The 57,549-nt window shown below is 36.1% G+C and overlaps 3 protein-coding genes across 3 annotated transcripts; all 3 read left to right on the top strand.

The window, feature by feature from the left end:
- Window positions 1-13,054: 13,054 nt before the first annotated feature.
- Window positions 13,055-13,999, top strand: LOC119000619 (olfactory receptor 5L1-like). The gene has a single exon (XM_037065702.1). It carries the CDS (start codon window positions 13,055-13,057, stop codon window positions 13,997-13,999), a length of 945 nt encoding a protein of 314 aa, XP_036921597.1.
- Window positions 14,000-25,370: 11,371 nt separating this feature from the next.
- Window positions 25,371-26,306, top strand: LOC119000625 (olfactory receptor 5L1-like). The gene has a single exon (XM_037065709.1). It carries the CDS (start codon window positions 25,371-25,373, stop codon window positions 26,304-26,306), a length of 936 nt encoding a protein of 311 aa, XP_036921604.1.
- A 13,031-nt stretch (window positions 26,307-39,337) lies between these two features.
- Window positions 39,338-46,790, top strand: LOC119000628 (olfactory receptor 5L1-like). Its single transcript, XM_037065712.1, has 2 exons — window positions 39,338-40,274; window positions 46,662-46,790. Exons 1-2 carry the CDS (start codon window positions 39,338-39,340, stop codon window positions 46,703-46,705), a joined length of 981 nt encoding a protein of 326 aa, XP_036921607.1. The 3' UTR covers window positions 46,706-46,790.
- Window positions 46,791-57,549: the final 10,759 nt, after the last annotated feature.

Below are 57,549 nucleotides of genomic sequence, written 5' to 3'. Positions count from 1 at the left end.
AAAAAAAAAAAATTAAAAAGTAACTGACTATTCATATTGAAAAACGTGACCTGAAATCTATTCCTCACACCTTACACAAACATTAACTCAAGATGGATCAAAGACAAAAATTTAGGAACACAGGCACAAATTATGTATCTGATTAAAGGTCATAGTAATTTATATAAAGAATACTTATGACTAGAGCATAGGAAGTGAAACAGGCAAAATATTTGCCTTAACATTTCACCAAAGAAGAATTAGTTTAAGGTGCTGCAATTGCCATAAAACAGCTTTCAAAACACCAATATTTCCAGTTATTTCTATTTTGACCCAGAAGTTTCTATTCATGGAGATAACACACAAAATATGGGCTGGTGAAAGTTTTTTTTCTTCTTTGTTTTGACGTGTAAGATGATGAAAGAGGGAATGAGAACCAGAAAGATTTCTCAGCCTAGGGTGCTTTCTCTGACACATCAGGTTTAGGTTGATATTCTATGGTATTTGATTTAATTTTCTTCTGTTTTTTAATGTTGTATTTGTTCTATTAACATTGAGGCACCTTAAACTCATCTACTTTAGTGAAATATTTTTGCAAATATTTTGTCTGTTTGACTTCCTCTGCTCTAGTTGTAAGTATTCTTTATGCATTATGGGTTTAAATCTTTCATCAGATGTATTACTTGTGCCTTTAGCTCTTAAATTTTTTATTGTATTTTTTTCTATTACCATTTATTTCCCTTATACAACCTTGAATCATTTTCATTTTTTCTCAATCCCTCTACTGCCTACATCCCCCTTAATTATCTCTACCTATTAGTCTGTCTCTATTCTGTTTATTAGTTCATTTTGTTCATTAGATTCCACATATGAGTGAAATCATATGGTATGTGTCTTTTTCTGACTGGCATATTTCACTTCGCATAGTATTCTCTATATCTATTGAAACTGTAACAAAAGTTAAATTTTTCTTATGTTTAAGGCTTAATAGTATTCCATTGTTCAAATGTACCATGGTTGGTTTATCCATTCATCTATTGATGGATACTTAGGCTGCTTCCATATCTTGTTGATTTTAAATAATGCCGCAATGAACATTGGGGTGCCTATGTTCTTTTGAGTTAGTGTTTTGGGTTCCCTTGTATATATTTCCATAGGTGGAATCAAGAGTCAAAAGACAGGTTCACTTCTCAGTTTTTGAGGTATTTCCACACTGCTTTCCACAGTGGTTGCATCAGTCTTCATTTTCACCAACAATGCAAAAGGGTTCCCCTTTCTCCACAACCTCTCTAGCACTTTTTTTGTTGATTTATTGAGATACCCATTGTGATAGGTGTGAGATGACATCTCATCTTGGTTTTAATTTGCATCTCTGATAATTAGTGATGTTGAGCATTTTTTCATATGTCCATTATGCGTGTCATATTTGTATGTCCTCTTAAGAGCAGTGTCTTTTCAAGTCCTTTGGCTACTTTTTGGTGTCAGATTTTGTAAGTTCTTTATACATTTTTTATATTAACCCCTTATCAGATGTATCAGTGAGTATGCATTCAGTGCATTGTCTTTTTATTTTGTTGATGTTTTCCTTTGTTGTGTGAAAACCTCTTGTTTGCTGAAGTAGCATTTGTTTATTTATTTATTTTTTGGTTCCTTGCCTGAGGAGATGCTTTTGATAAAATAGTCCTACAAGCAATGTCCAAGATTTTGCTACCTATGGTTTTTTCAGTGATTTTTCTGGTTTTGTGTCTAACATTGAAGTCTGACCCATTTTGAATGTTTTCATTCTTGTGTGTAGTGTAAGAAGGTGGTCTAGTGTCATTTTTGTGCATGTATCTGTCCAGTTTTCTCAGTGCCATTTATTGAATATACAATTGTTAGCCCATTGTATGTGGTTCCTCCCTGTGTCAAATATTAATTGACTATAAATGTGTGGGTTTATTCCTGGGCTCTCTATTCTGTTCCATGGATCTATGTGATTGCTTTTATGCCAGTACCATGCTGTCTTGATTACTATGGCCTCATAATATAGTTTAATATTGGTTAGCATGAGTCCTCTAACTCTGTTCTTTCTCAGAATCACTGCTGCTATGCCAGGCCTTTTGTGGATCCATATTTCAAATTTTTGAAAAATTTGTTCTAGTTGTGTGAAATATGTCATTAGGATCTTGATAGGAATTTCGTTTAATCTATAGATTGCTTTGGTAGTATGTAAATTTTAATGATGTTAATTTCTCCAATCCATGACATGTTTTGCGCTTCCACTTATTTGTAGTTTCTTCAGGATCTTATAATTTTCGGAGTAGAAGTGTCTTACATCCTTCATTAGATTTATTCCTAGGTATTTTATTTTTGAAGCAGTTAGGAATGTGATTGTTTTCCTAATTTCCCTTTCTGTTAGTTTGTTATTGACATACAATATGCAAATGACTTCCAAACATTAATTTTGTGTCCTGCTACTTTGCCGAATTAATTTATCAGTTCTAGTAGTTTCTTGGTGAAAATTTTGGGTTCTCAATGCACATTATCATGTCATTTGCAAATAAAGACAGTTTTACTTCTTGTTTTCCAATGTGGACGCCTTTTATTTCTTCCTGTCTGGTGCTGTGGCTAAGACCTTCAGTACTATGCTAAAAAAGAGAGGTGAAAGCAGACAAGCAGACATCTTTCTTTTGTTACTGATCTTAATGGAAAGCTCGTATTTCCCCATTGAATATGATGTTGGTAGTGAGTTTGTCATATACGGCCTTTATTATGTTTAGGTGTGTTCCCTCTAATCCCACTTTGCTGCAAGTTTTTATCATAAGTGGGTGCTGGATTTTATCAAATGCTCTTTCTGCCTCTATTGTTATGATCATGTAGTCTTTATCCTTCATTTTGTTTATCTGATGAATTGCATTTATTGATTTGTTAATTTCACACCAAACTTGCTTTCCCACAACAAATTCCACTTGGTCATGATGTATAATGTTTTTGATGCATTCTTGTATTTGATTTGCTAATATTTTGTTGAGGAGTTTAGCATCTATGTTCATCAGTGATATTGGCCTACAATTTTCTTTCTTTGTAGTGTCTTTTCTTGTTTTGAAATTAGCATAATGCTGTCATTAAAAATGAGCTTGGGAGACTTCTCTCCTGTTGAATATTTTGAAATAGTTTGAGAAGGAGAGGTTAGTTGCCAGAACAATTGGTAAATTTAACCTTTGAAACCATCTGATCCACCATCTGTGTTTGGTGGGAGGTTTTTGTTTTATTGCTTCAATTTCACTAGGTGTAATTCATCTATTCAGATCCTCTGATTCTTCCTGATTTAGTTTGGAAGATTGTATGTTTCTAGACTTTCATCCATTTTGTGTAGGTTGTCCAGTTTGGTGGCATATAATAATATTGCTCATAATATTTTCTTACAATTCTTTGCATTTCTTTGGTGTTGGTTGTTATTTCTCCCCTTTCATTTCTGATTTTATTTATTTGGGTGTTCTCTTTTTTTTTATGAATCTGGTTAAAGGTTTGTGAATTCTAATCTTTTCAAAGAACCAGCTTTAGGATTCATGACATTTTGTATCTTTTTTTTTAATTTTTAACAAGATTGTATTAATTTATTTATTTAATTTATTTAAAATATATTTTTCTAATTATGCCATTACAGTTGTTCTATTTCCACCCTTCCTTCTCCTCCACCCTACACACCCCCTCCCCCCATTACTCCCCTTTAGTTTATGACCAGGTGTCTCAAGTTCTTTAGATTCTATATTTCGCCTACTATTCTTGCCCTTTCCACTATGTATTTTCTTCCTACCGACTATACTACTTGTCTGTAATTTCTCCCTCCTTCTCCTCCTCCCACTCCCCTGTTGCTAACCCTCCATGTGATCTTCATTTCTATGGTTCCACTGCTGATCTAGCTGTCCTCTTAGTTTGCTTTTGTTTAAGGTGTGGTTGTTAATAACTGTGAGTTTGCTGTCTTCTCACTGTTCATACATTTTATCTCCTTTTTCTTAGATAAGTCCCTTTAACATTTCATATAATAAAGGCTTGGTAATGATGAACTCCTTGAATTTGACCTTATTTGAGAACTTTATCTGTCCTTTCATTTTAAATGAAAGCTTTGTTGGATAGAGCAATCTTGGTTGCAGGTCTTTGGATTTCATGACTTGGAATACTTCTTTCCAGCCCCTTCTTGCCTGTAAGGTCCCTTTTGAGAAATCTGCTGACAGTCTGATGGGAACTCCTTTGTAGGTGACTGTCCCCTATCTTTTGCTGCTTCTAGGATTCTCTCCTTCATTTTCATCTTGGCTAATGTAATTATGATGTGCCTTTGTGTGTTCCTCCTTGGGTCCAATTTCTTTGGGACTCTCTGAGCTTCCTGGATTTCCTGGAAGTCTATTTTCCTTGCCAGACTGGGGAAGTTCTTCTTTATTATTTGTTCAAATAAGTTTTTCACTCATGGCTGTTCCTCTTCTCCTTCTGGCACTCCTATAATTTGGATGTTGGAACCTTTAAAGATGTCCTGGAGGTTTCTAAGCCTCTCCTCATTTTTTCTGAATTCTTGTTTCTTCCTTCTTTTCTGTTTGGTTGTTTCTTTCTTCCTTCTGGTCCACTCCCTTGATTTGAGTCCCAGTTTCCTTTCCATCACTATTGGTTTCCTGTGCATTTCCCTCCATTTCAATCAGTTTGGCCTTCATCTGTTCCTCTAATTTGTGACTAAAATTGACCAGTTCTGTGAGCATTCTGATCACCAGTGTTTTGGACTGTGCCTCTGAGACACTGGCTATTTCTTGATTGCTTAGAGTTATCGGCTCTGGGGCTTTGACTTGAGCCATATTTTGGTCTGTTCACACCTGTTACATATGAAGACCAGAGCCCTAGGTGTTCACCAGGGCAGGGCAACTCAGTTGCTGGGTTGTGATGCTGTAAGTGGGGGCGGGGTCCAAGAGGGGCAATGGTGGCTGCCTATGCTGCTTCCCGCCACTGGGGCCTGTGTGGTCTGTCTCACTGCTCGCTCCTTCAATGGCTTATCAGTTCACGAATGTGTGACCTCGGTCAGCCTGCCGCCTTGTACCCTCACTGGGTCCACCCGTCCCAACCCCACACCTGGGATCCACCCATGGCTGCCTGCACCTGGGTCGGGGGATCTTTCATGCCCAACCCAGCTCCTGCTGGCTCTGCCCCTCTTATCATTCTGGTTGAATGGTTCATTGTTGTCGGACTTTTCATATAGTTCAATTTTCTGTGTTCTGCCTGTGTTTTTGTTTACTAAAACTTTGCTGTTTTAAACTTGGTTGTGGGAGAAGGCACAGTGTTTCCACTTACACCTCGATCTTTGCAGAAGTCCTGTTTGTATCATTTTCAAAGAGATGATTTCATTTATTACTGCTCTGATCTTTATGATTTCCTTCATTGTATTAACTTTAGACTTTATTTGTTGTTTGTTTTCAAGTTTCTTTAAGTGTAAAGTGAGATTGTTTATTTGACCCTTTTATTTTTCTTTCCTTCTTTCTTTTTTTATTGAGATAGGCCTTTATTGCTATGAATTTCCCTCTTATTATTGCTTTTCTTGTGTCTGATAGATTTTGGATTGTTTGTTCTCATTTCCATTGCTTTTGAGATATCTTCTGATTTCTTCCTTGACCTCACTGTTCACCCATTCATTGTTTAATACCATGTCATTTAGCTCCCATATCTTTGCATGTTTTTCAGTGTTGTTCTTCAGAGTGATTTCTAATTTCATAGCATTTAGCATCGTGGTCAGAGAAGATGCTTGATATGATGTCCATCTTCTTAGATTAACTGAGGCTTGTTTTGCATCCTAACATGTGGTCTATCCTAGAAAATGTTCCGTGTGCATTAGAAAAATATGTATATTTTGCTGCTTTAGGGTGAATGCTCTGAAGAGATCAATTTAACCCATTTGATATAGTGTGTAGTTTAAGGGCACTTTCTCCCTATTGATTTTCTTCATGGAAGATGTATCCATTGAAGTATGTGGGGTGGTAAAATTTCTGACTATGCCTATATTTCTGTCTCTCTCTTCCTCTATGTCCCTCAAGATTTGCATTACATATTTAGTTGCTCCTATGTTGTGTGTATATGGGGTTATATCCTCTTGTTGGATTGTTCCCTTTATCATTATACAGTGTTCTTCCTTGTCTCTTACTATATAGCCTCAGATTTAAAGTATATTTTGTCCGATATAGCATTGCTACTCATCTTCTTTTTCCCTTTCCATTTGCATGAAATATGTTTTTCCATTCCTTGACTTTTAGTTTGTGTGTATATTTTGATTTGATTTGGGTCTGTTGGAGACAACATATATGGGTTTTGTTTTCTTATCCACTCAGTTACCTTACGCCTTTTGGTCGAAGATTTTAAACCATTTACTTTTAAGATATTTTTTTAATTTAATTTATTTATTTTTAGATAGAGGAGAAGGAGGGAGAGAGGGAGAGAAGCATNCCTGCTGGCTCTGCCCCTCTTATCATTCTGGTTGAATGGTTCATTGTTGTCGGACTTTTCATATAGTTCAATTTTCTGTGTTCTGCCTGTGTTTTTGTTTACTAAAACTTTGCTGTTTTAAACTTGGTTGTGGGAGAAGGCACAGTGTTTCCACTTACACCTCGATCTTTGCAGAAGTCCTGTTTGTATCATTTTCAAAGAGGTGATTTCATTTATTACTGCTCTGATCTTTATGATTTCCTTCATTGTATTAACTTTAGACTTTATTTGTTGTTTGTTTTCAAGTTTCTTTAAGTGTAAAGTGAGATTGTTTATTTGACCCTTTTATTTTTCTTTCCTTCTTTCTTTTTTTATTGAGATAGGCCTTTATTGCTATGAATTTCCCTCTTATTATTGCTTTTCTTGTGTCTGATAGATTTTGGATTGTTTGTTCTCATTTCCATTGCTTTTGAGATATCTTCTGATTTCTTCCTTGACCTCACTGTTCACCCATTCATTGTTTAATACCATGTCATTTAGCTCCCATATCTTTGCATGTTTTTCAGTGTTGTTCTTCAGAGTGATTTCTAATTTCATAGCATTTAGCATCGTGGTCAGAGAAGATGCTTGATATGATGTCCATCTTCTTAGATTAACTGAGGCTTGTTTTGCATCCTAACATGTGGTCTATCCTAGAAAATGTTCCGTGTGCATTAGAAAAATATGTATATTTTGCTGCTTTAGGGTGAATGCTCTGAAGAGATCAACTAAACCCATTTGATATAGTGTGTGGTTTAAGGGCACTTTCTCCCCATTGATTTTCTTCATGGAAGATGTATCCATTGAAGTATATGGCATGTTAAAATTTCTGACTATGCCTATATTTCTGTCTCTCTCTTCCTCTATGTCCCTCAAGATTTGCATTACATATTTAGTTGCTCCTATGTTGTGTGTGTATGGGGTTATATCCTCTTGTTGGATTGTTTCCTTTATCATTATATGGTGTTCTTCTTTGTCTCTTACTATATAGCCTCAGATTTAAAGTATATTTTGTCCGATATAGCATTGCTACTCATCTTCTTTTTCCCTTTCCATTTGCATGAAATATGTTTTTCCATTCCTTGACTTTTAGTTTGTGTGTATATTTTGATTTGATTTGGGTCTGTTGGAGACAACATATATGGGTTTTGTTTTCTTATCCACTCCGTTACCTTACATCTTTTGGTCGAAGATTTTAAACCACTTACTTTTAAGATATTTTTTTAATTTAATTTATTTATTTTTAGATAGAGGAGAAGGAGGGAGAGAGGGAGAGAAGCATCAACATGTGCTTGCCTCTCTCACACCTCCTACTGGGGACCTCACCTGTAACCCAGGCATGTACTCTGACTGGGAATTGAACCAGCGACCTGCTGATTCTCAGTCCAGTGCTCAGTCCACTAAGCCACACCAGCCAGGGCATAATGTGATTATTGATAGATACATATTTAGTGCCATTTTACTGTTAGAGCATTTTCCAGAGTTTTCTTTCTTTCTTTTTCTTCTTCTTCCAAAAGCATGCCTGTTAACACTTGTTGCAGTACTAGTTTGGTGTTAACAAACTCCTTTAGCTTTTTCTTGTCTGGAAAGCTCTTTATTTCTCCTTTGATCTTCAACGATAGCCTTGCTGGGTAAATTAGCCTTGGTTGTAAGTCCTTGCTTTTCATCATCTTGAATATTTCACACCACTTCGTTCCGGCCTGAAAGATTTCTTTTGAGAAGTCAGAAGACAATGTAGTTGAAGCTCCCTTGTATGTAACTACCCTCTTTTCTCTTACGCCTTTTAGGATTCTCTCCTTGTCTTTCAGCATTGCCATTTCAGTTATGATGTGTCTCTGTGTAGGCCTCTTTGTGTTCAACTGTTTGGAAGTCTTTGAGCTTCCTGGATTTATGTGTCTTTTTCATTCACCAGGTTAGGAAAGTTTTTTGTCATTATTTCTTTAGATAGGTTCTCAGTCCCTTGCTTGCTCTCTTCTTTTTTTGCTATTCCCATGGTGTGAATTTTGTTTTGCTTCATGTTGTTCAATATGTTTATTAGGTTCTCTCCATTTTAAAAAAATCTTGTTTTTTATGGCTCTGCTTGGTTTTCTTTTTCCTACCTTGTCTTCCAAATTATTGGTTCAATCCTCTGCTATATCTAACCTGCTCGTTCTCCCAGGGTATTATTTATTTCAGATATTGTATTCTATATTTGTGATTGTTCCTTTTTGTTGTTTTTATGTCTTTTTGCATGCTCCTGATTATTCCTATAATCATTACTATAAATTCTATATCTGATAAATTGCTTGATTCCATTTTATCTACTTCTTCTTGGGGAGAATTATCTTGTTCTTTCATTCAGGTCCTGTTTCTTGATCTTTCAATTTTGGCTAATTCTTTGTATTTGTTTCCGTGTCTTAGTTCAATATACAAAGATTCATGCAGACCTTTTAAGGTGTCTCTTGTGACTGGTCCTGGACAAACAATTTGGAGCTGTCAGTGATCTATAGCTTGTGGCTCCCTTGGCTTACTCTGTCTGTGTGCAGTAAGAACCGGGCTGTGTACCAAGGTCAACTCGTCCTAACACTGAACCCAGGGAGGGTCACCTAAAGTGTCAGAACTCCCAGAGATCTGCCTTAGTTGTTACACTTAATCAGTAATATAGCCTCAAGCCCTACTCAGAAGGCTGCTGAGCCCCACAACATGGGCAGAGCAATTTCTGCAGAAAGGACTATTGCTTCCCTTCAGGCTGATGCCATTGGAGGGGAGTGCTCTGCCTGAGAAAGATGACATCTGCAGCATGGGGAATGACTCAGCACAGGGACCCTGGTGGCTCTTCTTTCAGTTCTCTCCCCAGAGCCACCAGTCCTCTACTCTCCTCACATGTCTTTAGTCCACTCTGCCCTCCCTCTACCAGAGCCCACAGTATGTAGCTGCAAATGAAATTTTGTGCATTGGCCCTTTAAGATGCTCTCTGTGTCTCCTACCATCTCACCCAGTCAGATGGAAACCCTGCTGTTCTTCATAGCTTGGTGTTATCTGTATTTCTTTCCTGGCTCTGGTACTGCCGTCTGGGATGCCCATTTGAGGTGTAGACACCACACTTCTGAGGAGGAACCCCCCACTGCTGAAATATAGCTCCAGAACTTCAGCTGCCACTCGTGGGAGCTCAGTCAGGCCTCTTGCATCACTCTGCCCTCCCTACCAGTCATGTTGTGATGACTTGCTTTCTTCTGTCTGTCTGTGGTTGTAAGTCTTTTCTCCAGTTAGTATTCAGTTTGTTTTTAGGGATAGTTTCTCTACAATTTAGCTGTAATTGTAGACTGGCCCTTGGGGAAGGTTCCTATAGCTTTCATTTACTCCTCTCCTATCATGGGAGAGGAGTAAATAAAAATTGATGTATTTAAAATTATTTTTGACCATATATACTTAATAAAGTTTATGTATACACTCAGAGATACACATACATTAGTACAAACTGTGGCCTATGTGGGCATTAGATAGTTTGAAGAAAAACATACCTACAATGGATCATTGAGGAGGCCCCATTTGATGTATCCTGGCATTGGGTATGTGTGAGAAAAACAAGGTTTCAGCACCAGCTGGGAGTCTGTTTTCTTCCTCATATAGTCATAAGTGTGGGAAAACGTAGAGAGCCACATGAGGCCTTTTTCTGTTATGTATTTTGACTTTATCCAAGTTAAAACTTAGTGTTTGTGCTGCCATTATCTCTTTTGTAAGACCTCAAAAATAGATTTTTCTCTTGATTGGTTATCATGACAATTAAATGAGATAATATGACATATTATTTAGAATAGGTTTTAACATGAAACAGGTGCCCGAGAAGTGTTAACTATTATTAGATTTTTGGCCAGTAGTTTATCTCTTTCCTAACTTTTGAAGGGATTGGTGAGGTTTTAGTAATCATACCTTACAGGAATTTACAGGATTCTGTATGTGTCTGTGTGTGTGTGTGTGTGTGTGTGTGTGTGTGTGTGTGTGTGTATGGAATGGGGATTAATAGGAAACATTCATGTTTTTTATAGCAGTGTGATTGTGGCCCACATACATGACACTAAGGTGTAATGCCATAATGAACCATGAAATGTAGATGAACATGTTTGCTGTCAGACAATTTTTTGACTCATTGATGCATTAAAAATATATTGGATGCTGTTCCCTAGAGATTAATTATGTGTCCTATTCCACATGCATTATTGGTTTAATTTTAACTTGTTTTCGTAGTTTTGAAGATTGACAGTGATTTGGAACTGAAGGGACCTTTTCCCTGGGGGTTAAAATTACACTTTAAGTCTCTAACTGTGCACCATACTCATCTTAACATCTTCAGCACAGCAGAGGAAGTGTCTGTCACTCAGTCTTTGAGCTAAACTTAAGCTCTGGTTACTTGAAAACTACAAAGGGTGTATTTCCCAGAAAACAATGATTTGAAAGATCCAGCTAACTCATCTCTCTTCTAAAAAGAGAATGGTTTAATAGACCATATTCCTGTCCACTTACTGTTTCAGATGTTTGTGGCTTTTAGTACTGAGAGACAGTTGATGGAGAAATTAGACAATATCCTCTGGAACACCAAGCATTGATGTGTATGAAAGCATACAGAGTGAACTGATGGTGGTCTTGCTCTCTCTCTACTCTCTCTGTCTCTTTGCCCACCTCTCACTCATTCACTTTGTACCTTTCTCCACATCAACTTCTGTCATGCAATCTAGATTTTATACCCATAAGGGAGATGCATAAGTGTCACCCTTATTCTGAGGGTTGAATTCATGTGCCCCTGACTGGGTCATGAGGAGTCAGCATGTGGAGTCTGTCTATGCTCACTGAATGAGGTGAGTCCTTTTAGAGCTGTTTTGGGTTTACCATAAGCTAGTTTCTTATTATCAGCCTAGAACTTTAGGCAAGAATGTTTCTAACTTGATATTTCTGTTTTAACTTTTAAGTGGGCAAATAACTCTGGCTTTTTGGGGAACAGTCAAGCAATGAGAAAAGCATGACTTTAGCATAGTGATTTATTTTCACTTCTTTAAAATTTGTCCATACTATAGAGAAAATGCCAAGTTCTGTTTTCAGTTCAGAATCTCTTCACTCAATTTTCATTATATAATAATGTATACAGCACCATGGATGCATCTCTCTAGGAAAGAGGGCAGAGAATAAAATGTCACTTGTGTTACCTTCTATATGACTGTTCTCTAAGGACAGGTCTGAGTGTCATTGTACATCGGACTTATACGATATTTAATGTAATCACTTTCTCCATCCTAATACTAGGGGGAACTTGGGAAAGTTCACACTTGCCTTATGTCATTCTGAATAATTCCCAATTTATAGAGAACTTAGAGCCACTGTGCTCAGAGATTTGTCAGACTCCCCAACAAAAGAACTGAAGAGGACCTCACCTGCTGAAACTTTATGCTAGTGATAGACAGACTTAAAAGATAAACATACATAGGATCATGGTTGTTGTTACCTGACTTGAACAAAATTTGTTACATTTTTCAGGGATTAGGAGTTTCTCAGTGTGGGGGATAGACTGATCTTCTAGGGTTGTAGCCAAATCAAAGTGATAACACATGGTATTTGACCACATAAATTCATACGTCACTATATATGTCTTATTTAAATTTACATATATACATCAGCTGTACTAGGTATTAAAAAAATTTCTGTAACATCATTCGAAATACAATGATTATGTCCTGTTTTAGCTAAGCTATACCATAGTTTAATAATTGCTGTATTTATGATAATTAATTTTCCCATTATGAATATTATAAATAATGCTGCAATGCAGCTTTGAATATATTTTTTTCACAACTTGTAAATGCAGTTAAGGGTCCCTTATAAGAACTGACAGGAATAAAATCTCTCATAAACGTATCAGGTAGCTTTTATTACTGTCAGGGTTAAGACTTTGAATATATGTTGCCTAATGGCTTTACAGAATAATTCATACAAGGGTTGTATCTTTCTGAGTCAGTACTATTATCAATCAGTATTATTATAGTTAAGTAAGTTTGTTAATTCGACGAGTGAAAATGATGATGGATGTCAGGATATATTTTAAATATTTCTATCTTTCATTCTGATAATTCCAAATTTATAGAGAACTTAGAGCCAATGTGCTCAGAGATATGTCACACTCCCCAAAAAAAGAACTGAAGAAGACCTCACCTGCTGAAACTTTATGCTAGTGATAGGCAGACTTAAAAGATTAATGTACATAGGATCACGGTTGTTATTTTCTGACTTGAACAAAATTTGTTACATTTTTCACGGATCAGGAGTTGATCTCTGTGGCTTTACAAACGGTCGTTGAATCTCTTTGAAAATCCATCAGACATCTAATTTAATTCATCAACTCGATGTATTGTGGTAAGTAACAGTTGAGAATTATGCACATTTCTGCTGACACTTTAAATGTGGTCAGTGGGATCTGGTGCCACATGGAGAATTTAGAATAATTTGACAATTATATTTCAAGAATATCGTGTTTGACATCAATGTGATTTGCTACAGTTAACATAATTGTGAATTTTCTCTCTTATTCCCATTTCAGAAGACACACAAAACTCAACCTTTGGCTTTCTAAACCAGACATATGGTGGAAACTGGGGAGGGGAACTGCACCACCATGATGGAGTTCATTCTCCTCGGATTATCAGATGTTCCTGAACTGAGAGTGCTTCTCTCCCTGCTGTTCCTCCTGATCTATGGCGTCACAGTTTTGGGTAACCTGGGCATGATTGCACTGATTCAGGTCAGCACTCGACTTCACACTCCCATGTACTTTTTCCTCAGCCACCTGTCCTTGGTGGATTATTGCTATTCCACAAATATTGTGCCAAAGATGCTGGTTAATATTATAAATGAAGACAAAGCCATCTCCTTCGAGGGATGCATGGTGCAGTTTTATTTATTTTGTGCCTATGGAATCATTGAGGTCTTCCTACTGGCAGTGATGGCCTATGACCGCTTTGTGGCCATTTGTAGCCCACTGCTGTACGTGGTCACCATGTCCAAAAAAATTCAAACGGTGCTGGCTTCTAGCTGCTATGTCTGTGGGACTGTGTTTTCTCTGATCCACTCGTGTTTAGCTCTTAAGATCCCATCCTATAGATCAAATGTGATTAACCACTTCTTTTGTGATCTGCCCCCTCTCTTATCTCTTGCTTGCTCTGATGTCACTGTCAATGAACTGTTTCTGTACATTGTGACCACATTCATTGAGATCATCACCATTGTGATCATCCTCACTTCCTACTTGTTCATTCTCATCACCATCCTGAGGATGCGCTCTGCAGAGGGAAGGCGCAAAGCCTTTTCCACCTGTGCCTCCCACCTCACAGCCATTGTTGTCTTCCATGGGACTGTCCTTTTCGCTTATTGCCGGCCCAATTCTGACAACAGCGTGGATACTGACAAGGTGGCTGCAGTGATCTACACTGTAGTGATTCCCATGCTGAACCCCCTGATCTACAGTCTAAGGAACAAAGATGTGAAAGAAGCTCTGAAAGGAATGGTAAGCTCCAAAATTTTTTTCTAAAGAATATTTTAGTCCTGGCTGGCAATAAGGACTGCCAACCAGAGGATCGTGTTTTGATTTCCAGTCAGGGCACATGCCTGGGTTGTAGGCCATTTATCAGCAGGGAACACACAAGAGGCAACCATACATTGATATTTTGTCTCCTCTCCTTCCCTTCCTTTCCAAATATAAATAAATAAAATCTTTCAAAAAATATTTTACAGTGGAGGCTGGTGGAGAACTGAATTGGTGCACTGCAGTGTTGGAGTAGAAAGAACAGCCAAGGAGTAGATCATGAGTGACTTGTTTGATTCAGTGATCTTTACACTTACTTTTGATTACCTACCCATCAGCCTAAATATGTTATTAATTTGTATGACAGCTTGATGAAAAGCATATATCAATTCTTTTCATCAGGCAGTCTTTATAAAATAATTGAGCAGATTTGTTGTAAGTATTGAGAGCTAATTGTGTTTTTGGGCTGGTATGTTGTTTTAAATCAACTGTCAATATTAATGGTAATTTAAACAAATAACAAATCAAGATATCTGTGCATGTTAGGGAGGATTTATTTTTCTCCAATAGTAGTAATATTTATTCTCAGCTGCCCTCATTAACACAATTATATAATTGTAAATATTTGCAGCATTATATTTATCTTTTAAAAATTCTCTCATTAATGTTATTTGAATTACTTATATTTTCTTCCTGTGTGCTATACTCCTTGTATGAGGACATAACTCCAAATTGTTCAGATTTATTGGTTAGAGAGATTTTATTTATTTTCTCAAAGTAAAATAAAAACTGTACAGTAATCTTTTTACTGGCTCATGAAGTAATTTAGTACAGTTGTATAACTTTAAACTTACAACTCTATATTAAAATAAAATTTTAAAATATTTGAATCTGGAATGTAACCAAAATATTCTGTGCACATACAAATAAGCTATCTTTCTTTGTATATTGCTACCAACTTAATTTTTAATTTACCTGAAACAAGTGAAAAATTAGAAAAATGCTATATTGCTCTCAATGGGAATCCATGATCAATTTGTGTTTAAAATGTAAGTCTTCATGTTTTCTCTCTGTCTTGGTATATGATGATTACATTTTTGTGAATTTGGAGATGTAAATCTTAATTTTATTCTGAAGAAATGAAAATGTATTGTTTAAGTGCTCTGACCAGTGTATTAAAATCAGTAAGAGATAAAATGAAGGTGATAAATTTAGATTTTGATCACAGAAGCCCTATACTTTTCAATAAATACTGATGCAGCATTTCATGTTATTCCATTCTATCACTTCATATTTCTTTTTTAAAATTGTCATTGAAGTACAGTTTTCTGCCTTTTACTCCTTTAGATTTGAAGTTGTCTTTTGCACCCCTCACATCTGCTATGCAGACATTGGTTTATATTAGTGTTACCTATTTTCTATTACTTATGTGACTCCTCAATGAATTCGGTTTTGGAATCTATAAATTTGATAGAATTTTAATTGACTACTAAAATAATTCATCATCAATTTAACTTGAGTACTATTTTCAATGTGTACAACAGCTCTTATGTCCATCATAATTATTTTGAAATTCATAGCCCATAACATTACTATTATTTATTTTGTTCTTGAGTCATACCTTGTTCTGTTGCTCATCTCAGAGAAAATACTTTCAGTTTCCATCACGGAGAATGATGTTAAACCATACCATTGTCATATATGACCTTTATTATGCTGAGGTACATTTCATATTTTTTCATAGGTATAGGACAGTGGTAGAATGATCTGGCTGTGAAAATATATAGAAATAATTTTAACTAAATCTCTTCTTTCTTATATAGCTTGAGTTATAACAGTATGACTAGTATTTACTGTGCTCCCCTATTACCAGACTACCATATTTAAGGATATGTTTGGTAGTAAACTACTTTATAGGAAGAGTTAATTGCAAATTTTCATGAGCCCTGTACATCAATGTTCATTTTGGCAGTTTAATAAATAAAACTGCCTTTCCTCTTTTGTTAAAGACATATTTGATAACTTATTTATTTTAAAATGGAATTCTTATGCTGTCTGCTGTTTCTAGAGTAATTTACTATCTCAGCTTCAGAGAAGGTTTAAAAAGTCTTTAGTATTACTCAATAAGTGACAACTCACAAAACATATTTCAATTATACCTAGTGGTGTCTTGTTTAAACCAATGTAATCAGACTTTTGGCTAAAGCATAAGAGATGGCTAACTAGAAAGTGATTGCTTCTGATATCACAACACAAAAAGTTAGAATCTCTGCAAACTTAAAATTTTTCTGCAACCCATCAGATAGCAGAGGCCACTGGGTAACCAAATGACCTAAGCATAGGGTTCCAAGTAATGGAATTCCAATGCTGGGGAAGGGGATAGAATCTGCAGGGAGGTCTATATCTAAAGAGAAGCTCTAAAGCTTAGGACGGATTACATATTGAGATCTCTAACAAACCAAGTCCTACCATAAAATAAGATGACTATAGATGAATCTGAAGTTTGTGAAACTCAGAAGTAATCATACGGTCAACAAAACTGGAGCCTATCTTCAAGCACTACAGTTAAAGCTAAGCAAAAGTTATAAATCATGTTCAGGCTAAATGCCATTTACTTGAGTTTCTATTGATCTCCAAATAATATGCATTTTAAAAAAGATGTACATGTAGCACCAATAAGTGGGAGAAAATGACTGGTGGCAGGAATACCAAGATATTAACAGGCACAGATTTAGATAACAACTTGGATTGTAGAGTTATCAGATATGCTATCTCAAATGACATTAGTTCTCTGAGTATTAGTAGAAAATGTATCAACATGTGTGAATAGATGGCACATTTCAACAGAGTCTTGGCAACTAATTCTGAAAAAATAAATTTGCTAGAAATAATAATGAAAAACAGAGATAAATCATGTCCTTATGGGCAGAGCAGTAGCCTCAACATACTCAAGGAAAGCATCAATGAATGTACAAACAGAGTACTAGAAAGTACTCAAAATGACACACAGGGAAAAATGAAATGTTTAATCTATATGCCAGTATCAAGTAGTCAAAATCACTATATTTGAAACTCTAAGAATAAAAAGGAAAAGGTTAGGGCACAGGAAATATGGGTAGAGAAAATGGCTAACAATTTTCTAAAATTAGCAAAAGACACTAAACCACAAGTCCAAGAGTCTCAGATAATGCAAAATGAAAGGAACACACGAGAACACAAAAACAAAAAAAGTGAAAAAGTAAGTACTGAATGTCTTCACAGTGAATAATGTAGTTGTGGAGTGCTCTCAGTTCCATTGTGGGATGGTGAGCATGCCCATGGCCTCTGCACACTACATGCAAGAATGTTATGAGGATTGGAAATAATCCACAATTAATTGCCAAACATCCCTTGTATATATGTGTGTGGTGGGGTGGGTATAATAGCACCTCCACTTTTGAACACCTCATCTGAAGAAAAACGATAAACATTAGAACAGATTTCCTGCCTAAAACTGAAAGTGAGAAAAAAGAAGATTTAAAAATAAAAGTGTTAATGAGGAAAAAAATAACATAACTCCCACCACAGAACAGTATATATAATAAAATATCTTTCTAAAAATAAGTGACAAACTATTTTAAACTAGAAAAAACTAACACAATTTATTTTCAGCACATATATAGTAAAATTACTATTAAAATATATTACGCAGGGAGAGGGATAATCCTATCAGACATAAATTGAAATTCACACACACATACACACAAAAGACTGTCAGTTGCATCTTAAATGTACATTTGAAATGTATTTTTCTTATTTTCAATTGTTTTAAAAGTATACCTGCAAGCTAGGGGAGAAGTGGAATAATATAAAGTGCTGAAAAATAAAAACAATGGCAAAAGTTGACATTTATAGACTCTGTAAAAGAGTAATGTAGGAAAATAATAGCATAAAGAATAAGACAGTATGTAGGACTCTACTGTTTCTTGGTCCATACAATTTATGATTTAATAAATAACCCATAATTTATTAAGTAAGTTTATTGTTAAGTCCTAAAAACCATAACAATTTTATAAAGAAGAAAAAATAATGTCAAAAAGGATTAAAAATTCTCATTTGAAAGGATGACAGAAAATGGTATAAAAGAAACAAAACCAGGTTAAACAAATAGAGATAAGGAATTTAAGGTAAGATATTTAATTCCATCATATCAATAATAACCTTAACTATAAATAGTCTAGAAGCAACAATTAAAATACAGAGAATGGCATAGTTGCCACGTTGGACATAAAGGCAAAACAAAATATTGTGCTATCAAAGAAACTCCTTAATTATGAAGACATAAGTTAAATATAAAAGGATATAAAAAATTTCATACGGCCCTGGCTGGTGTAGCTCAGTGGATTGAGCACAGGCCTGCGAACCAGAGGATCGCGGTTCAATTCCCAGTCAGAGCACATGCCTGGGTTGCAGGCCAGTTCCCTGCAGGCCAACTCCCAGCAGGGGACACACGAAAGGCAACCATACACTGATGTTTCTCTCCCTCTCCCCTTCTCCTCTAAAGATAAATAAATAAATAAATAATCTAAAAAAAAAACTTTAGAACAAGACACATTACAAAGTGTAAAGAGGCTATAGCATAATGAAGAAGAAATCATCAATTTATTATTGTACATAATATTCTCTTTTTTTCATTTTCCTTTTCTTTAAAAACAAACTCTTCTGTTCAGGGATGACTTTCAATAGATCACAGCTAGGGAGCTGCTCTGCTGTGCACAAAACCCCAACCTGGAAGCAGGATGTCCATGTATGATTTAGCACCAGGGTGTACATAATAATCTTAAAATGTTGGTCCAATGATTGCATATTGTTAAGATACAATGAGTCCCTAAGATTTAGCACCAGGGTGTACATAATAATCTTAAACATGTTGGTCCAATGATTGCATATTGTTAAGATACAATGAGTCCCTTAACTCAATGAGTTAAGACTCATTGAGTCCCCCAATGAGTCCCTAAGTTGATCAATAGATTCCATAAAATTCTGCTAAAAATACTGCATAATTTTCTAAAGTGACAATCTAATGCTAAAATATGTTCAATAAAGAGCTAGAAAAATTGGAAGTCAGACTATTGTTAAGTAGGGAACTGCCTGTACCTAAAACTAAAAATTACAAAGTATTGTACTTGTACTAGTAGTATGAGGTAGGCATATATAGGTTAGAAAAAGTCAAATCATTGTTAGTATAATTTGAATAGTTTGCATGGCATTGATGTAACCTGGCAGCCAAGGAAAGTGGACTGGAATGTGCATGGATGAACAGTGGAGGCTTCGCTGTACTAGTCAGTGGGGGTGGTATATGCTTTTGAATGAACCTCTGTACTGTGTGGTCACTACATTCAAAATGACTGAGAAAGTGGAGCAAAGATTCTGCATCAAATTTTGCATTAAGTTTGAACATTCCTCTACAGAAACTATTGGAATGGTTCAGAAGGCCTACACTGTGGGCAACTAGTGATTGGCAGCTTCATCAAGACAAAACACCTCCTCATGCATCATTCTTCCCCCAGAGGTTTTTCTCTTTTACAAAACATCTAATCACCCAGGTGACTCAGCCCCACCTACATCCCAGATTTGGTGCCCTGTGACTCTGCCTTTTCCCAAAAGTAAAATCACTATTGGAAGGGAAGAGATTTCAGACCATTAATGAGATTCAGGACAATACAACAGCTCAGCTAATGGCAATTGGGAGAACTGTGTGCCTACTTTGAAGGGGGCTGAGACATCATTGTCCTATGTACAATGTTGCTTGTATTTTGTATCTTCCTCAATAAATGTCTCTATGTTTCATACTGCATGGCTTGATACTGTCTGGACAGACATTGTATAACAGTGCAACAGTATTGAGGGTCCAAAAGACAAAAAAGGCCAACCCAACTGGTTTGAATGATTTTGAAAACCTGTCAAGACAATGCACTGAGGGAAAATAGTCCTTTCAGTTAGTGGAGATGAGTAATTGGATCTTCATATGCAAAAATAAATGAATTGCAACCTTTACCTCACATCACACACACATTAACTCAACAGGGATTATCAGAAAAAAATAAAACTTAAGAGAATAAAGTACAAACTATATATTTCATGAAGGATTTGTGTCAACAATATTCCATGAACAATTACAACTAGCCTATGGTGATGCAGGCACGGGCCCAGAGTGTCCACAGCATTATGGATGAGATGAGATACATTAATACAGGCTACCGAGTCCTGTGGAGGAAAAGGGAAAGCATGGCTTTTCTCACAAGGGGAGAAAAAGCCTCAGCCTTGTCCATGACAGTTCTTTATTGGGTTTCTGCTCACTTTACATGATGGTCCTCCTTTACTATGCACAGGTTGCTTTAGGTGGTTACCTTTTACGTGAAACAAAGGAGCCAGGGCTTCTAATCACATCACAGAAGAAGGATATTAGCAAATGAAAAGTCAAAAGTGGTTGAACTGGTTATAGCCATTCTTGGAAGGTTTAGAATGGATTTTAGAAAGTTACAGTAGGCCCTTCATGCCTCAATTCAGGTGAAGGAAATTTTAGCAAAAGCAAGTCTCATAGTAGTCTAGGTACATTGTAGGCCTGATTCCCCATGGGAGAACCTATCTGTGGGTGTTTGTCCTTTCTGGATCTATACCACACAGAACCATGTCCTAGAGTATGGAAGTCTATGGAAAATATTTGAGTAGACATTTCACCAAAGATAATACAATCTAAAGGGAATATTATCATATGTAAAAAGACACAGAGCCATACTATAAGTTTAAGATGGCTTAACTGAGGAATTAAAAAACTTAAAATTTCTATGCAAACTGGAGTGCATTGGTCCTTATATTAATACTATTAATATTATTATTTCTTTTTTCTCCAATATTAGAAAAGAAATATTATTATTTCTTTTTTATTTAATTCTTATTCAAGTACACTTTTCTGATTTATATTCCCTGCCCTGCCCCCCAGTGCTCCCCACCTCCCTCCCATTCCCCCCCCACCTTAACTATTGTCCATTTGTCCTTTATACTTATTCATGTGAGTCCCTCCCCCTTTCCCCTATGATTCTCTCCCCTCTCCTCTCTGGACCCTGTCACCCTGCTCCATATTTGAGTGTCATTGGTCATATTTTGCTTGCTTGTTTGTTGTTTAGATTCCTGTTAAAGGTGAGATCACATGGCATTTGTCCTTCATCCCCTGGCTTGTTTCAATCAATGTAATATTCTCCAGTTCCATCCATGATGTTGCAAAAGGTAGGAGCTCCTTCTTCCTTTCTGCAGCATAGAATTCCATTGTGTAAATGTACCATAGCTTTTTGATCCAGTCATTTACTGATGGGCATCTAGGTTACTTCCAACTCTTGGCTATCATGAATTGTGCTGCTATGAACATCGGGGTGCATTGGTTCTTTTGGATTGGTGTTTCAGGGTTCTTAGGATATACTCCCAATAGTAGAATTGCTGGGTCAAAAGGCATGTTCATTTTTAGTTTTCTTAGAAAGTTCCATACTATTTTCCATAGTGGTTGTACCAGTCTGCAATCCCACCAACAGTGAACTAGGGTCCCCATTTCCCCACAACCTCTCCAGCACTTGTTGTTTGTTTCTTTGTTTATGATAGCCATTCTGACTGGTGTATTATTCTTTCTTATTGTTGACATTATTACAGATGTTCTCCATTTCCTCCCACTTTGACCCCCGCTAACCAGCCTCCTTTTCCCCAACCTGGGCCTTCACCACATTGCTATCTGTGTCCATGGGCTGGCTATACATATATGCATACATATTTGGGGGCTAATCTCTTCAGTCCTCCCCACCCCTCTCTGAGATGTTTAGGTTCTTTTGGGCCACATACACCTTGTGGAATATATGCGTGCACCCACAGACATACATAGACTAATAGAACACTGTGGCCAACGTGGACATTAGCCAGAAAAAGAATAGCAAGTCTAGAACAGGCCACTGAAAGGGTCTCGTTTCATGGCTTCTAGTATTAAGCACGCATTAGGCAAATGCATCCTCAACATTGTCTGAGAGTGTGTTTTTTTCCGCATGAGGTCATAAGGGTGGGGAAAATCACATGCAGCATGGCATCTTTTCCTGCAATTTATTTTGACTGTATCCAAGTTACAACTCAGTACTTGTGCCTCCATTATTTCCTTTGTAAGACAGGCCTAGAACCACAATTGCTCTCCTGATTGGTTATCCTACTGATTAAATGAATTAAATTTCATAATATTTACGATGAATTCTAACACCAAAATACCTGATAAATGTGAACTGTTGTATAGTTTTCTGACCAGTAGTTTCATTATTTATTTACAATATTAAAAAATTCTGGCAGCTTTAGTCATTGTGCCCTATAGGGATTTAGGAAACTTGTAATACAATAAGAAAGGGAGAATTTATAAGAAATATTGCCCTGGCTGGTGTAGCTCAGTGGATTGAGCACAGGCCTGTGAACCAGAGGATCGCGGTTCGATTTCCAGTCAGGGCATATGCCTGGGTTGCAGGCCAGTTCCCTGCAGGCCAACTCCCAGCAGGGGACGCATGAAAGGCAACCATACATTGATGTTTCTCATCCTCTCTCCTTCCCCTCTAAAGATAAATAAATAAAATCTTAAAAAAATAAAATTAAAAAAAAGAAATATTAATGTTGTTATGGCAATAATAAGCTGTGACCACAGAATAAGCTGTGATGTATACAATACCAACTTGGGACATCAAAATGCACCATAATATCTAGGAGGCATGTTTTCTTTTTTTAATTGTTTTATTGTTGTTCAATTACAGTTGAGGCATGCCTCTAAGAGGCACATATTGTTGTGAACAGTATTTTTCCAAATGAGGATAATTTAAAAATAAAATTTCTTATGATATTCCATAGAGATTAGTTATTATCTGTGTTACATCACACTTTGTCTAAGTTTAATTTTTATATTTTGTTACACCACAGAAATTAATAGTTGACTTTCAACTTGAGGGACCCATTTAATTCCCAAGGTACTTCAATCACAGTATAAGTCTCTAACTGTGTACCCTACTCATCCTAACATGCTCAACACCAGGGAGGGAATGTCTGTCACTCAGGTTTGTTAGCTAATGCTAAGATCTGGTTACTTGAAAATTAAAATGAGTATATTTTCCCAGCAAACAATTATTTTATAGGTATAATTATCTGATTTGTCTTCTTTAACAGAGAGTGATTTAACATACCACATTCCTGTGCACTTACTGCTCCAAATGCTTTGTCTTTTTGTACTGAGAGTCAGTTGATGGAGAAATTAGAAGAGTTTCCTCTGGAACACCAAGTGTTGATGTGCATGAAAAGATACAGAGTGAAGAAATGGGAATGTCTCTCTCTCTTTCACTGCTTCTCTCCTTGTCTCTCATCTCTTTCCATTTTATTTCACATCAATTTATGTCACAAAAATCAGTGACCATGGAGAAACTAGAGTGAGTTTTCATATTACAAGAGTGAGTCTTTATGTTACTAGGGTGAGTTTTGTCATAGTTTAAATGTATTGAGTTGACACTGGCTAATAAGGTTATACAGATTTCAAGTGTACATTTCTACAGTACATCCTCTGCATATTGCCCTGTGGGCCCAGCACCCAGAGTCAGGTTTTCTTCTGTCACCATATACTTGGCTCCCTTTACCCTTTACTGCTCCTCCCTACTCCCCTTCCCTCTGGTAACCACCATACTGCTGTCACCCTCATTCTGAAGGTTGAATTATTGTATGGGCCTGAGTATTTGTTATGGAGAATTCGTCAGGGCATGAGGACTATCTGTGTTCATTCAATGAAGTCTTTGAGATTGGTTTTGGGTTTACCTTAAACTAACTTCTTACTATCAGCCCAGAATATAGGAAGAAATTCTTCCAAGTTTGTTTTTCTGGTTTAACTCTTAGGTGGGTAAATTCAGGATTTTGGTGTTGTTTTTTTTTCGGCCAAGTAATAATAAAATCATGATTTCAGAATGGTGATTTGCTTCCACATTAAAATTAGCTCAAGCTATGGAGAAAATGCAGATTGTTTCAGTGCAGAGTCTCATAACTCAGTTTTCATTCTGTGTATGTATATGACATCATGGGAATACTCCTCTAGGAAGAAGGACAGAGCATCACATTTTTTAATTCCTTATGCCTTTTCTGTAAGGTCAGGTCCGAAAAGTATATCTACTTTATGAAGAGTATATGAGTATGATGTAACCAATTTTCCAACTAAGTACTTCAGAGAACCTGGGAAATTTTTATTCACCTCACTTTCTTAATGTGGGGAAAGGATTAACATTTCACCTATAGCGAAAATACAGTGATAACATGTAAACCATCTATCATATGTCTACATACCTCTACATGTACATCTTCACTTCCATCTACTTGTATACTCCAAGTGTTTTATTATATTTCTTTCTTTAAGAAAATTAACCATCTTCAAAAGATAATTTAAAACAGCATAATAGCTTTCTACCCTAGATATGATGCACCAGGTTGTAGCAATTGTTCTCTAAAAGTAAAGTTTTAGTTGCTCTGGCAACTAAATTTTCTCATCCCTAATATTATAAACCACACTTCAATGTAGCCTTGGATGTAGTGTTTCATCATTTTGTCAATGTAATTAATACATATTATTAATTTCTTCTTAAAATACAGGATAACTTTGTTGTTGTCAGGGTTAAGTCTTCTAATAGATGTGAACTAATTACTTTCCACAAAAATTTATAGAAAAGTTTCATCTTCCTAAGAACTTAGTAGCATAGGTCAATATTGTAACTAATTAAACCAGTGTGTTCTTTTGATATAACAATTCACTTTACAGGCATGTATTAATTTTCCTTTTCAAAATTTCCAATTTAAATGGTTTTCATGAGCCACAAATATAACAAATATGTCACCTGAAACGTGAAGTTTTAAAGAATTTTGTATCTGTTTCAGATTTATGTTCCTGATAGACTCAAGTAAAAATATTTTTTTTTATTTTATACAACCACAGTAGGTGTTTCCTTAGAGGACTAGAATTTACCCTTTTTTTTAGAGAACAGGAGTTAATATCTTTGAAGTTTATCATTGAATGTTTTGGAACCAATGAAACCACTGAACTTAAATCTATCAATCAACCTATTGTGATAAATAAAGATTGGAATTATTTGTCCTTTCTGATGATTTTTAAGTCAATTTTAATCAGTGAGATCCACTGATACAATATTTTAAATTGCATTACAATTTTATCTGTGTCATATCTCATACCCTGCTTGATAGATATCATTATATATTTCTGGTATTATTTTCCTGTTGATTTAGTCTTTTTTCCTTTTTTAGAAAAAAGACAAAACTTATCCCTTGGTTTTCCGACCTGGTGGAAATGGGGGAAGAGAACTGCACTGCTGTGACAGAGTTCATTCTCCTTGGGATATCAGATGCCCCTGAGTTGAGGGTCTTTCTTTTCTTGGTGTTCCTTCTGATCTATGGAGTAACAGTTTTGGGCAACCTGGGCATGATCGTACTGATTCAGGTCAGCTCTCGACTTCATACTCCCATGTACTTTTTCCTCAGCCACCTGTCCTTGGTGGATTTGTGTTACTCCACCATCATTGTGCCAAAGGTGCTAGCTAATATCTTAAACAAGGACAAAGCCATCTCTTTCCTGGGATGTGCTGCGCAATTCTTCTTGTTTTGCACGTGTGTGGTAACTGAGGTCTTCCTGCTGGCTGTGATGGCCTATGACCGCTTTGTGGCCATCTGTAACCCACTGCTGTACACGGTAAAGATGTCCCGGAATCTCTGTGTGGAGCTGGTGTCTTGTTGCTACCTGGGTGGGACTGCGTGTTCTCTGATCCACTTGTGTTTAGCTCTTCAGGTCCCATCCTATAGATCAAATGTGATTAACCATTTCTTTTGTGATCTGCCCCCTCTCTTATCTCTTGCTTGCTCTGATGTCACTGTCAATGAACTGTTTCTGTACATTGTGGCCTCTTTCAATGAGATCATCACCATTGTGATTATCCTCACTTCCTACTTGTTCATTCTCATCACCATCCTGAGGATGCGCTCTGCAGAGGGAAGGCACAAAGCCTTTTCCACCTGTGCCTCCCACCTCACAGCCATTGTTGTCTTCCATGGGACAATCCTTTTCACTTATTGCCGGCCCAATTCTGGCAACAGTACAGATACTGACAAGGTGGCTGCAGTGTTCTACACTGTAGTGATTCCCATGCTGAACCCCCTGATCTACAGTCTAAGGAACAAAGATGTGAAAGAAGCTCTCAGAAGAGTGGTGGGCTCCAAAATGTTTTCCTAGAGAGTATTTTCTTGGCAGGACACAGGGTCCCACAGTGGAGGCTGGTAAGGGGCTGAACTGGTGGGCTGCTGTGTAGGTGTGGACAGCACAGACAGAGTGCAGGTCTGCAGGAGTGAGTCCTTCAGATTGACTTTTCTTTGTGCCTCTGCAGTTGAGCAGGGTAGGGTTGAACATATTTCAAAATTCACAGCCTATGTTTGCTTTTATTCAGTCTCAAATGTTCTAAATTTGCCTCAGAAATGAACTGCTGAGACATATATTAACTTTGTTTAAAACATTCATAAGGTTAAGAAAGAAAGTTGAGAATTGTATTTTCTGATTCATTCTGGAAACTATGGTTTATTTCAAAATCTAATTCCTCTTATTTTACAGTGAAAAAACACAGTTTTGCCAGTTTACATACAGAATGAGTTTTCCATATGTGTATATGTACTGTTGTTCGTTTCCTGCTTCCTTTATTATGTTTTTTGTTGCTGTCATTGCAGTAGTTAATGTTTTTGGAACTCTGGAGACTAGTATCTAGTATATAGCATATTTAATATCTATATGTTATGTTAAAGGTGTAGCTACATATAATAACCATTGTTATCACTGTCAACATTTCCAACTTTGACCTTTTTAATCATTTTATATTTTCTTATCATTGGGCTTATTTTACAACATGTGGGTTAAATGCTTGTTGTGCCTTATAGGCGGACTTTTAGCCTCCATTTATTTTCTTTGTTGTGTTTTTGCTCCTGATGAAATGAGCTTTTTTCATCCTTCCTCTCTGTGTCTGAACCATATTTCTTCATTCAGTCCTGATTTATATGCACCATTCATAATTTATTTGTGCTTTCATTGTGTTTATCTCAATTTCTACATTAGGTTTGCTCATTCAATGAATATCCTTTTCATACTAGGTGCCCCAGCATTATCTTGTAGCTTTGGTTATCAAAAATTTTTGTCTTGTCAAGAATACCCTGTATATTTGTTTAGTTTGGTGTGAGTAGATTTAAAACTGCCTACTTTAGAACAATGAATCTAAATGGAAAAAGGTAAACACAGTTCTTATAAAAGATTTGTACCTGGAATATAGGCAGAATTTTAAAATTAAACAACACACTTCTAAAGAATTCAAAGATCACAAAAGAGTACTAGATGTCCTGGCTGGGTGGTTCAGTTGGTTGGAACATCATCCAGCACACCAAAAATTTATGGGTTTGATCCACAGTCAGGATACTTATCTAGATTCCATTTTGATACCCATTAGGGTCATGTGTCAGGGGCAACTGATTGATGTTTCCCTCTCACATCATTGTTTCTTTCTCTTTTTCTCATTTTCTTTTTCTCTAAAACCTAATAATAATGAAAAATATCCCCAGTTAAGGATAAATTGTGGGGGGGGGGGGGTGTAACACAAGAGAAATTATAGAATCCTTTGAATTAAATGCAAATGAAAACACAATTTACAACTTTTTGAAAGAGTGATATTTAGAGAGAAATCTCTCAAAATTCGATGTTTAGATTCCATATTTAGAGACTAAGAAAAAATGACCTAAAATAAGCAAACAAACAGAAACAAATAAAAGGAAGGATATAATAAAGACTAGAGTATAACTCAATAATACAAAGATGAAAAACAATAAATTTTTCAATGATAAAAAATCACTGAATTTTGATTATGAAACAATCAATAAAATGGACAAAAATTTATCTAGAATTAGAATGAGAAAATGAGACAAGATACAAATTAACATAATCTGGAGAGAGGTTGAACTTTCAAAAATTAAAGTGACTGTAATAAATATTATAAAACACATGAAATATTATAAACAACTTGTACCAAGAAATTAGTCAATTTAGATTATGATAACAAATTCCTACTTTCTTTCTGTGGCATAGAATTCCATTGTGGATATGTACCATAGCTTTTTGATCCATTCATTTACTGACGGGCACCTAGGTTGCTTCCAACTCTTGGCTATTGTAAATTGTGCTGCTATGATCATTGGGGTGCATGTGTTCCTTGGGATTGGTCTTTTAGGGTTCTTAGGATACAATCCTAGCAGTGGAATTGCTGGGTCAAAAGGCAGGTCCAATTTTAGTTTTCTGAGAAAATTCCATACTGTTTTCCATAATTGTTGTACCAGTCTGCAATCCCACCAACAGTGGACCAGAGTCCCCTTTTCCCCACACCCTCTCCAACATTTGTTGTTTATTGCTTTGTGTATGATAGCCATTCTCACCGGTGTAAAGTGGTATCTCATTGTGGTTTTAATTTGCATCTCTCTGATAGCAAGCAATATTGAGCATCTCTTCATGTGTCTCTCGATCCTCTGTATGTCCTCCTTGGAGAAATGTCTTTTCAAGTTCTTTCCCCATTTTTTAATTGTGTTAGTTGTCTTCTTAGAGTGAAGTCCTGTAAGTTCTTTTTATATTTTGCATATTAAACCTTTGTCTGAGGTATCATTGGCAAAGAATTCTATACTGCAGAAAGAAATAAGGAGCTCCTACCTTTTGTGACAACATGGATGGAACTGGAAAACATTATGCTGAGTGAAATAAGCCAGGTGTTGAAGGACAAATACTATATGATCTCACCTTTAACAGGAAGCTAAACAACAAAACAAACAAGCACGCAAAATATAACCAAACACACTGAAATAGAGAACAGGCTGACAGTGACCAGAGGGAAGTGTAGGGAATTTCAGGGAAAATAGGGGAGGGATATAGAGGAACATATATAAAGGATACATGGACAACAACTGAGAAGGGTGGAAATGGGAGGGGGCAGCACGGGGGGTGGGATGGGATGAGAGTAATAAACAGAAAACTGTACTTGAAAAATAATTAAAGAAAAAAAGAACAAACTCTTAAATAGCTAAGATTACCCAAAACTTACATAGAAGAAATAGGAAATCTCAATCAACATTTAACAAGGAAGTAAGCTGGGTTTGTAACTAAAATATTTTTCTCTCTATCTATATCCAGACATGGATGTCTTCACTGGTAATTTTCACCTAACTTCTGTGTAAGAAATTACACAAATTGTTGATTAATTCTTATAAACAATGAAGGAGTAGATCTCTTTCCAGCTCATTTTATTTAGCAAGTAATTCCCTGATGCCCAATTCAATAAAGAAATTGAATTACAGTCCCTGGCTGGTGTAGCTCAGTGGGTTGAGTGTGGGCTTTGAACCAAAGGGTTACTAATTAGATTTTCAGTCAGGGTACATGGCTGGATTGCAGGTCAGGTCCCCAGTATGGGCCATGTGTGTGGCAACCACACATTGATGTTTCTCTCCCTCTCTTTCTTTCTCCCTTCCCCTCTCTCTAAAAATAAATAAATAAAATCTTTAAAAAGGGAAGAATTGCCCAATTAATGAAATAGAATGAAAGACAAGACAACATAAAATTCCCCACAGTTACAGATAAAAATTTTCAGCAAAATATTACCAGAATAAATCTAACAGTACACAAAGGATAATAAAGCATAATCAAGGAGATCTGTCCCAAGAAGGCAAGGGGAGTTTAACACATGAAAAGTTGTTTATGTAACACACCACACATAATGTCACACATCTCATAAGGAATAGAACATAAAAAATAAACAGCTACCTCAGTAGATATAGGAAAAGCATCTGACACAATCAAAATGCCATTCAGATAAAATTTCCAAGAAAAAGAAAAACAGAAAACGACTTTCACCTACCAAACCTGCTCCTGGCATCACACTTCATGATGAGAGAATGAGGAGTTTTCCCCCAAATCACAAAACAGTGCACAATGTCCATTCTCAGTACTGATTTTAGATGATAGATAGATGATAGATAGATAGATAGAGAGAGAGAGAGATAGATGAATTAATAAGTCAGTCAGTCATCTGGATTTTTAGTAGAATTAAATTTATTCAAGACCACATAATATTTTAAGTAGAAAATCCTAATCACTTCACACACACATACAAGCCATTAAAACTAGTAATTGACCTCATCACAGTCAAAGATACAATACCAAAAAAGAGAAACAGTTTCATTTTTATATAGTAGCATAAAAATACCTGAATGTGAAATTAAGAAAACAATATGATTTACAATAATACTAAAAATACTTAGAGATGAATTTAACAAAAGTGGAAATGTAGTTAATACCAAAATTATAAAACAGGGTGATTGTCCTGATGTAAGGCAGACACATTATATCAGTGTAATAACACTGATAATTTAAAAAATTACAGATTAATGGTTGATTGATTTTGGACAAACCTACCAAGACTACTCATTCAAAAAGGACAATCCTTTCAATAAATGGTGAGGAGTAATTGACAGATATAAGAGGGGAGTGGGGAGAGGGATAATGGAGGGAAATAGGGGAAGGGCCATCAAGGAACACATGTAAAGGACACATGGATAAATCCAAAGGGGGTAGGTTGGGGGTAGGAAGCGGGGATGGGTGGGCTGGGTAGCTGTAGTGGCATGAAAATGGAGACAACTATACTTGAACAACAATAAAAAAAAACAGTAATTGACTGTATGCAACAATGTGAGCTGAAATCTATACCTCACACCATATACAAACATTAACTCAAAATGGAAAATAAATAAGAATTTAAGAGCACAGGCACAAGTAATATATTTGATTAAAGGTTTAATTCATATGTATAAAGAATACTTACAACTAGAATATAGGAGGTCAAACAAGGGAAATATTTGCATAAAAATTTCACCAAAGAAGAACTAGTTAAAGGTGCCTCAATTGAGAAAAAAACAGACTTCAAAACACCAAAATTTAACTTATTTCTATTTTTACCCACGTGTTTCTCTTCATGGAGGTAGATTTTGCTGCCTACGTTTTCTTCTATGATTTTTATGGTTTGGGGTCTAACATTTTAAGTCTTCAATGTATTTTGAATTTATTCTTGCGTGTAGTGTAAGAAAGTGGTCTGGTTTAATTTTTGTGTATGTATCTGTCCAATTTTCTCAACACCATTTATTGAATATATTATCTTTAGCCCACTGTATGTGGTTGCTTCCTTTGTCAAATATTAATTGACTGTAAACACATGTTTTTTTTGGGGGGGGCTCTCTCTTCTGTCTCATTGATCTATGTGATTGCTTTATGCTATTACCATGCTGTTTTTGCTACTATGGACTTAATTTCCCTTTCTGTTAGTTTGTGATTGACATATGAAGTGACTTTTGAATATTAATGTTGTGTCCTGCAACTTTGCTGAATTCTTTTGTCAGTTCTAGTAGTTTCTTGGTGGAATTATTGGGTTCTTAACGCACAGTATCATGTCATTTGCAAATAAAGACAGTTTTACTTCTTTTCCAATACGGATGCTTTTTATTTCTTCTTGTCTGATGCTGTGGCTAAGACCTTCCGTATTATGTTGAAAAAAAGAGGTGAAAGCAGAAAACCCTGTTTTGTTCCTGATCTTAATAGAAAGCTTGTATTTGCCCATTGAGTATGATGTTGGTAGTGAGTTTGTCATATATGGCCTTTATTATGTTTAGGTGTGTTCCCTCTAATCCCAGTTTGCTGCAAGTCCTTATCATAAGTGGGTGCTGGATTTTATCAAATACTTTTTCTGCCTCTATTGATATGATCATATAGTCTTTATCCTTCATTTTGTTTATCTGATGAATTGCATTTATTGACTTGTGAATTTCACCCCAAACTTGTCTTCCCAGAACAAATCCCATTTGATCATGATGTGTAATGTTTTTGATGCATTGTTGTATTTGATTTGCTAATATTTTGTTGAGGAGTTTAGCATCTATTTTCATCAGTGATATTGGCCCATAATTTCCTTTCTTTGCAGCGTCTTTTCTTGTTTTGAAATTAGGATAATGCTATTGTCAAAAATGAGCTTGGGAACCTTCCCCCTCTTAAATTTTTTGAAATAGTTTGAGAAGGAGATGTGTTAATTGTCAGGACAGTGGGTAAATTTCACCTGTGAAATCATCTGATCCAGATCTGTATTTGTTAGGAGTTCTTTTTGTTTTTTTTTTTTATGGCTTCAATTTCACTATGTGTAATTTCACTAGGCGTAATCCATCTATTCAGATCCTCTGATTCTTCCTAATTTAGTTTTGGAAGATTGTATGTTTTTAGAAATTTATCCATTTTGTGTAGGTTATCCAGTTTGGTGGCATATAATGCTATTGCTCATATTATTTTCTTACAATCCTTTGCATTTCTTTGATGTTGGTTATTATTTCTCTTCTTTCATTTCTGATTTTATTTATTTGGGTATTCTTTCTTTCCTGATGAAGCTGGTTAAAGGTTTGTGAATCATGCTTATCTTTTCAAAGAACCAACTTTTGGATTCATTGATATTTCATATCATTTTTTAAAGACATTATTTCATTTATTTCTGCTCTGATTGCTATTATTTCCTTCTTTGTATTAACTTTAGGCTTTACTTGTTGTTCTTTTTCAAGTTTCTTTAAGTGTAAAGTGAGATTGTTTTAACCTTTTATTTTTCTTTCTTTTTTTTTTTTTATTGAGCTAGGCCTGTATTGCTATGAACTTCCCTCTTAGTATTGCTTTCCTTGTGTCTGACAGATTTTGGATTGTTTGTTCTCATTTCAATTAATTTCAAGGTATCTTGTGATTTCTTCCTTAACCTCACTGTTCACCCATTCATTGTTTAATACCATGTTATTTAGCTCTCATATCTTTGCATGTTTTTCAGTATTGTTTTTGAGACTGGTTTCTAATTTCATAGCATTTAGCATTGTGGTCAGAGAAGATGCTTGATATGATTTCCATCTTCTTAGATTAATCGAGACTTGTTTTGCATCCTAACATGTGGTCTATCCTAGAAAATGTTCCATGTGCATTAGAAAAGTATGTATAATTTGCTCCTTTTGGGTGAAATGCTCTGAAGATATCAATTAAACCCGTTTGATATAGTGTGTGGTTTAAGGCCATTGTCTCCCTATCGATTTTCTTTCTGGAAGATGTATCCATTAAAGTATAAGGGGTGTTAAAATCCTTGACTATGCCTGTATTTCTGTCTCTCTCTCTCTCTCTGTTCCTGAAGATTTGCATTACATATTTAGTTGCTCCTATATTACCTGTGTAAATATTTACTAGGGTTACTCTTGTAACCCCTATATTTACTCTTGTTGGATTGTTCCCCTCATCCTTATGCAGTATCCTTCTTTGTCTGTTACTATATAGCCTTGGATTTATTTTTTTAATTGATAAATATAGAATTTTTCATCCCAAAGGAGCAAAATGTACATTCTTTTCAAATACCCGTGGACCATTCTAGCCTTGGATTTAAAGTATATTTTGTCAGATATAGATTCCTACTCAGCTTATTTTTTCCTTTCCATTTGCATGCAGTACCTTTTTCCAACCCTTGACTTTTACTCTGTGTTTATCTTTTGATTTGATTTGGGTCTTTTGAAAGCAACATATATGGGTTTTGATTTCTTATCCATTTAGCCACCCTGTCTTTTGGTTGCAGCTTTTAAACCATTTACACTTAAGGTAATTTTTTAAAAGATTTAATTAATTTATTTTTAAACAGCAGGGCAGTCAGGGAGAAAGAGAGGGAGAGGAATGTCCATGTGTGTTTGCCTTTCTTGTCTCCCTACTGAATACCTGGCCTGTAACCCAGGCATGTGGCCTGAAACTCTGACTGGGAATCAAACCAGAGACTCATTGGTTCTCAGGCCAGTACTCAATCCACTGAACCACACCAGCCAGGGTATAATGTGATTATTGATAGATACATATTTAGTGCCATTTTATTATTAGACAAATTTTCAGTTTTTTTTCTTCCCTGTTTACACTTTCTACTTCTTAAAGCATGCCTTTTGATATTTTTTGCAGTACTGGTTTGGCATTAAAAACTTATGTTTTCTCTCTGTCTGGGAGGCTCCTTATTTCTCCTTTGATTTTATTTTTTTCCATTTCCAAAGCTAATTTATTTTTTAATTTAAGTATATTTGGTATACACTATTTTTTAAGTTTATTTAATTATTTTTCAAGTACAGTTTTCTGTCTATTACTCCCATCCCATCCCACCCCCCTCCCATTTCCACCCTTCTTAGTTGTTGTCCATGTATCCTTTTTATTTGTTCCTCTAAATCCCTCCCCTATTTCCTCTGAAATTCCCTCCCGTCTCCCCTCTGGTCGCTTTGCAACAGCATGGATGGAACTGGAAAGCATTATGCTGAGTGAAATAAGCCAGGTGTTGAAGGACAAATACCATATGATCTCACCTTTAACAGGAAGCTAAACAACAAAAACAAGCAAGCAAAATATAACCAAAGACACTGAAATAGAGAACAGGGGGACAGTCTCTGATTTTAAATGATAGCTTTGCTGGGTAAAGTAGCCATGGCTGTAGACCCTTGCTTTTCATCACCTTGAATATTTCTTGCCACTCACTTCTGGCCTGAAATGTTTCTGTTGAGAATCAGATAACAATCTAGTTTGAGCTCCTTTTTATGTAATTACCCTCTTTTCTCTTTTGGCTTTTAGGATTCTCTCCTTGTCTTTAAGTCTTGCCATTTTAATTATGTGTCTTGATGTAGGCCTTTTTGTGTCCAACTGTTTGGGATTCTTTGAGCTTCCTGGACTTGTGTGTCTTTTTCCTTCACCAGATTAGGGTAGTTCTGGGTCATTATTTCTTCAAATAGGTTCTCAATCCCTTCCTCACTCTCTTCTCCTTTTGCTTGGGTGTGTTTTCCCTACCTTCTCTTCTAAATCACTGATTCAATACTCTGCTTCATCTAACCTACTGTCTGTTTCTTCCAGTGTATTATTTATTTCAGATATTGCATTCTTTATATCTGGCTGATCCTTTTTTATTGTTTTATGTCTTTTTGCATGCTTTTGAGTGTCCTTCTAATCCTTACTCTAAGCTCTCTTTCTGATAAATTTCTTGTTTTCATTGCATCTACTTCTTGTAGAGAATTCTCTTGTTCTTTCATTGGAACCTGTTTCTTTGTCTTCCCAAAGACAAAGCCCCCTTTGCAGCCCCCTTTGTGTTTGTTTCTATGCGTTAAGTAGATCTGCAAAACTCTGGTGCAGACCTTTTCAGATGTCTCTTGTAACTAGCCCTGGGCAACCTGTTTGGAGCTATCAGTGATCTATAGCTTGTGGCTCCCTTGGCTTAGTCTGTCTGTGTGCAGTAAGAACCAGGCTGTGTACCAAGGTCAGCTTGTCCCAGCACTGGACCCAGGGAGGGTCAGCTAAAGTGTCAGAACTCCCAGAGATCTGCCCTAGTTGTTACACTTAGTCAGTAATATAGCCTCAAGCCCAACTCAGAAGGCTGCCAAGCCCCACAACATGGGCAGAGCAATTTCTGCAGAAAGGACTATTGCTTCCCTTCAGGCTGATGCCATTGGAGGGGAGTGCTCTGCCTGAGAAAGATGACATCTGCAGCATGGGGAATGACTCAGCACAGGGACCCTGGTGGCTCTTCTTTCAGTTTTCTCTCGAGAGCCACCACCCTCTATTCTCCTCACATGCCTTTAGTTCACTCTGCCCTCCCTTTACCATAGCCAACAGTATGTGGCTACAAATGCAATTTTGTGCATTGGCCTTTTAACAGGCTCTCTGTGTCCCCAACCGTCTCACCCAGTCAGATGGAAACCCTGCTGTTTTTCACAGCTGGGTGTTATCTGTATTTCTTTCCTGGCTCTGGTACTGTCGTCTGGGATGCCCATTTGAGGTGTAGGCACCACACTTCTGAGGAGGAATCCCCCACTGCTGAAATATAGCTCCAGAACTTCAGCTGCCACTCATGGGAGCTCAGCTAGGCCTCTTGCATCACTCTGCCCTCCCTACCAGTCATGTTGTGATGAATTGCTTTCTTCTGTCTGTCTGTGGCTGTAAGTCTTTTCTGCAGCTAGTATTCAGTTTGTTTGGGGGGGATGGTTTCTCTGCAATTTAGCTGTAATTGTAGACTGGCCCTGGAGGAAGGTTCCTATAGCTTTCATTTACTCCTCTGTTATCTTGGGTCTAGTATATGGTATTTTGAAGTATAAAAATTGATGTACTTGAAATTATTTTTGACCACATATACCTTGTAAAGTTTATATGTATACTGAGTGATACACATAGACTAGTGGAAACTGTTGCCTACATTGACATTAGATAGTCAGAAGAGGCACACTCCTAGAACATATCATTGAAGAGGCCCCATTTCATAGCTTCTGGCCTAGGCAGCCATGAGAAAATGTAGCCTCAGTACTAGCTGGCTATTTTCTTCCTCATACAGTCACAAGTGTGAGAAAAAGCCCAGAGCCGCATAGGGCCTTTTTCTGTCATGTATTTTGACTTTATCCAAGTTCAAATTCAGTGTGTGTGTATCTCCTCCACCCTCTTTGTAAGACAGACATTGAAAAAGATTGTTCTTTTCATTGGTTATCATAATAATTAAATGAGTTATTATGGCATATTATTTGAATAGGTTTTAACATATAACAAGGGCCCAAGAAGTGTTAACTATTATTAGTTTTCTGACCAGTAATTTATCTCCTTCCCAATTTTTGAATGGAATCTGTCATTGACTTTAGTGACAGACTTTAGTCACTGTACTTGCTGGAATTTAGGGAATTTTGTAATATTATAAGAAAAGGGGAATGAATAAGAAATATCCATGTCATTTTATTATGGCAGCATGATCTGTGGTTCCCATATATGGCAACAGGGTGTAATTTCATATGGTGCCATGAAATGTGGATGAAGACATATTTGCTTTCAATAATTATTTCACAAATTAAGGCATTGAAATATTCCTGATGTTATTCCATAGAGATTAATTATGTATTCTACTACACATATAGTATTGGTTTAATTTTAACTTGTTTTTTGTAGATTTGAAGATTGACAATGATTAGGAACTTAAGGGACCCTTTCCCTGGGGCTTACAATTACAGTTTAAGTCCTTAACTGTGTACCATACTCATCTTCACATCTTCAGCACATTGGAGAGAATGTCTGTCACTCAGGTTTGTTAGCTAAAACTAGGCTCTGGTTACTTAAAAATTAAAGTAGGTATATTTCCCAGAATGTAAAGACATAGGTAACTCATCTGTCTTCTAATTAGACAATCATCTAACAGACCATATTCCTGTGCACTTACTGTTTTAAGTGTTTTGTCATTTTGTACTGAAATTAGACAATTTCTTGTGGACCACCAAGTGTTGATGTGTATGAAAGAATGCAGACAACTGCATTGAACAACAATAAAAAAAGTAAATTTAAAAAATGTATCAATACAACCTTTAAAAAAAGAATGCAGAGTAAACAAATGGTTGTCTTGCTCTCTTCTCTCCCTCTCTCTCCTTCCTCACCCCTCTCATTTACTTTCTACGTTTCTCCACATCAACTTCTGTCAGTGAATCTAGATTTTTGTACCCATAAAGGAGCTCCCTAAATGTCACTCTAATCTCGAGGGTTGAATTCCTGGGTCCCTGAGTTAGTCATTGGGAGTCAGCAGGTGTAGACAATCTCTGCTCTGTGACTGAAGTGAATCCTTTTAGATTTGTTTTGGGTTTACCATAAACTAGTTTCTTACTATCAGCCTAGAACATCAGGAAGGAGTGTTTACAACATGATTTTTATGCTTTAAGTTTGAATCAGGCAAATAATTTGTAATTTGGGGGCAGTGAAGTAATTAGAAAACCGTGAGAGTAGCTTGAAGGTTTGTTTTCACTTTAAAGTTAGTTCATGTTATAGAGAAAAATACCAAGTTCTGTTTTCAGTCCAGAATCTCCACTCATTTTTCATTTCATAATATTTGAATAGCACCATGGGTGCATCCCTCTAGGAAGGAGGGCAGGGAATAAAAATGTATCACCTTCCATTTCACTGTTCTTTAAGGACAAGTCTGAATGTTACTGTACATCAGACTTTTAGGATATTCAGTGTAGCCACTTCCTCCAACCTACTACTAGAGGGAACTTGGGAAAGTTTTCACTTACCTCTTTCTCACTGTGGGGGATGGACTGATGATCTTCTAGGGTTGTAGCCAAATCAGAGTGATAACGTATATCATTTTTACCACTTGTATTCATATGTCAGCAAATACACTTTATTTAAATCTACATATATACAGAAACTGTACTGGGTATATTTTTAAGAAAACATTTCCATAATATCATTTGAAATAATGTGGTAACATTCTGTTTTAGATAAGATGTATCATAGTTTGATTATTGCTCTATGTGTGACATTTATCCCATTGTGAAAATTAAAATAATGATGCAATGTAGCTTTGAATATACTTTTTCACAATTTGTAAATGTAATTAAGCATCTCTTACAACAGTTTACATAAATAAAATCTCTCATAAGTATATCAGGTAGATTTTAATGTTGTCTGGGTTGACTTTGAGTATATGTTGCCTAATAGCTTTGCAGAAAAATTTACATGACAGTTATACCTTTCTGACTCCCTATTGATATTGATCACTATTATTATAATTGAGTTTGTTAATTTGACAAGTAAACATGATGATGGATCTCAGTATATATTTTAAATCTTTTTATTTTTATTCTGAATAATTGCAAATTTATAGAGAACTTAGAACCACTGTTTTCAGAGATTTGTCATACTCCCCGACAAGAGAACTGAAGAGGACCTCACCTGTTGAAACTTTATGCTAATGATAGACAGACCTAAAAAATTAACATGCATAGGATCACGGTTGTTGTTTTCTGACTTGAACAAAATTTGTTACATTTTTCATGGAGTAAGAGTTGATCTCTTGCAGCTTTAAAAACTATCATTGGATCTCTTTGAAACTCCATCAAAACATCTAATTTAATTCATCAGCTCAATGTACTGTGGTAAGTAACAGTTGAGAATTATACACATTTCTGCTGATACTTCAGATTTGTTCAGTGTGATCTGCTGCCACACTGAGAATTTAGAATTATTTGACAATTACATTTCAAAAACATTATGTTTAATGTTAATGAGATTTTTTAAGTTAATATAGTTGTGTGTTTTCTTCATTATTTTAATTTCAAAATACACACAAAAGTTGTCATTTGGCTTTCTAAACAAGACATATGGTGGAAACTGGGCAGGAGAACTGCACCATTGTGATGGAATTCATTATCCTTGGATTATCTGATGCCCCTGAACTGAGGGTCTTTCTGTTCATGATGTTCCTTCTAATCTACGGAGTCACGGTTTTGGCCAACCTGGGCATGATTGCACTGATTCAGGTCAGCACTCCACTTCACACTCCCATGTACTTTTTTCTCTGCCACCTGTCCTTTGTGGATTATTGCTACTCCACAATTATTGTGCCAAAGATGCTAGTTAATATTATAAATGAAGACAAAGCCATCTCCTTCGAGGGATGCATGGTGCAGTTTTATTTATTTGGTGCCTATGGAATCACTGAGTTCTTCCTGCTGGCTGTGATGGCCTATGACCGCTTTGTGGCCATCTGTAGCCCACTGCTGTACATGGTCACCATGTCCAAAAAAATCCAAATGGTGCTGGCTTCTAGCTGCTATGTCTGTGGGACTCTGTTTTCTCTGATCCACTTGTGTTTAGCTCTTCAGATCACATCCTATAAATCAAATGTGATTAACCACTTCTTTTGTGATCTGCCCCCTCTCTTATCTCTTGCTTGCTCTGATGTCACTATGAATGAACTGCTGGTGTACATTGGGGTCTCTTTCACTGAGATCTTTACCATTGTGATCATCCTCACCTCCTACTTGTTTATTCTCATCACCATCCTGAGGATGCGCTCTGCAGAGGGAAGGCGCAAAGCCTTTTCCACCTGTGCCTCCCACCTCACAGCCATTGTTGTCTTCCATGGGACAATCCTTTTCACCTATTGCCAGCCCAGTTCTGGCAACAATGAGGATACCAACAAGGTGGCCACAGTGTTCTACACTGTAGTGATTCCTATGCTGAACCCCCTGATCTACAGTCTAAGGAACAAAGATGTGAAAGAAGCTCTGAAAGGAGTGGTAAGCTCCAAAATTTTTTTCTAAAGAATATTTTAGCCCTGACTGGCATAGCTCAGTGGATTGAGTGTGTGCCTGCCAACCAGAGGATCGTGGTTTGATTTGCAGTCAGGACACATGCCTGGGTTTAAGCCATTTCTCAGCAGGGAACGCACCAGAGGCAACCATACATTGATATCTCTCTCCTCTCCTTCCCGTCCCCTTCAAATATAAATAAATAAAATCTTTAAAAAATATTTTAAAGTGGAGGCTGGTGGAGGACTGAATTGGTGGGCTGCGCTGTTGGAGTAGAAAGAATAGTCAAGGAGTAGATCATGAGTGAGTTGTTCGATTCGGGGATTTTTACACTTACTTTTGATTACCTACCCATCAGCACAAATATGTTATTAATTTGTATGGCGGCTTGACTAAGAGCATATCTCAATTCTTTTCCTCAGCATTGTCTAGGGAGTCCTTATAAAATAATTGAGTAGATTTGTTGTAACTATTGAGAGCTAATTGTGTTTATGACTGGAATGTTGTTTTAAATTAACTGTCAATATTAATGAAAGTTTAAACAAAGAAGTAGCAAATCTAGATTATTGTATATACTAGGGAGAGTTTATTTTTCTCTAGTAGTTATAATATTTATATAAAAGATGTCCCCATAGATATAATTATCTAATTTTAAAATATTTGTAATACTATATTTATCTTTAATTTTTTTTCTCATTAATGTTGTTTGAATACTTATGTTTTCTTCTTTGTCCTGTACGCCTTATACTAGGACAAAATTCCAAATTGTTCACTTACTGAGAAGAAAGATTACGTTTATTTTTTAAAGTAAAATGAAAACTGTACACAATCTGGTACTGGTTCCTGAAATAATTTAGTATGGTTATATGATTTTAAACTTACATCTTTAAATTAAAATAAAATTTCCAAGTATTTGGATCTGTAATGTAACCAAAATGTTTTGTGCGTATACAAATAAGCTACCTTTCCTTGTATACTGCTACTAACTTAATTTCTAACTTACCTGGAACAAGTAGAAAATTAGCAGAAATGTCATATTGCTCTTGATTGGAATCAATGGACAATTTGTGTTAAAATGTAAGTCTTTCTTTTTTCTCTCTGTCTTGGTATGAGATGATTACATTTTTGTGAATTTGGAGATGTAAATCTTAATTTTACTCTGAGGAAATGAAAATGTATTGTTTAAGTGCTCTAAAACCAGTAAGTGATAAAATGAAGGTAATAGATTTAGATTTTGACCATGGAAGCCCTATACTTTTCAATAAATACTGATGTAGCATTTCATGCTATTCCATTCTGTCACTTCACAGTTCTTTGTTTTTCTTTTAATTGTTGTTCCGGTACAGTTCTCTGCCTTTCACTCCTTTGGATTTGAAATCATCTGTGGCACCCCTCACATCTGCTATGCCGAACATGATTTATATTAGTGTTACCTGTTTTCTGTTACTCTTCAATGAATTAGTTTTCGGAATCTATAAATTTGATAGAATTTTAATTGACTACTAAAATAATTCATCATCAATTTAATTTGAGTATTATTTTCAGTGTATATCACAGCTCTTATGTCCATCATAATTATTTTAAAATTTATGGATCATAAGATTACTATTATATTTTTTGTTCTAGATTCTGATCTGTTGCTGTTGCTGTTCTGTTGCTGACCTCAGAGAAAATTCTTTCTGCTTTCATCATGGAGAATGACGTTAATCATAGGCTTGCCATATATGATCTTTATTATGTTGAGGTACATTTCATATTTTTATCATAGGTATAGGACAGTGGTAGAATGATCTGGCTATGGAAACATTTAGAAATAATTTTAACTAAAAGCTCTTCTTTCTTATATAGCTTGAATTATAACAGAGTATGACTAGTATTAACTGTGCCCCCCTATTATCAGACTACTATATTTGAGGATATGTTTGGTGGTAGACTACTTTATAGGCACAGAAAATTGCAAATTTTCATGAGCCCTGTTCATCAATGTTCATTTTGGCAGTTTAATAAATATATTCATTTCCTTTTTTGTTAAAGACACAACTGAGAACCTATTTATATTAAAATGGAATTCTTATGCTGTCTGCTGTCCCTAGAATAATTTACTTTATCAGCTTCAGAGAAGGTTTAAAAAGTCTTTAGTATTACTCATTAAGTGACAACTCACAAAACATATTTCAATTACACATAGTGGTGTCTTGTTTACCAATGTTATCAGACTTTTGGCTAAAGCATAAGAGATGGCTAACTAGAAAGTGATTGCTTCTGATATCACAACACAAAAAGCTAGAATCTCTGCAAACTTAAAGTTTTTCTGGAACCCATAAGACAGCAGAATCCACTGGGTAACCAAATGACATAAGCATAGAGCTCCAAGTAATGGAATTCCAATGCTGGGGAAGGGGATAGAATCTGCAGAGAGGTTATATGGAAAGAGAAGCTCTAAAGCTTAAGATGGATTAGATATTGAGATCTCTGGCAAACCAAGTCCCACCATAAAATAAGATGACTGTAGATGAATTTGAAGTCTGGGACCTGTATGGCAGACAACAGATTGATGTTTCTCACATTCATGTTTCTGTCTCTTTCTCTCTCACTCCCTCTCCCTTTTTCTCTAAAAACCAATAATAATTTTAAAAAGTCTTCATGTGACAATTAGAACATTTTAAAAAGCACAAGAGACATTATAAAATATTTTTAACTGAGTGCAAATCAAAACACAACATATAACATTTTATAAGAGGGAAATTTAGAGCTTTAAAAGGAAAGAAATTTCTTAGAACTAGTCCCTTAGAGAGCAGACACCCTGTCTTGTTCCTGATCTTAAGGAGAAAGCTTTTAGTTTTTGCCTGTTGACTATAAGGTTGTCTATAGGTTTCTTCCTTTTGGCTTTTATTATGTTGAGGTATGCTCCCTCTTTTCCCACTTGGCCGAGCGTTTGCATCATGAATGAATGCTGGAATTTTTAAAATGCTTTTTCAGCATCCATTGAAATGATCATGTGATTTTTTCCTTCATTTTGTTTATGTGGTGTATTACCTTTACTCATTTTCAAATATTGTATCTCCCCTGCATCCCTGGGATGAATCCCACTTAATCATGGTGGTATGATCTTGGTGTATGATCATGGTGGTGTATGGTGTATGATCTTTTCAATGTATTTCTATAACTGCCTTGTCACTATTTTGTTGAGGATGTTAGCATCTATGTTCATCAGAGATCTTGGCTTGTAGTTTTCTGTTTGTTGTGTCTTTATGGGGTTTTGAAATTAGGATGATATTGACTTCATAAAAAAAGTTTGGGAGCCTTTCCTCTTCTTGAATTTTTTGGAATAATTTGAGAAGGATAGGATTTATTTCTTCTTGAAATGTTTGGTAAAATTCACTTGTGAAGCTGTCAGGTCTGGGGCTTTTGTGTGCCAGTTTTTCTGATCACTGCTTCAATCTTACTTGTTGTTATTGGTCTGCTTGTTGTTGTTTCTGCTTCTTCTTGATTCAGTTTTAGAAGACTATATGTTTCTAGAAATTTGAACCTTTTTCCCAGGTTGTCAAATTTCTTGGCATATAAATGTTCATAGTTATTTTTTACAATCCTTTGTATTTCTGTGGTATGGTTGTAATCTCTTCTTTCATTTCTGGTTTTACTTATTTAGGTTCTTGCTCTTTTTTCCTTGATGAGTCTGGTTAAAGGTTTGTCAATTTTGTTTTCTTTTCAAAGAAAAGCTTCTGGATTTGCTGATCGTTTGGATAGCTCTTTCAGTCTCTATGTCATTTAAGTCTGCCCTAACCTTGTTTACTTCCGTCACCATTTCAATAAATGGTGTTGGCAGATCTGGACTGGTACATGCAAAAAAATGAAACTAGACTATGAACTTACACACCACACACCATAATAAACTATAAATGGATAAAGGACTTAAATATAAGACATGACACCAAAAAGCTACATTTCCTAGAGGATAACATAGTCAGGAAAGTTTCAGATATACCACGTAGCAATAGTTTTGCCAATATATATCCCAGGGCAAGGGAAGTAAAGTAAAAAAAATAAATGGGACTCCATCAAACTGAAAGGATTCTGCATGACTAAGAAAACATCAATAAAATGACAAAGGAACCGGCTGTATGGGAGAACATATTTGCCAATGAGATATTGAAGAAGGGTTTTATCTAAAAAATATATAAACAATGAATAAAACTCAACACCAGAAAGACAAACAAGCCAATTAAAAAAGGTATCTGAATAGACACTTCTCCAAAGAAGAAATAGAAATGTCCCATAGACATATGAAAAAACACTCAACATCACTAGCTATATGAAAGACGCATATTAAAAGCACAATGAGATACAACCTGACACCTGTCAGAATGGCCGTCTTTAATAAATCAACAAACAATAAGTGCTGGTGAGGGTGCAGGGGAAAGGGAACCCTAAGACATTGTTGGTGGAAATGCAGATTGGTGCATCCACTGAGGAAAACGGTGTGTAATTTTTTTAAAAAACCTAAAAATAGAACTGTCTTTTGTTCCAGTGATTCTACTATTGGGAATATGCCCTAGAAATCCTGAATCCTCAATTCAAAACAACTTATGTACCTCTATGTTCATAGCAGTGCCATTTACAGTAGCCTAAGTGCTCATCAGTAAATGAGTGGATAAAAAAAAAAACAACTGTGGTACATTTCCACAATGGAATATTGCCCAACAGAAAGAAAGAAGGAACTCCTAACTTTTGAGACAGCATGGATGGAACTGGAGACTTGTATGCTAAGTGAAATAAGCCAGGCAGTGAAAGACAAATACCAATGATCTCAACTATAAGAGGAATCTAAAGAACAAAATAACAAAATCATACTAATTTATGTTGTGCTCTGAAAATTAAAGTAACTTTCAATCAATAAAAGTGTAAAAATTTTAAAAACAAAGATCCTAACAAAAAACTAGTACCTTAGATTTTATATTTAAAGACTAGGAAAAAAGGTGAACCAAAAACAAGCAAATAAACAAAAACTCAAATAAATGAAAGCACATAATAAAAACTAGAGTATAATCCAACAATACAAAGGTAAAAAACAATATAGAAAACTTATAAATGGAACTTAATCATCAAAACGAACAAATGAACAAAATAAAACCAGAGACTTGAAAATAAAGAACAAACTGCTAGTGACCAGAGGGGTAGGTGGAGAGAAATAACAGGGGAAATAAGGGGAAGAGGCAAGCCAACAGACACATATAGAGGACTCATGGGCGTGGACAATGTGGAGGTATTTACTGTGAAAGTGTTGGGGGGATGCAGCAGGAGAGAGCAATTGGCAAGAAGATGGGATGACTGCAACTGAACAACAATAAAAAGAAGAAAATCAATGAATTTAATTTGGAAAAGATTAATAAAGTGGACAAAAAATTTATCTAGAATTTGAAAGAGAAAATAAGACAAGATATAAATTAATATCATCAGAAGGAAAAATGACCTTGTAAGAGTTAAAATGACTATAATAAATATTATAAAAATTTGTGTCAAGAGAGAAGATGGTGGAGGAGTAGGACAAAGGATTCCACTTCCCCCCACGCATGGAAGAAGAACTTGGCCGATCTGCAGAGGAACACAGCAAATAGCCAACAGTGAACCAGCATATAGGAAAATAGGAGTCTAGAAATTGTAGGGGACACTGAAAGACCAGATGGTGAGGAGATGGCTGCAGGTCAATAAGGTCCAAGGGAACAGCACAGAGGCTGCAGGCTGAGGCTGGCGCCTCTGCCAGGCCACGCTAGAGCCCGGGCTGGGTCTGCCCCAGCTTCTTCGGGAGCTGAGGGCTGGCAGCAAGGTCCTTGGGAGAGAGCTGGGTAATCAGCTCCCACCCTACTCAGCCAGGCGCATTATGAAAAATGCCAGGAGAGATCTGTTTGCTTAAAGTGTCAGAGAGAAGAATGGGCACAAGGAAGCAAACAAGGGGCCTTTGATCACCCATGGGGTCTGTGGTTGGCAGCTTGGGAGAATTAAGAGTCACCCTTGCATTCCCCTGTAGCACTGAGAAAGGTTTGAGCCCAAGCCTGCTGGAACAGGAAAGCCTGGCCAGGAGCAGGTGCCCACACCCAAGCCCACTATGGTGACTTCCAGGGAAAGACTGCTCTAAAGAGGACTCCCGGGGAAAGACTGCTCTCAGTAGGGTGCTGGAGAGAGGCACTGGTCCAGATCTTGGGAGAGCAGCTGAGTACAGCAAGAAGGGAGAAAGGCCACACCAATAGCCCCTCAGATTGCCGCGCAGCCAGTAAAACCAGAAAAAACGGTTTGGCCAGCTGGAAACCAACAAGAGGGTTTTTTTTTTTTAAGTAATCTTTTATTTTTTAACTTTGCTATTGTTTTATCTCTCAATACTTTTACCCTGTCTTTCCTTCTCTCTTGTTCTATTCCTTCTTCCTTTATTTCCAAACATAACTTTTTCCGCCCTTCTGCTGCCTTCTCCCCGCCCCACAAGTGAGACAAAAAACTCAGAACAGTGAAAGACCAGAGTTGGACCCAAAGAGGGGACATCCCAACAGTAGAGACAGAGAGACAAATTTCACTTTGCTATAGCAGAAAAACTACAAGTTACTGCATATTTGTATAATCTTTATCCTTATTTTTCATTATTCTTACATGTTTTATTTTAATAGTGTTTTTGTATTCCTCCTCTTTCTGTATAGTCTTCTTTGCCTTGGCTGGATATATTGTATCTCTTGACAGGTTTCCCCTGTCCCCTCATTCATAGTTTATTGCTAATTTACTGTCCTTTACTTCCCCTTGCTCCATTAGCACACTATTGAAGGTCCAACACTCCTTAATCTTGGTATCTCATAGATTCTGTTATATGATTGTTGCTCTAATATTGTTGTAAATAATAGCTGTTACATACTGTTGTAGATACTACACAACACCCCCCCCCTTCCAGATCTGAGACCACTTCATTGTTGCCTGAACTATAATACTGTAGTGGTTAACTCTATTCTCTCTCACACTACACCTATTTACCATCTTTTATTCTCACCTTACCTCAGAATCTAACCTCCCTCAATCTCACTGCTTTCTAGATCCAACTCACAAAACTTCCATCCCCAACAAGAGCCTTATATTCTTTCCATCCTTTCTAAAAAGTGGTTAGTTGGGTAGAAGATTATGGTTATCACTGTACATAGCCAGGGGATCTCCTATCTCTTCTCTACCAGCTACTACTGTAAATATCATAGAATACTGTCCTGCTGTCATAAACGTTTTGCCTTCCCCTCACACAGATCAAAAAAATAAATAAATAAAGAGCAGGTGGAAGCAGTGAACACCAGGATACCCACTGGAAGAGGAAACTCAATACCAAAGAAACCACCAACAGATAACAACAGAAGAAGGTGAAGGAGAGAGTGGAAATCACATAAACGTCAATCCAAGACCCATCTGGAAATACAACTAAACAGTGGAGAAACTACCCAGGGGAAACAACTGAACAAGAGCAAAAGAGAATCCTCAAAACCCTGTACATGCAGAAGAACTAGCTTCAACACAACCCGCCCTCACCAAAAAAAAACAAATTAAAATGGGTAGTGGACAGAGGAACCATCAGTTCACCAGCTGGTGGGAAGAACCCACAAAAGAAAGACCCCAAAACAACCAAAACCCAAAGACAAACTCACAGCCAATGTAAAGGACAGCCTGGACCAGAGAGCTGGGGAGATCAAGGAGACCACACCACTGAATCTCACAGGTATTATACCACAGAAGTCCATACCATAAACCCAGGAAACCAGAACAAATCAATTTAAGAAGCTGAAGCTAACAAAAAGAGTTTCACAAACAATGGGATGACAAAGAAACAATCCCCCAATGAAAGGAAAGGAGGAAGCCTCAGAAAGAATGCAAGATGAAATAGAGGCAAGTCAACTATCAGATGTGGAATTCAAAGCACTGGTTATCAGGAAGTTCAAATAACTCACAATGAGCTACCAGAAACTACAGGGGAATTACAATGATCTCACTGCAAACTATAGCAACATGAAAAAGGAAATAGAAATTATCAGCAAAGGCCAAGAGGAAATGAAGAATAAAATTTCTGAACTGAAGAACACAGTGGAAGGAATCAAAGGCAGGATCAATGAAGCAGATCAGATCAGCAAGTTGGAGGACAAAGTGGAAAAAACCTCCCAGAAACAGCAAGAAAGGAAAAAAAATCTGAAAGAATGAAGAGGGATTAAGAGAAATGCAAGACAATATGAAACATAATATCCGAACAGTAGGGATACCAGAAGGAGAAGAAGAAGAACAAGGGATAGAAAACCTATTTCAAAGAGTAATAATGGAAAACTTTCTTAATTTGATGAGAGAAAAAGTCACACAAATCAAGGAATCACAGAGAGTTCCAATCAAGAGGAACCCAAAGAGGCCAACTTCAAGACACATCATCATTAAAATGGCAAAATTCCAAGACAAACAGAGAATCTTAAAGGCAGCAAGGGAGAAAAGGGAAGTAACATACAAGGGAGCCCCAATAAGGTTAGCTACTGACTTCTCAATGGAAACACTCCAACCAAGAAGAGAATGGCAAGAAATATTTCAAGTAATGAGAACCAGAGGCCTACAACCAAGGCTACTGTACCCAGCAAGGCTCTCAATCAAGATAGAAGGCCAAATAAAGAGCTTCCAAGACAAAAGAAGTCTGAAAGAATACACCTCCACCAAACCAGCTATACAAGAAATACTAAAAGAACTGCTTTAAGGAAAGGAAGGAAAAGAGAGAGACAGAGAGGAACACAGGTACAAAAATGGCAATGAAAAAGTATGTATCAATAACAGCATTAAATGTAAATGGATTAAATGCTCCAATCAAAAGACATAGAATAGCTGAATAGATAAAAAAGCATGACCCACACATATACTGCCTACAAGAGACCCACCTCAGGACAAAAGACCTACACAGACTAAAAGTGAAGGGCCAGAAACAAATTTTCCAAGCAAACAGACAGGAAAAAAAAGCCAAGGTAGCAATACTCATAACAGACAAAATATTCTTTAAAAAAAGAGCCATAAAGAGACCCAGAAGGTCACTTCATAATACTCAAGGGAAGAATCCACCAAGAAGATATAAACATAGTAAATATATATGCACCCAACATAGGAGCACCCAAATATATAAAAGAAAATTTTAAAGGAATACAAGAAAGATATTGACAGCAACACAATTATAGTTGGGAATTTTAACAACCCACTGTCAAAAATGGACAGGTCTTCCAAACAAAATATCAACAAAGATGTTGTGGCATTGAACAACATTCTAGATGAAATGGACTTAACTGATGTATATAGCGCCCTGCATCCCAAAGAAGCTAAATACACATTCTTTTCAAATGCACATGGAAGATTTTCAAAAATAGAAAACATGATAAGACACAAAACAAGCCTCAACAAATTTAAGAAAATTGAAATCATAACAAGCATCTTCTGAGATTACAAGGGACTGAAACTTGAAACCAACCCCAAGGGAAGAGACCCAAAACACTCAAAATCATGGAGATTGAATGGCAAGCTATTAAACAACGAATGGGTCAAGAATAAAATTAGGGAAGAAATCAAAAAGTTTCTGGAAACAAATGAAAATGAACTCACAACAACCCAAAACTTATGGGACACAGAGAAAGCAGTCCCAAGAGGGAAGTTCATAGCAATACAGGCTTACCAAAAGAAAATAGAAACATTTAAAACAAACAACCTATCCCTATGCCTACAAGAATTCAAGGAACAATGACAAAGACAACCCAGAGCAAGAAGAAGGAAGGAAATAACCAACATCAGAGTAGAATTAAGTGACATAGAGACTAAAAGCACAATTTTAAAGGATCAATGAATCCAGGAGCTGATTTTTTCGAAAAGATAAACAAAATAGGCAAGGCTTTAAGTAGGCTCATCAAGAAAAGAAAAGAGAGGACCCAAATAAACACAATCAGATATGAAAGAGGAGAGATTACAACTGATACCACAGAAATACAAGGGAATGTAAGGAATTACTATGCAGAGCTGTATGCCAAGAAATTTGAAAACCTAGGTGAAATGGACAAATTTCTAGAAAAATATAATCTTCCAAAACTCAATGAAAAATAAGCAGAAAACCTGGACAGGGCAATAACAGCAGATGAAATTGAAGAAGTAATAAAAAAAAAAAAAACTCCCATCACACAAAAGCCCTGGCCCACATGGTTTCACAAGAGAATTCTACAAGGCATTTAAAGAAGAGCTAACCCCTATTCTTCACAGACTATTCCAAAAAATCCAAAATGATGGAAGACTGACAAACTCTTTTTATGAAGCCATCATCATCCTAATCCCAAAACCAGATAAAGATATAACAAAGAAAGAAAACTTCAAGTCAATATCGCTGGTGAACATAGACGCTAAAATCCTCAACAAAATATTGGCAAATTGCATCCAACAGTACATTAAAAAGATCACACACCACGACCAAGTGGGATTCATCCCAGGGATGCAAGGATGATTCAATATTCCCAAATCAATAAATGTAATACATCACATAAACACAAGCAAAGACAAAAATCACATGATCATATCAATAGATGCAGAAAAAGCTTTTGATAAGGTACAACACCCATTTATGATAAAAACACTCAGCAAAGTGGGAATAGAGAGAGCATTCCTCAGTATAATAATGGCCATATGTGAGAGACCTACAGCCAACGTCATACTCAATGAGCAAAAACTAAAAGCTTTTCCACTAAGATCAGGAACAAGACAAGGTTGTCCACTTTTACTACTTCTATTCAATACAGTATTGGAAGTTTTAGCCACAGTGATCAGACAATAAAAGGAAATAAAAGGCATCTAAGTTGGAAAGGAAGAAACAAAACTGTCACTGTTTAAGGATGACATGATAGCGTACATGGAAAATCCTATAGACTCTACCCCCAAACTGCTCAACTTAATAAATGAATTTGGCAAAACAGCAGGATACAAAGTCAATATCCAGAAATCAAAGGCATTTTTATATACTAACAATGAAACAGCAGAAGCAGAAATCCAGAAAAGAATCCCATTTGGGATTCTTTATTTTTTTCATAGCAAAAACAAAAATAAATGCCTAGGAATAAACCTAACCAAGGAGGTAAAAGACCTGTATGCAGAAAACTACACAACACCAAAGAAAGTAATCAAAGAAGGCACAAACAAATGGAAATGTATACCATGTTCATGGATTGGAAGAATTAACATCATCAAAATATCCAATACTACCCAAAACAATTTACAGATTCAATACAATACCTACTAAAGTACCAATGACATACTTCACAGACAGAGAACAAACACTTCAAAAATTTATATGGAACCATAAATGACCCCAAATAGCAGCTGCAATTTTGAGAAAGAAGAACAAAGTAGGAGGGATCACAATACCTGATATCAAACTGTATTACAAGGCCACCGTAATCAAAACAGCCTGGTACTGGCATAAAAACAGGCACATAGACTAATGGAACAGAATAGAGAACCCAGAAATAAACCCAACTCTCTACAGTCAATTAATATTCGACAAAGGGGCAGTAACATAAAATGGGGTAAAGATAGCCTCTTCAACAAATGGTGTTGGGAGAACTGGACAGCTACATGCAAAAAAATGAAACTCGAGCACCAACTTACACCATACACCAAAATAAACTCAACGTGGATAAAAGACTTAAATATAAGCTGTGACACTATTAAAGTCCTATAGGAGAACATTGGCAGGAAAATATCAGATATTTCACGCCGCAACATTTTTACTGATATGTCCCCTGGAGCAAGGGACACAAAGGAAAGAATAAACAAATGGGATCTCATCAAAATTAAAAGCTTTTGCACAGCTAAAGAAAACAGTGTTAAAATAAAAAGAGAACAAAATATATAGGAAAACATATTTGCCAGTGGTACCTCAGACAAGGGGTTAACCTCCAAAATATACAAAGAACGTACACAACTCCACTCTAGGAAGACAAGCAACTCAATTAAAAAGTGCACAAAGGACTTGAACAGACATTTCTCCAAGGAGGACATACAGAAGTTCCAGAGACACATGAAAAGTTGCTCAATATCACTAGCTACCAGAAAGATTGAAATTAGAACCACAATGAGATAACACTTTACACCAGTCAGAATGGCTATCATAAACAAAGCAATAAAAATCAAATGTGGCAGAGGTTGTTGGGAAAAGGGGACTCTAGTCCACTGTTGGTGGGATTGTAGTCTGGTACCACCATTATGAAAAACAGTATGGAATATTCTCAGAAAACTAAAATTGGACCTGCCTTTTGACCCAGCAATTCCACTGCTGGAATTGTATCCAAAGAACCTAAAACACCAATCCAAAAGAAAATATGCACCCCAATGTTCATAGCAGCACAATTTACAATAGCCAAGAGCTGGAAACAACCTAGATGCCCATCAGTAAGTGAATGGGTCAAAAAACTGTGGTACATTTACACAATAATATCCTATGCAGCAAAAAGAAAGAAGGAGCTCCTACATTTTGCAACATCATGGATGGAACTGGAAAGCATTATGCTGAGTGAAATAAGCCAGAGGTTGAAGGACAAATATCATATGATCTCACCTTTAACAGGAAGCTAAACAATAAAACAAACAAGCAAGCAAAATGTAACCAAAGACACTGAAATAGAGAACAGGCTGACAGCAACCAGAGGGGAGAGGGGAGGGAAGTTACAGGGGAAAAAGGGGAAGGATTTACAGGAACTAGCATAAAGGACACATGGACAACAACTAAGTGGGGTGGAAATGAGAGGGAGGTGGGGAGCACCTGCGGGGTGGGCTGGGATGGGAGTAAAAGACAGAAAACTGTTCTTGAACAACAATTAAATAAAATAAAAATTTCAAGTAGAGAATAGGAAAAAAAACTTGTGTCAAGAAATTAGTCAACTTAGATGGTAAGAACAAATTCCTAAAAAGAGATAATCACCTAGAACTGACAAAGGAAGAAATAGAAAATCTGCATAGACACATAAAAAGGAAATAAATTTGGTTTGTAAGTAAAGTATTTCCCTCTGCTATCAATATCCAGATGCAGATAGCTTCACTGGTTATTTTCACTACATGTAATATGAAAAATAGTATAAATTATTGATTAATTTGTGTCAAAAATAGGGGTGGAGACCACTTTCCAGCTCATTTTATTTAGCAAGTATTAACTCTGATACCAAAGTCAATAAGGAAATAGAAGGAAAAACAACACAATACAAAATCCTTCACAGCTGCAGATAAACTATCAGCAAAATATTAGCAAAATAAATCCAAGGATACATATAAAAGAATAAAAAATCATAACCCATGATATCTACCCCAGGAAAGAAAGAATGTTTTAACAGATTAAAAACAGTTCATGTAACACATCACATATAGAACAGAACACAAGAAGCGAATGGCTACCTCAGTAGATATAGAAAAAAAATCTGACTCCATCAAACTCCCATTCAAGCTAAAAATTTGCAATAAAAGGAAATGACTTCTCTTATTTGCAATAAGAGAAAATGACTTCAACCTACCAAACCTGCTCCTGGCATCACACTCAATGATTTCAGAATGAGGGTTTTTTTTTCCAAGTCACAAAACAATGCAGGATGTCCATTCTCAGTACTAATTATAGATGATAGATCGATAATAGATAGGTAGATAGATAGATAAATGATAGATTAATAAGTGAGTCTGTCATCTGGATTCCTAATAAAACTAATTTTATTCATAGACAACATAATCTTTTAAGTAGAAAAGCCTAATCATTCCACACTCACGCAAACCAGTGGAAGTAATAGTTGAGTTCATCACAGTCACAAGATACACAACCAAAACAGAAAAACAATTTTATTGTTATATAGTAGCAAATAATACCTGAATGTGAAGTTAAGAAAACAATATAATGTATAATAACCCTAAAAACACTTAGAGATAAATTTAGCAACAGTAGAACAGTAGTTGATACCAAAATTATAAAACATGATGTTTGTTCTGGTGTAAGGCAGACACTTTATATCAATGTAATAACACTGATGATTAAAAAATTAACATTAATTTTTGACAAAGCTACCAAGACTACTCATTCAGAAAGGAGAATCTTTTCAATAAATGGTGAAGAATAATTGACTGTTCATATGCAAAAACACGAGCTGAAATCTACACCTCACGCCATATATGAACACTGATTCAAGGTGAATCATAGACAAAAATTTAAGAGCCACAGGCACAAGTTGTATATCTGATGAAAGGCTGATACCCATAGTATTGAAGAAGTTAAATTAGAGCATAGGAAGTCAAACAGGCAAAATATTTGCATAAACATTTCACCAATTAAGAATGATTTTAACGTGCCTCAATTGAAAAAGGAAAAGAACATAAAAATTAAAGGCAACCTTCAAAACACCAGTATTTCAAGATATTCCTATGTTGACCCACAGGTTTCTACTCATGGAGGTAACACAAAATATGGGCTGGTGAAATTTTTCTTCTTTTTTTTTTAGCTGTGAAAGATGATGTGGGAGTGGAGAACGTTTCCTCAGCCTTGGGTGCTGTCTCTGACACATCTAGTTTAGGAAGATATTAAATGATATTCTATCAGAAAAGATCAGGCTGCTCAGGGTGGTTTGACCATAGACTATGTGGTATTTTAGAGTATAAAAATTGATTTACTTGAAATTATTTATTCATGATCATATACACCTTGTGAAGTTTATGTGTATACTCAGTGATACACATAGGCTAATTGAACACTGTGGCCTACACTGACATTAGCCAGAAGAAGAGCACATGCGGAACAGATCACTGAAGGGGCCCCACTCAATGCCTTCTGTCACTGGGCATGTTTAAGGAAAATTGGGCCTCAGTACTGGGCCCGTCTGTTCTCTGCCCCATGCAGTCACAAGGGTGGGGAAAACCACAGAGCATCTTGTGGCCTTTTCCTGCTATTGATTTTGGCTTTGTACAAGTTACAACTCAGTGTTTGTGACACCATCATCTCCCTTGTAATACAGACCTTGAAATATATATTGAAAATAGGTTCTAATACATAACAAAGGCCCAAGAAGTGTGAGCTAATTATAGTTTCCTGACCAGTAGTCTTTCTCCTTCCTAGTATTTGACGGGGTTCTGGTGAGGCTTCTTCACTGTTCTTGCTAGGATTTAGGGGATTCTGTAATGTATAAGAAAGGGGAAAATAATAAGAAACATTCATGTTATTTTATCATGGCAATGTGATCTGTGGCCCACGTGTATGACACTAGGGTGGAATTTCATTTAACATCATGAAATCTGGATGAAGACATGTTGATTTTAGACAATAGTTTCAAACATTAGGGCATGTAAACAATTCTTGATGCTATAGAGATTAATTATGTGCCCTATGCCTCATGTAGTGTTAGTTGAAATTTAAGTTGTTGCTACAGCATTAAAGATTAACAATTGATTAGGAACTTAAGGGACCCTTTTCCTGGGGGTTAAGATTACAGTATAAGTCTCTAACTGCAGCCTAGTGTCTTCAGCACCCAGGAGGCAATGCCTGTCACTCAGGTTAGTTAGCAAACGGTAGACTCTGGTTACTTGAAAATCAAAGTGGGTATATTTCTCAGAAAAACAATTATTTTATTTTATTTTTTCCAATTTTTTTATTTAATTATTTTTCAAGTACAGTTTTCTGTCTATTACTCCCATCCCATCCCACCCCCCATCAAAAAACAATTATTTTAGAGATATAGCTAACTCATCTGGATTCTAAATAGAGAATGATTTAACAGACCATATTCCTGTGCACTTACTGTTTTAAATGGTTTTGTCTTTCTACTGAGAGACGGTTAATGGTGAAATTAGAACAGTTTCCACTTGAACACCAAACGTTGATGTGTTCTCCACATCAACTTCTGTCATGCAACCTGGATTTTGTGCCCATTAAGGAGCACCCTAATTGTCACCCTAATTCTGAGGGTTGAATTCCTAGGTCCCTGAGTTGGTCATGGGGAGTTAGCATGTGTAGACTATCTCTGCTCTGTGGAAGAGGTGAGTCCTTTTAGATTTGTTTTGGGTTTACCATAAACTAGTTTCTTATTATCAGCCTAGAACATTAGGAAGGAGTGTGTCCAACTTGATTTTTCTATTTAACTTTGAGGTGGGTAAAACATTTGTACTTTTTGGTGGTAAAGTAATGAGAAAACCAGGATGTTAGCATGGAGATTTGTTTTCACTTTAAAATTAGTTCATGTTATAGAGAAAATACCAAGTTCTGTGTTCAGTCCAGTATCTCTTCACTCAATTTTCATTATATAATATGTGAATAGCACCAGGGGTGCATTCCTCTAGGAAGCAGAGAATAAACTGTGTCATCCTCCATATGACTTTTGTTCAAGGACAGGTCTGAGTGTCATTGTGCATCAGACTTATAGGATATTCAGTGTGAGCACTTCCTCCAACCCACTACTAGAGGGAACTTGGTAAAGTTTTCACTTACCTCTTTCTCAGTGTGGGGGATTGACTGATCTTCTAGGATGGTAGCCAAATCAAAGTGATAACATATGATATTTTACCACATATATTCATATTTCAACATAAACATTTTATTTAAATCTACACGTATATTGCAACTGTACTAGGTATTTAAAAAAATAACCATCTCTGTGTAATTGAATATGAAGCTATCATATTTCAATGATAAATTCAAAGTTATTGAAATAACATGAAAACTTTCTGTTTTAGATAAGATATACCATAGTTTAATATTGCTCTATTTATGATAATTAATCTTTCCCACTGTGAATATTATAAATAATGCTGTAATGTAGCATTGAATATATTTTTTCACAATTTGTAAATGTAATTAAACATCTCTTATCTTATTACCACTTACAAATATAAAATCTCTCATAAACATATCAGATAGCTTTTATTATTGTCAGGGTTAAGACTTTGAATATATGTTTTCTAATAGCTTTGCAGAAAAATTTATACCATAGTTATACCTTTCTGAGTCACTGTTGATATTGATCACTATTACTATAATTAATTAAGTCACTTTGTTAACTTGACAAGTAAAAATGATCATGGATTTCAGTATATATTTTAAATCTTTTTATTTTTTTTCTAAATAAGTCTAAATTTATAGAGAACTCAGGTCCACTGTTCTCAGAGATTTGTCACACTCCCCAACAAAAGAACTGCACATAACCTCACTTGCTGAAACTTTATGCTAATGATAGACAGACCTAAAAAAATTAACGTACATA

This window comes from Sturnira hondurensis, unplaced genomic scaffold (assembly GCF_014824575.4).
Source record: "Sturnira hondurensis isolate 20B ecotype Veracruz unplaced genomic scaffold, ASM1482457v3 Scaffold0015878, whole genome shotgun sequence".
Lineage (NCBI taxonomy): Eukaryota > Metazoa > Chordata > Mammalia > Chiroptera > Phyllostomidae > Sturnira > Sturnira hondurensis.
The sequence above is the reverse complement of the archived record's forward strand: the minus strand, read 5'-3'. Positions and strand labels throughout refer to the sequence as shown.

Coding starts and splice junctions, on each gene's coding strand:
- LOC119000625 (XM_037065709.1), top strand. CDS start 25,371: ATGGGGGAAGAGAACTGCACTGCTGTGACAGAGTTCATTCTCCTTGGG.
- LOC119000619 (XM_037065702.1), top strand. CDS start 13,055: ATGGTGGAAACTGGGGAGGGGAACTGCACCACCATGATGGAGTTCATT.
- LOC119000628 (XM_037065712.1), top strand. CDS start 39,338: ATGGTGGAAACTGGGCAGGAGAACTGCACCATTGTGATGGAATTCATT. Junction 40,275..46,661: donor AGTGGTAAGCTCCAAAATTT/TTTTCTAAAGAA, acceptor ACCCTGTCTTTC/CTTCTCTCTTGTTCTATTCC.